Below are 72,089 nucleotides of genomic sequence, written 5' to 3'. Positions count from 1 at the left end.
TTAATCACACCTTAACTACCTCTGCATCAGAAAAGGACTTTTTGTTTTTTTTCCCGGCACCCAGGCCACTCGGAGAGAGGCTACAGTAGTTCTCTCTTGCAGTGTCATAGATCTCACAAACTTGTCTGCTGATTCATAGGAAGATTTTCCCCGTCAAAGTTTGTTGTCTTCACCTCTATACTCTGAGGACTTTGCTGTTTAAAATGTCTGTGCTTTGTGTCACAGTGGTGTTTAACATTTCCACTCTTCACAACTCCAACTGTCTCTGTGCAAATTAACCATATGCGCTTTGTGCTGGATTGGGACAAAATGAACACAAATTTCTCTGTCCACTTGTCTTTAAAAACTTCTTGTTCATCTTTTCTTTTCTTTGCACATTTGGATAGTGACATCTTCACTGCACTGGCGACATAATGTACATTGACAGAAGACGCTGAAGTCTCACTCTCTTGTGCCCCTAGGACAGAACATCCTTTAGACGTTAGTTAATTTGCTCATTTTAAACAGATGCCTGTTAGCTGACCCTTGAACCCTGTGTGTTGCCCTAAACATCATACACTTGCTGGCTGTCGACGTTACCATGACAACGATGTCAAGCAAGGAAACTATTACGTCTAAGGCTTAATCTTGGGCCAGAATCAGTGTAACAATCTCCAAATAGGCTATATTGTACAAAACTATTTATTGAACTAGAAGAGTACGAAACTTCATTTTTTTTTTAAAGTAGGAAACACACACTTCATTACATTGTATTATCTTTTGGTTCTTCCCGTATTATTATATTATTGAGGTATGGGCTGGGTCCGCATTGTCTTGCCATCCGGTCCGGTTCCAGACCAGAGTCTGGACTTTGAGCTCATCTATTCTAGACTGTCCTCTCTAGAAAAACAACAGAAAACAACATTTGTTCAAGCACTTAGAACTGTCACAACAGGCCCGAAGTGATTCCTATGTGTCTGCGTAAGTGTGATTTTGGTTTTTTTTCCAGGTACATTTGTGTGTTTGTTTTGTGCCTGTTGTTTTTTGGTTTTGTCTCTCCTTTGTTCTTCCTCCACCCCTTGCCTGTGCTCCTTCGCTCTACACACCTGGTGACACTCATCAATCTACACACCTGTCTGCAATCAAGCCTGCAACCTACAAGAGAGCCAGCTCTGCAGTCGTTCCCTGCCAGATTGTTGCCGAACACAGTTGTTGTAACATAAGTCCAGCTCTATTTCTGATCTTTTCCATTTTTTGTCCACTTGCTTTTTTGACAAGATCTGTTTTGTGATCTCTGCCAGGATTCCCTGCCTGCCATCCTGTCCACACCTCAGCTGAAAAAAAACACAGAAACAAGAATCACCCCTCACCCCAGCCGGTCGTCCTGCCCATCATCCTGTCCATCATCCTGTCCAACAGTTCACTTTTGTATTAAATGCTTTTCTTCTAACATTCGTTTGTCTGTCTGCTTTTGGGTCCTCAGTCCCAAGTGTGACAAAAACAACTCACAGTATGTTTCCGTCTGTCTGATGAGGATCTCTGTGTGAATGATGGCTATTGTTGTTCAAAAGGAAGGGCAGATGCAGCGTGGCGTTTTTGTAAACCATCAGTTTATATACATATACATTTAATTAGAAGAGCCAGAAAATCACTGTCACTGTTACCCAAAAGAGACATTTTATATGTAAGAATCCAATTTATCATCTTTGTTCATTGTATTTTTATTTTGTTATTTAATAATATATATAATGAAATGTTAGGGTAAAAAGTTGCCAGGCTTCTTTATAAAGTTGGTGTGTCTGTAAATGGATTTTGTCAACTGTGATAGCATCGCAGCTGCGCATGATGTAGCCAGGTGTGTAGTTGAGATCACAGTGAAAGTCAAATTTGACTTTTCACCCCTGGCCCAGATGTGTTTTAAGTTGCAGAATCGTGGTTCATGATCACAAGATGCTCTCCAGTTTTTAAAAGTATTGTATTTAGTGTCATGATTGGCTGCCATGCAGCCTCCCTCCGCCCCTTCTGTGTGTGTTCTTCAGGCTGGGCCAGGTGCAGGCAATCTCCTGATGAGCTGGTGGAGTACTTAAGCTGCTGTCTCAGACCTATTTGTTGCCAGAGTATTACTCCTACTATGTGGTAGATGTTCTTCATGGCCTCAATGTATATTTTTCCTGTTGTTTCTTGAGTTTTTGGATTTTTCCTGTCTGGTTCATTTTGTATTCCTGCTTACCTGCCCGCTTGCTTCCCTGCCTAGTCTCCATATGCTCACCCAAGCACCCACAGCCTCACGGAGAAATCACCTCACCCTGGTATGAACTGGTTGCCTTTGTTTGCAAACACGTGGAGAGTGCACAGAGCATTCCCCCTCATGTCACGCTTGGTGAGCGGCCCGGCTTCATTCACCCTTCCCTTACTGCTCAATTTCACTGTCAATAATAAACACCCTTTAATTGTTAATAATCATGTCTTGTGTGTTGTGTCAGCGCTTGGGTTTCCAATATGTCTAATTTTTTCACACCATGTTGACAATAATGAAAAATAGTAAAGAAAAAAAAACATTTTACTGTCAATATTGAAAATCTGAAGTGCTGTCTAGTTCTGTTATTTTAATTACTTGGTTTTTTAGTTAGTTTTTTTTTATTTTTGAGAAAAAGCAAAAGAACAGAATAACCTTATTCTCCTATGGTATGTGTGTGAGTGTACTGTGGCAGCACACCTGAAGTGTCTATCCAAACTTGCATGCTTTGCTCCATAATTAATATCAATATCTTATATTACAAAATTTGACAGTAAAATGTTTTGAGAATCTTTTATCTTTTTGTAAAGATTCTTTGTTGTTGTGTGTCTGTTGAGAAGTAGGTTCAAGACAAAGCTCTTACGTTTTTCAGTGAAAAGACTGCAGACAAAGTATAATTGTGGATTTCTCTCTCTTCTAGTTTTTCAACCTCCATGACTTGACCACTCTTGTGTGAAAGATTTGTGGCTTGATAATATCTGCTTTTCAGAGACTATTCGATGTCTCTCGTATTTTTCAGCAGACACGTTCCTCAGGCCGTCCAACTTTCTTATCGTCTATAGAGAGTGTTCCAACCAGAGATTACTTTTGAGGTCTAAAACTGCTGAATGACAGTAGTTCTGAGAAGGTTATCTGACCAAAACGATTGACCCATTCAGGTGTAAGACAGGTGTGACACCTCCTATTAGAGCGCTCAGGGTGCGGGACATGAATGAAATAAGACTCTCAGATCAAATTAATCCATGCAGAAAAGCAACGGCTCAGCAGGAACCTGTGATGGTAGCGATATGACGTCCTGCTGGAAGGTATGTAGACACCCAGGCTACTTTAGTTTGACATTCTGTGGGAGATGTCTATTCTGAGACACAGATTAGCAGGACAAAGCACAGGCATTATACTGAAGCCTCCCTCTGGGGTCAACTTTATCCCATGTCCTTGATTTTGAAGCTCATCTCTCACAGGTCTGTTTCTCTTTAATCAACAAACAGCAGCCATGAATCCTGTTAAAGGGCTGAAGCCTTTGTCTCCTTCCCTCTGTCTTTTCTTTCCGGACACAAGACCAAACAGGATTCAGGGTAAAAAATGCTGCTCCGACAGAATAAGTGCTGATACTGTAGATGTGAAAGGTCAGCAGTACGGAGGAGCAGAGGATGGTCGTTAGGCGGACTTCAGAGCCGTCTGCCTGTCAAAGTGATTTCTTTTGACATGGGATCTTATTCTTTTGGGAGACCAAGACAGACGTGCACAGGAGCAGATCAAAAAACGGAGTGCAAGACAGGCAGGAAACCACAAAGACAGCGAAGCAGGATGACAGGAAGACAGGCTGATAAGAAGGAATAGAGACATACATGTAAACACACAGATGGACAGCAGCCAAAGAGAAACCGATACACAAGCAGACCATCAAATTGGCTCATTCATCAAAAAGGCAGTGAGACTCGGGACAATTTTTTGGATGACGTTGACAATATTTCCGTCTATCTGTGACTTTGTGCAGGAGGTAACAGATTATGATGAATGGACCATCAGTTTGAGTCTCAGGAAAAAACGAATACAGAAATACAGACAGGAACTTTGTGGTGTTTTGATGTATTTTCTGGTAGATTTTAACATGTAGACAGTTGTAAGAGGTCTGAGAAGAAATGATGAGATTGTCCGGGTTGTCTGTTCAGATAATTTAAAATGAACCAAAGTATGCTAAATGTTTGTCCTCCCCAAACAAATGAGAACATTGGGTGTTTTTATTTTCATGAAGGATGAAATTTGCTGCGTCAAATACTATTTTTGCATTATTGCAAGTACTTTGTCAAATGCTTCATATTTAACAAGTAAAACAAGTTTTGATAAAAGAAAAAAAAAGGTTAGCACAATTGTTTTAAACATTGTACATGCCATTTTTGTTGTTTGTATATAAAGATGGAATAACTGCTCAAAATGTCACTAATAATAATTAATAATTAATATTGACTCAACGTATAAAACAAAATGCACACACACAACGGTTTGAACAATGTGACACTACGAATTAGAGCCCATGAATGATGTTAGGTTTACGAAAAGAAACATGATGACGACAAATGTTAAAGTGACTTAAAATTTACACAACTCCAAACACATCTCCTTTTCTCAGGTTAGCATATTGTTCACATGACAGCCTTCCCAAATACATTGGTTATATACCCATGGGATAGGCCTATGTATGAATTTTAGTGCATTACATATGACCACTGAATGAGTACAGCCTAATTGATGGGTGAAAAATAAAAGGAAAAACATGAGTAAATGAGTGGAGAAACATAACCAATGCAGATGCTTCAACACAGGGGAACAGCATGGTTCAATTATGGAATAAATATCCAGACATGCTCTGTAGCATGAGGAAAAATGCTGAGCGGGGTGAATTTTTAATATAACTCATCTGTTTACATTTTATTGAAGCTACAGTTTCGCATAATTAAGAGTGGGCCGCTTTGAATCACAGGCTGTCTGACAGCATTGTCCTCTGCTTCTGAGTCAGGTCGACCCTTCACTCCTCTACACCTTCACCCTTCCGTCCAAATACAGTCACTTTTGGCTCCAAAGAAACCAAGATGGAGACAACCAAAATGCCTAACTTGAGGCTTCAAAACCAAAATCTACAAACCAATGGTTAGTAGTAAAGTCCATAATATATACAGTCTATGTCTTTGAGGGCCGCCTGGCAGCTGGCAATCCTTGGGGTTTCCCCCTCACAAATTGGTATTGGATTGTATATACTAAACATAATCAATATTTGCTATGTAAAATTGGTGCATCCAGGATGGACTACCAAGGGCATTGGGAGATGTAACAAATACTGATAACATACCTCACATCACAGCAAAATTTGCCAGATGTTGGATTGTCGGAGCTGAGGAATCAGGCCCAAAATCAGATTCATTCCCATAGTGTATACCAGGTATTAGCTGGAAGAGCCACTGCAAATCAATACAAAGTTATTCTGAGTGATCACCTTTAGCCCGTGATGAAACATTTCTATGCTGTTGAGAGTGGTGTCTTCCAGGATGACAATACCCCCATTCACAGGGCAACAGGGGTCAAGGAAGGGTTCGATGAGTATGAAAATTATGTTTACCACATGCCCTGGCCTCGGCCTTCTTCTCAACCACACTGAACATCTATGGGAGATTTTGGAACTACGAGTTAAACAGCGCTCACCACCATCATCATTAAACGCCAAATATCAGTCCAAAGAATTCCAGAGTTGCAGAGACTTGTAGAATTAATGCTGAGGCATATAAGAGCTGCTCTGTTGGTGGCAGTTGGTGGTCCAACACCTAACTGAGACACTTTGTTGGATTTTGCCCGTAATTTGTCACCCGTCTCTCTCTATATATAGGCATAAAAGTGAATTTCATGCTTCAGAGGAGCAAGCTGCTCCAGCAAAAATAGACCCAACGTGTAAAGGTAATAGAGCGGAGAAATGAGCCACATGTTAGCCATGAGTGAGATCTGTGGCACAACAGCTGGAATGGCAGTAGATCAACTGTGAGGGAGCTGGACACACAAAGACAATGAGGCAGACACTGGAGACAGCAGTTCATAATGATTTTAGAACTGTCATATGGGTAGTTTTGGAGGCAGGGCACTGACAGCTGACCTTTGAAGCTGTTTAATTTACAACACAGTCATGGCAAAAGATCACACAGTCTGTATCTCTGTCAGCCGTCCATGCGGAGCCTCACATCCACTGACAGGGGAGCAAACTGTGATCCTTCCAGTTTTAAGACCCCAGAGCTCTTTGTGCCTTCCACTGATAAGAGTAGACTAATATCTGCCCACATGGGAGATAATAAACACACTTTATCCTTACCTCTACTCGGTCAGGGCATTGGAAACTGGAACCTTGCCACGAGTCCATTGTTATTCTGAAAATGAAACCTATTGAAGGTAAGGCTCTGTAATAGCAAGGTAATACTGTAGCTGTGTGATCTACGAGGTAGCTGGTATGGAGGGGAGGCAGAGGAATGAAAGAGCAAAATAATACTATGAACCTTGGGAGGAAAATCACTTCTGTCTGATGCATCGGTCGGCCATTCCTCACACTGTAATTACACAGATCTTTGGATTCCCAGCCTATCTGACCACAGCTCGCCCAAACATGAATAATGGAAGTCCTAAAGGAGTCTCAATTAGGTTTTTATATTGTGGGGAAATGAATGATTCACATCTTAATATCTGCGGCGCTAAAGAGGCTTTTGGAGATCTCTGACAGATATTGTGTTATATTAGTTATAAGTTATTACTGCCCATTCAGCTGCAGCAGCTCGGCCCTCAAGACATCAGGATTCACTGTCAGAGACAAAGTCAGAAAGGCATGTTATTGTAATTCCACCACATCCATTTATGTTTCATTAAACAGCTTTATAATATACAGTGGGGGGGTATGAAGAGCATCAATAATAAATGAGCAGACATTGATAGTCAGATGAATGTGTGTGTGTTTATGTGTGGTCTGTAGCCGCCTCAGGAGAACCTGACACACTCTCACACTCGCACACTGTCTCCACAGTCAAACAAGGCCTCCCCTCTGACTCCTGCGATCAGCTTTGCATGGTGATTACATCCTCAACAGTGATTTATGTGGCGCTCACCAGCATGCACCTCGCTGCTCTTAACCCAGTGGGAAATGGCAATAGCCAGATGGGTTGAATGTGTTGACATGCATTTAAGTCCACCGGGGGCGGTTCATTACATTGAGGAGACAAGCACAGAACAGACAGGCCTTTAGTCCATGTCAGCCATGGGTTACCTTCATACATCACTGTGTTTTTGCCTCATGTCAAGAGCTGCTTTCAGCTGCAGATCAGTGCTGGATGGAGCTTTTCTTGTTCTAATAAAAGATAAGATTTTTTGTCTTTTTTTGAGACAAAACAGTGGTGTTGTGGTGATCGTGGACTATTGCCTAACAGCAAAAGGTTTCAAGGGTCGATCCTGCAGGCCGGCTTAGGCCCCTTTTTGAGGACTTTTCTCCACCTTCCTCCCACTGTCCAATAGTTGTTGACTCTAAATTGACTGTAGGGGTGGACATGAGTGTAGTAGTCTGTCTCCATGTGTCAGACTTGTGATAGTCTCTTCAGGGTGTACTCCACCTCTGGCTCAATTTCAGCTGGGATTGGCCCCTCTGCAACCCTGTAAAGCATAAGTGATTGCAGATAATGATATTTTTTAGGGCTGTAAAACAATAATTTTTTAAAAAATGCGATTAATCACAGGATTTCAATGATTATATTTGATTAATTGCATTTTTTAATCACATTTTCAATTCCATTATTTTGCATTTCCTAACAGTTTTGAAGTCCACACTGACAAGGTGAATTCATACTAGATTGTCTTGATTATGACTCAGATAACAGCAAAAAACTGCATTGGACTTGCATAAAGTGAGCACGTCTGTAAAGGGATACTCCTGGGTGCCCACAGAACCCATTTTCATTCAGATATCTTGAGGTCAGAGGCCAAGGAGCCCCTGTGAAATGGCCATGCCATTTTTCCATCGCCAAAATTTAGTCTTACTTTGCAGTGTTGTTTAGTCTCCTGAGAAGCAATGGTTGGTACCACTGGATTGCCATTGCCATCTTTGTTTTTTGGAACCAGAACTGACAATAATTTAGCCGTTAAATAGGCATAACGTTAAGAATTACTGAAATTAAATGGTGAGTTATATAAAAATTCACTCCTTGTACAGCTGAATGTTGAAGTTAGCTATAGAGGCCAAAAACCTTTTTTGTACCAGGCAGTAAACATGTATATTTCTGCTATAAAGTAACATATAGGGCAACATTTATGAATACTAATTTAAAAAAAATAGACAGAGTGCTTCAGATTACAATGTTGAAAACCTCAGTCTGTGCAAAAATAATGGGTACAGTGACATCATCCATTTTTTTTCGTATAGTACCAGGCTGTTAACATGTTATTTTTGGCTGTTGGGCATTTTAACACGGTGGTCTATCGGGATTGATTCCGTTTGGAGCCTGCCTCAAGTGGCCATTAGAGGAACTGCAGTTTTTGGCACTTTGCATTGGCTTCATTTTTTCAACCCTGGAGGTTGTGGCTTTTGGAAAACCTTTTTTTCCCAATGTGTAAGCATTTTATTAATATTAAGAGAGAATTCAGAACATTTATAATTGCTTTAGATTAAAAAATCTAATCAAAGGAGGCATTATTAACAGTTTATTTAATTACTAACAGAGACTTTGGAGTTACTGCAGTCCAGAGTGCTGAGCTACTGCTCTCTTTCTCTGTTGTTGGGAGTCATGTAAAAAAAAAGCCTGAAACAACATTGAGGTCAGCATATGAATAAACCCTATGTAGATAAGGTTTTTTCTTTGAGAGTGCTGTTCTGTGACATTTCTATGTTGTTTATTAGAAAGAGACAACTACATAAGGATGAAACATGAGTCTGACTAGTTCATGTGCTGTGCTTCCAGCTGTGATCTTCATTACCCAAAATACAGCTCTAAATATCTGTTGATTATTGCTTTGCTGCATCATATATATGCTATTGCATAGCACCATTTAACTCTAAATCCAAACAGGGCTGTTCAAAACACTTAACTCACAAATATGTAGAAACTGCATTTCACATAATATATGTCAAGATCTGTTTGTTTTGCCATTTTTTCCAGAGTAAACACATTTTGTAGATGTGAATCAAATAAATCACAAGTGAATACCCTGCTTAATGAATAGATTCTAAGGTTGTCTGGGCTCTAAAACATAACTCTTCTCTCTGTTTACCAAATGCAACAAGATCTATATCGTACTATATGATAATTGTCACTGTCGAGTGGCTGCGAAAAATCTGTATGTTTTCAACTTGCTGGCCTGCTGTTCTGTAAAAAAAACAAACAAACAAAAAAAAAAAAACAGTGCCGGAATGTAATCATTACTTAAGCAAACTTGCTGAATGAAATCAAGATGAATCAGGTGGAGAAACTTTAAACTTTCCAACCTTTCAACAAAAGAGCAAATAATCTGTAGACAGCAGACCCTGGTAAGCTGTCTCGCTCTAACAAGTGCAATAAAATTGAAAAGAGGAGAGTAAAGTACAAGTTGATCAGTCATGACAGATTTCTTTTTAAGGTATGTTTAAAAGGAATACAGATCTTTTTCAATATGTTAATTCTCTACAGCTCACATAATTGTGACACAAAGCAACGCAACGTACATAAAATGTTAAATCTTTCAGACACACAGTGATTATGCCAAGATAATACTTTTAATTTGACAGAGATCGTTAAATGCTGAAAGGGCTACAATGTGTAATTCTTATTGATGAACCTGCTTAAATAACAATGACCATCCTCATGTGTTTTTCAAATTAAGAAATGATTCACAGCTTTTGGGGACTGAGCGAGGTTGAGGCGAACAAGGAGCGAATAGTAAACTCCCTCTCCTCATTACAATGAACAAAAAGTGTCTGGTCTCTAAATGTTTGATCACCTCATTTTAATTCTCTCTGCATCGGGGCCAAAGGTGCCAATTTTCTCTGATACTCTGGCGTGGTGAGTGACAGCGGATGAGTGTCTTGCTGAGTTAATGAGACTGATCCTGAAAGGCCATTCTGCTGATCGACAATGAAACTGCCGACGTTTTTCCACATTTAGTTCAATCAATACACAGCCGGAACAGAGGGTCACTGGCTTCACATCAGAACTCCACAGGATAAACATGCAACCATGATTTCAACACATGAGCTATGGTGTGTGTGTGTGTGTGTGTGCGTGTGTGTGTGTGTGTGTGTGTGTGTGTGTGTGTGTGTGTGTGTGTGTGTGTGTGTGCGCTTTGTAGTTGTTTTGACCAAATGGGGGCAGCAGAAACAAACTGTAAACACAACACAGACACAGTCTATTATCACCTTATAAAGTTAATATGGGGAATATGTTAGCACTCCATCCAGCTGTGTTTCTGCCCACTTGATGAATGTAAGTTCAATATTCACTCTCTTTATAGCTCTGTTTTGGTCTCCAGTAACTCCTGAGGGAAATATCTGGCTCATTAGCTGCTAAATGCTCCACTATGTTCAGCAGTGAGTCCCTGGTTTTGTCAGTCTGTTGTATGGTGCTGTGCAGGGAGTAGACAGTCACTTTATCAGAGCTCTTTTGCTGTAAACAGCTGCCTGCTGCCGCTGAAAATGACACTGATGAGAGTAGTTTGAGTGAACCACAACAGTAAAGTTGTGGGATGTAAAACCAAAACAATGAGCTGAAAAATCTCCAAGAATTGGAGGTGCTGATTCTCTGTGGGGTTGAACACTGCAAGTGACCATTTTCACATACAACTATTCATGTGATTCATTGGGAAAGTTCACCCCAATAATCAAAAATAGATATTTTTCCTTTTACCTAAAGTGCGAATTATTTATCTAGATTCTTTTTTATGTGAGTTGTAGAGTTTTTGCGATATCGGCTGTAGAGATGTCTGTCTTCTCTCCAATATAATGGAACTAGATGGCACGCGGTTTGTGGTGCTCAAAGCGCTGAAAACATGCATTTAAAGAACTCAACAGCAATGTCTCTTCCCAAAATAATGACGCGGTTACTTAAAATATTCCACAGACCTTGTGAGCAGTTTTACGAAGGAACTATTTTTTCTCTACCAAACTACACCTACCAACTGTATCACTGCGCAGCTCAACTAAATGCATAGACGCTTTCTTCTGCATGCTGATGCACTTGGTGGCATTCAAAGAATCAGAATTAAATGTTCTACAAAACCATAAAAAGGTAAGCAGTAAACTTAATAAAAATTGTTTTGTTGTTGAAACTAAATTAAGGTTAATTTAATAATTTAAGTTAATTTAAGGTTAATTTAATATTTTTGCTGCCTGTAGAGAATGAGCAAATACAGAGATTTGTAGATCAAATTAACTTCTCTATTATTCCCTACAATCCTCTAGTATAGATTTTCTTGAGTCAAGGACAAGTATATTAAAAAGAATAGGACAAGAGCTTTTTTAATGACAGAGGAGCCTTGAGGAATGAGCAAAGGACAACAGGAGAAGGCTGCGATTCTCTCAGAATGCACTCATCATCAAGGAAAGCTACAAAGCTTCAGGTAGTTTGAGGAAAATAGTGTACACGCTGGCTGTTGTCTGTAATGTTCACAGTTTTATGTAGTTTAGTGGGATGAAAATTAAATAGATGGTTTTTGCATACACTAAAATGGTTTGTATCTCTGTTGGCATTAAACACGAATGAAAATAGATCAATTGAATTTCATTTCCAACATTGCCATTGTACGCTAAAGATTTAGCTACTGTTTGCTTCTGATAAAGCTTTGGATGAGGCACTCTACCAGAAAGCTTCTGCCAAGTGAATCAACCAGAGTATGTGAAGTATTTTTCAGTAGTGTATCTCACCACCCTCCCCGCTGCAAAATAATTTAAATGCTTTGAGTCGGAGAAGAAAATAAATAATAAAAGACAACATGATATATGAAAACAATTGGAGAGACAGGACAATATCTCAGCTTGGCTGCTCTTGTTTGGCTTTATGTTATTAAAGGACCAGAGCACAGTTTTTGCATATTTTAGCCCTATGATTGCAAATCTTGTATACTTAACGGTATTTTCTATGTATTTTCCTTCTTTTTAAGGGAAACCAATTATTCACCCCCATATGGTGCGCAGTTCTAACTGCAAGGATTTTAAAGTGGTAATCATCACTGTGAACAGTCTGCATCTAGTTTTCTCCAATTCATCACTGTTGTGTAGTAATCTATTGCACTTGTCAAATCCTTCTGCATTTATGCCTGCATTACAATGTAATGATGACATAACATTCATTGTAAGTCTCTGTCAGATGATTTCCATACCAAACAATAGCTAGCTAAAAAACTAGGAAACACATTTACAAAATGAATACACACCAAAACCATTGTCAGCTCTCAAGTATATGAGCCAAAATATGCAAAATCACTGGTACTGTATGTCACTATTTTGAAGGATGCGTTAGATGATGCATTTGGAACTGATGTTGCTTAAAGATACAGTAACGACTCCATCAGCAAGTCCTCTAAATCAAATAACAAAACATATCATTCTGATTGCATTCTAGGATTGGATCTGATGCCCCTACAAGCATAGTAAAGCTGTTTATCAGTGTCTTCCAAGCAGCATCCTCAGGTACTAAAAAGTAACACCAAATTGAAAGTGCCAAAAAATGCATTTCCTCTAATGGTCACTTGTGACTGGCTCCAGAACAGAGTTAATCCCCATAGATGCCCATGGGAAAATGCCCAACAAAAATTTAATCGGCTTGTTAGGAGTTAGTGAAAGACCGTGGTAATGACTGGTAGAAACCAACGTTGACTGTGTCGTAGGAAACAGTATATAAACAGCCGTCTCCTGTGTCAAAGTCTGACCTTTTGTCAGTCTTTTTAACCACCATGATCTCCTCCCTCTGTGGAGTTTTTGGCTCTTTTAAATAAGTATTTCCACTGTTGCTCCTGTAGAACAAGAGTGATAATTACTGGGAGGACTTTATCATTAAGACATAAAATCATGTCATTGCCAATGCTTTTGTTTTTCTTGTGAGCACTGTCATGACTTTTTCCAAGCAGAAATAATTCTAACCATTTCATGTCAATAAGGCCTTAATTCACTTAAAGTGTATATCAATATTTATTGAGGTTGGCATCAGAGAAGTGTCTCCATTAAGCATAGGCTTAAATAGATACATTTGGACACTGACAGGAATCCCAGTCAGAATCTTAAGGCTGTTGGTGGTGGAATGACAGCCTAACCTCATTCCCAACTTGTCCAATACTGACACTTGGTTAGTGGCCCTAGTTAGTGTCAGATACCAAGATTCACCAAAGCACGCTTTTGCAGCAGTATGAGACGCACTGGGTGGTGGTATTTTTTGACGCTTCAGGCAACTACTGTAGTATCAGGAGCGAGAAAGTCCATGTAGGGAGGGTGCTGGGAGGTGGATGAGTCAAACAAACCCTGGACTTTCACCTGAGAGAACGCTGTTTGTGTCCTATGTGAAACTAAAAGTAGATTGAGTTATTTTAGCTACAATGTAGTGTGCATTTTATGTGTAGAATATACTGTGCCACACATAAAAAGCTATATATTACTTTAGTAACAAATGTACATTTTTAATTCAAACCTTAATGTTTTGTTTCTAAACCTTACTACAAACTTTTGTTTGGCAAACCTAAGATGACATGTCTTACCTACTCTCTATGTTTATTCTGAAAAAAAAAATTGTGTATTTAAGAAGCAGAAACTGTACAATTCGTGTAAAAATGTGACAGAATGCACAGAACACACAAGACACAATGCATATAGCATGTTTAAATTGACACATCATTGCTGAACATTCAAAACTGGTGCAGAAGGGGTACCTAGTGCATCATATTTTGATGTGTAGGGTCATTGACTAAGCATAGCATTTTTACAAGTTGGGAGTAAAATTGGAGGTCATGGTGGTGATGAGGAGCAGAATAAGAATTCCACAACTTCAACAATATTCAAAGGATGACATCTTGGAAAAAAAATGAGGGAAGCAGGAAGCAGAAAGATCATTGGTCAGATATGATGATATGACAATTTCAAATTATAGCATAGGGAAGCTGAAGTGACAGAGATCATTTGAGGAAATAGCAGAAATTAAAGAGTTAAATGGAGAGAACTTTCACCAAAGCTAATGCGGTCACGTTCAGTTTCCAAAGAATTGTGAAACCATGTCGTAAGTATATTTGTATCTTAAGGACTAATGCTGCAGGAGTTTCTGTCTAGTTAAAGCTCAAATAATGTCTTCCAATACTCAAAATGAGTTGGTTAAAGGTCAGTGTGTTGCTCAGCAACGCAGACATGTTGATTGACATGCAATCTATGGATGAAGTGAATCAGACAGTCTCTATTGAACAGGCCACTCACACTGTCTGCCCCTCCAGTCTGACCAAATCAGCTGTATAGTCATTTCCTCAGCTCATTGTTCATTCAATCCTTTTTAATCACTGGATTTAGAGAGGGAAATCCTTTGCACTAAATAGTTTTCATTCAGTTTGATCAGGCTTAATGCAGAGGACAGAAATGATTTATGACTTTGTGACTTTAAGCTGCTCACAACAATGAATTCATAATTACTTCTGATGTGGGCTGAAAGGCTGTCAGTGACCCAAAACAGAGTGACCATTTCTGGAGAAACCGACCGAAGCTGATGGGGAGTGGAGCGGATAGAATGTGGTGCCTATGCCAAGCAGAGCCTACAATAATAACGGCCTATTAAGCATGTAGTTAGTGAAAATTGATAGCAGCTAATGAAGCCTGTGCATTTCAAATTGGCTGAACAATATACAGCATGTGTAGCCTTTTAGAGGGAAGACGAAAGACAAACAGGACATCTGAAAGCAGTGGATGTTCAAGTCCTCCGGGGAATCTTAATCTGCTGTTGTTGTTAAATGTTGCTGAAAAACTTGGGTCTTAAGAATCAAAGTCCCCTGATTCACCAGCACATTGTTTCAGAGTTTGACAGCAACAAACAAACCCAAGGTCACTCAATCACAACAACACACAAGAGGTGTTTTTCTCAGCTTTTTTGTCACCAGGAGAATAAAAATGTCAGAGCGCATAGATGTCCTTGGCTAAACTCCACTCGAACCGTCTTATTTTAGACAAGATGACCAGCTGGCATTAAAAAAGAATGAGAAGAAAAGTTCTGGAAATTCCAGCTGGACTTCAAACTCCCCGGATTGTCACTTTGCCTTCTCTTTTTGTTCTGTGTCACTAAAACTCTGGATAACAAGAATTCAATCCTAACGGGAAGACCACTTTAATCAATATATGAGCACTTTTCAGATGTAGTCTCCTGCTAATTTGGCACCAACTGCTGTAAGAAACTCTTCTCTCAACTGTATGTGAAGATGTTTGTTGCTTCAAGTACTGCTCTTGTATTTATCTAAAATTAAATCTTTTAATTAGACTGGTTTGAGCACATCTGCACCAATCTGCTTCATAGCCAGAGTGTCTGGCCAACGTTTCTTCCAGAGAGGGAAATTACTGTCATATGATGTGTAATCATCTTCCAATTATCAGAGCGCTCCTTGTGAACAGGGTGACACAACACCCACATCATGCACTTACACGTACACGCAGTGTTAAAGTCTGTGGACATTTGAGTAAAGTATCTGGACACCCGAACATTCAGACTGCTCTCATGCACTGTTTGAACATAGCTACGAAACGGAGATTCACTAAAATTCTTATATTTCCCACATAATCATGAGCCAATAATTTTTTGTATAACACATTTGTTTGGAAAAGCTCCAGTCACATGACCAATGTGCTCAGGAGTAAGGAAGGAAGTACTCCCTGTTAGAAGGCAGGCATGGGCAGTGGCAAGCCTCCAGACACAATGCTGGGCTTTTAAGCTATTTTTACATAGTGGCCAAAAGTGGGACTACACCATTTTCCCACAGACTTACTTTGTGAAAGAGACGTTCGTAAATCAGTGGAGACATTTTTTTGAACATCAAAACCCCCGCAAAATTATTCGTATCACTATTGGGATTTGATCCATTTGGATCGATTATATTTCAGAAGTGGCGAGATTAAAGCATTTTACCCATATTCAAGTTAGCAGAGTGCTAAACCAGAAGATAGTCCAGCCGGCGGAATTTAGCCATTCAGGCGCTCTCGGCTGCTGTAAGTTCCTGGTGCACAAGTTGACGCTGGCTAAGGTTAGGGAAAGATTTTTTTCCAGGAATAACATTTTGAAAAGTCAGCACTGGTTTTAATTTTTGACATTGAACTAAAACCATATGTTTCCAAGGTGAAGATTAGAAGAGTACAATGCTTCCAGCACTGAAAAGCTGCTGCTGGGGAACATAATCTAGACACCAATGTTTCATATAAAAGAAATCTGGCAAAATCATACAGCAATATATAAACATAGGTTTGGTAATTGATGAACACTTCACTCCTTAGACATTTAGATTAATCTGCTGCTGTTGTGGTGAGTGGTTTTACTCCTGTGGACTTCCCAGACTCACACTTGGCCTGAGGGGATTATTTTATTTTTGTTTTGCTGACAGGTGGCTGTTTGGGAGCACAATGAATTAATGTGGTTTGTTTCATAGAGTTTATATATATTCAGCGTGAGAGCCACAAAGATCACACATGCTGTCCCCTGACACCGGACCTGCTCTGTTTCCATAGAAACGAGTGCATAAGTATGTTTTCCACCAGCCTGGCCAAGGGAAGTAGGACCTTTTCTTTTCTTTTTTGTTTTGTTTGGTTTTTTTTTCACAAGAGGGTTGTTCAGAACTGAATAATCATCATTACCATAGTCATCATTATAGTTGTCCTACTTGGTCTCTGACCCTCAAACTGCAAACTTTGCAGGTGTTTTGTGGCGGTGATTTGTCACATGACTGTCATCCTTTGAATCTATTGATTTTAATATTGTTCATGTTACTGATGATTATTTCAGCCTTTAAAACGGAAGAGGTTTTAAATGTAATGTATTTTATGGAATCAGAATTTAATTTACTGACAAGTAGGATTTCACATAGAAATACTTTACCTAGGTGTATTGGTGCATCACATAAACATAGTAAGAGAAAATGAAATTGAAACAATTAAAACAAATATTAGATAAGATAAAATCATATTATATTATATTAGATTAGATTAACTTTATTATTCACCTTAATGTAAATTCGTCTTTGGCTTCTCCAATACAATAAATTACAGACAAAAACAAATTATTAGATACATCACACCATACAACAACAAACAAATTGTACAAGAGACATAAATATACAACATGTTCTCATCCCAACCCGTCAAATACTTTGTCATTGGACGAACTCATCGAAATTAGACTGTATATAAAGATGGAGAACGCACCTCCACCTTCTCCTCACTGTACAAAAATTAAGCCAAGATATCCCAAATACGGCAGATGCAATCTTTTTCTGGTGACAACATTAGGAGAAAAAGTTTACACAGTAGCATTCTCTAGCTCCTACCCATACACCTGTCTTACCAATCCCGAGCAGAACATTGATTCATTGAACACAAGCACATCAACTGGCACACACCACTGTTTGATGTGAACCTTGAGGTTTTAGTTTGGCCTATATCCCTTTCACTAACATGGAGTAGGCTTGATTTATGAACTATACTGCAGCCATCCACCAGGGGGTGATAGAAACATTTCTTTACATATAGTCTGTAGTCTAAATTTCATGTGCTAGACAGTTTTGGATGTTCAGGGGTAGCGTGTCAATTTACGCTTGTTACATGCATCATGTCCTTTTAAATGAACTTCCGTTTCCATAGGAAATGCATATTTTTTGCTCATTACATGCATACAGTCTTTTTCAGAATACACTTACTGTGTAAAACAGTTTGTTTTTAGGTTTATTTCCTTAGACTAAGGTAACAAAAGAATGTGGTTAGGTTTAGAAAAACACAGTTTTGCTTAACATTCACATGGGAAACAAACAGTGGGTTCCTGAGTGAAAGTCCAGAGTTTGTTTGACCCATCCACCAAAATTCCAACCCTCCATATGCTGACATCCTAGCTCTTTATATTACAGTAGTTGCCGTTGGTAGTTTGCCTGGTGTGTATATTACCATTGCAAAATTTGCCTCTGTGCATTTGTGTCTGATACCAACATCCACTGACGAGTTGGGTTGTTGCCCGTTGCCTCTTAAACTGGTATGTCCAATGCATGTCGTACCATGAAATCTGCCTGACCTCAACATCACTGGCAAGCAGCAGTATTTGATGAGTTGGGAATGAGAACTGACTGAAATATAGGATAGAATCATATTATAATACAAATATATATATTTTTAATTGCAACAAAAATATGTATTAGGAGTTTCTCTATATCAGCAAATATTCATAACTAAATGAGCAAAAAGTAAAGTTGAAATTAAGTTAAATTATTCAGAATTTTAACACTCATTTTATTCAAGGTTAATCTTCTTTATGGAGACAGTGGGGGTTTGGTTTGACTGATGGTGCTGCCAGAATAATAAAGCAACCTCACATCTGTCATCACATTTTAATTCAAATGTCACAAAACTCTGATTGGTGCACAAAAACAGCTGACATCACCTTCTCCCCACTGAGCCATGCCCACATCAAACCAGTTTAAAACACAAGGACAAAAAGACAGATACAAAAACTTCTCTTGACTTTCAAACTCCAAACTGCTGAAATCTTCCAAATTGTCTTGCATATCTTACACATGGGTGACTATATCTAGATTTCAGAACAACCAGCTGCTCCCTACAGTGTGAAAGCTCACAGGGGGCACCGCCTTCAGAAAACATCTGCTTTGTTTAGTTCTTAGATCTGCAACTTATTTCTTCCACTCAGCGTGCTGTAGAGCTCACACTGGGTCGATTTGAGTAAGTGTGAAAGACAGAGAGAGAGAAAGGGAGAGCGTGTGGGAAAGCATACAGTAAGAAATCCCTTCACATCGTATTACCAGCCGGTTTAGCTCTTACATTTGGAATTCACGCCTGTCTCCATGCTCCTTTTAACGCCTCTGCAGTTATCAAATCATTAATTAAGCTTATGTCGAATCTGCCCAGAGTGCCTGGTGTGGGAGAGAGATACGACTGCAGGCACCACCAGCCATCTGCTTCCAACATGCTGATGTCGCGGGCGATCAGTCCTAATAGGCCCTCTGACCAGGAAGCGGCACACTAACAGGGCTTTTTCGGGGCCTCATACTGGGCAGTCTGCAGCAGAAAGCATCCCACTATAAAAACCCACAGAGACACTTCCATGTAGTGATATTACACGGTCAGAAATAGATGCACAGATGACATGGAGTTGTAGAGATGTACCATAACATGCACATAATGATCCCTCTTCGGAGGTGACTGCATATCTTTGAATACACTGTAACGGTCAAACTAGTGTCTCAGAGTTTAGGTTGCAGTTTATACCAATTCAGCCATATTTATACCCCTTTCCAACCAAAATGAGTGCGTGCACACAGGTAAGCCCTCTAAATACAGGCGACTGACTCCATTCCCACTGAAAAGTGAACTTGCCTCTGCACTACACGAGTCTGCGTTTTTGTCAGCTTTTGTGTGTTTTGTTGGTGTGTCCGTGCGATGTCACAGACAGGCAGGAGAACAGGTAAACAGTAGACAGCAGCAGGAACAGAATGGTTGCCTCTCTTCTTTTTTATCGTTGTTTGAGCGCTGCTAAGGAGGAGATGGACTGTCTTAGTGAGAGCGCGTCATTGCATCTTGCCGCTTAAGAAACTAAAGTTACTACGTTTAACCAGAGGTTGTGTTCCCATCAATACCAGTTGAAGGTGAAAAAATGTGTGTCTATTGCAGAGTCATTTGACCCAGGTGTTAATGTTGATCAAACACATTCTCATCACGTCAAAATGCCACATGTTAGAGACTGTTAGCAGGGTTTTTGTGCAGGGGGAATGAGGCTTTAAAGTCACTAAGGTTGCGTGCATTGGTTTGAGCATATTTGAATGCCCACATCCTGCTCTCCTATTGGCCTTGAGACACTATTATCTTATTTACTGAAAAAGCAGTAGAAGAGAAGAAGTGGGGCACCCTAATATGCATTAAACAAACAAACTCAAGGGGGTTATGTGTGAAGACTGAAGCAGAAACTGTGTATTGTGCCACTCAAATGGATCACTGATGAATTAAACAGATGGATATATTATGAGTACATATAGTGGCCCATAAAACTGAATGCACTAAAGCCTTGCAGCATAACGAAATACTGTCAATGCTGGTTGGGGGGTGGTCAGGAATGAGTTTGGATAATTTTGTAATACTAAGGTCAATTTGCTTAAATGGACAAAAAGGTCATGTGGGGAACATTGTTTAAAAGTATAAAATGTGATTTTTGTAAAATACTGTTTTCTTTCAGTTTTCTTTTAAGCTGTAAGTTACACATTTTCTCCATGTAGGTATGAGAAAGTTAACATAGTACTGTAATTTTAGCTTCATCTTACACCATGGGGATGACACTTAAGCTCTTTGAAATTGGAGCAAACTGTCTTGATTTCTTTTATAAAACATGGGATAAAGGCAATGAAAGAAAAAAATAACCCAAGCCGAGTGAGAAATTAGTAAAAAGTCTAAAACAACGGCCTGACATTAGTTTAGGAAAAGAGGTAAAACAACAAACAAATAAGGAAATGTCCTGGAAAATGTGCTTTAAAATTAAAATAATTAGATAACATAACTTTAATTTTGTAATTCTGATAATTAGAAATGTAGTTTTCCCTAGCTTCTTCCTTTTTTCCTCAGATTTTTTATTTATATAATTTTCTAAATCTACTTACTTCTTTCAAATTGGTGTAATATTTCTTACCAAGTTACTCATTGCCCTTTTCCCTGTATTTTTGAAAGAATCACACCAATTTGCTTAGAGTTTAAGGTTAAAATATTTTTGAAAAGCATCTGAAAGAAGCACAAGACAAATGATGTCATTCCAGGATGGCAATTGTTCTTGTATTTACTTTTGGAGAGCTGTTGACCTCTACAGTAGTTTCTCTTTAAAATGTCTGTATTTTTTACTATGTTTTTTGCAAAACAAAAACAAAAAAACAACACATCAGGACAAGAAAGAGGCTGATAATTAACAGAAACATGTCCCATTAGTCTTCACAGTGCTGTGACACCGTCAGTTAATGTTAGTCTAAGTTAACTGGCATTACCCTCTACTTTGAACCTATTTTTTTAACCTCAAAGCAGAACTGAACCTAAATACAACATACGAAATTTTATTTCCAAGTGGATTAAAACATTTGGGATGATTTCATTATTGTATGTGTGATTTCTTGTTTGCTTTTTTTAAAAATGTTTTTTTCAAAGTCTGCTTCCTTTCATTTGCACTTCTCACTCTGCCAGGTGTTGGCAATCTGGACTGCACCAAGTTGGATTATAGGGAGGGAGGAAACCTTGGATTCTTTCTTTGTGTTTTGTATTTCTTTTTTTCCTTGTCAGCCTCAGTAAGACAAACTCAAGCTTGAATATTGTGTTCTTGAGTCATTAAAAGTTAAATGCATATTGTTAAGTTAAACACCTTGGTGTTAGATGACTGCTTCAACTGTTTGTCTTCACACACCCGCCTCAAGGTGGCTTTGACCAGGAGGTATTTAAAGCTGCCTCTTGCTTCATGACTCTGTTTTGTCTGTAGGGCAGAGCTAACCCATAGATAAGACTGAGTGGTTTTCACTGTCAAGTCAAACAAGAAAACAGTTAAGCTGTGAAACACTTTAAGAAAAAAAAGCTCTTAACCAAGTTAAAAGGCCTTTGGTCTTTTTGGTATGGATCGAAAAAGTCAATCAAAACGTGAGCCAGCAGTTTCTGGGACCTAACACCATAACCAAACACTGAGGCTGACAAAGGTTACTCTAAAAGTAGGAAGTTCTCTGGAGAGGGAAAAAGCATCATCAGAATTTAAAAATGCAGCTCACCCTCTGCAGCTCCTCACTCTTTTTACTAAGCCCCTTCCACCAGACAAGCACTGGCACCTGCACATGCTACATACAGAAACCTGTACAAGTACTACTCATCCATTTCAGTCATCACAATCACAACATTAATCCTGATGGCATTGTAAAGTGGTCATTCTATGAGATTTTCAAGCAATAAATGGGAGTTTTTCAAAATTGATGTTACCATTAGGCATATTTTATATTTGCAATTTCATTTTGCACAATTAGAGGGTGAATGGAAACCTGACTTACGAGTCAGATACACCACTCCCTAAATCCACAATTTTTTAGAGCCAGAAGTGACCATATTGCTAAGATGGAAAAAGGCAACATGCTGGACCGAAGGCTTCAAAACTGCAGTGATAAACCACAGTCTATGGTCTTGATCAGCTGGCATCAAAAGCTACTAGGAATAGATTCCCTGTTTGCCAGCACTAACCGTAACCATGACCTCTTTTCCACAATCACTCAACCACAGCCTAGGAGGGTGGGACTAGGCAAAACACTCTTTGGGACAAAAATTGCGCAGAACAAATGCATAATATTGTGGCTCAGGGTAAGGCCACCATAGTTGAGAGTGAGAGCGAGTGTCAGGCAAAGTTTCATTAGTTGAATGTGACAGAGCTGTTAGCGCGTCATTGAGATTCAGCACAGGTTTAGATCAGAGCTGGCATTATTGGCCACATTTCATGGTCTGAATCTTTTAAATTCCATTTCCTTGCCAGCTAATGGAGGACTGCAGGTGGCTGCTTAGACACTGATCTGCAATCAGTTCAGTGTGTGTGCGGAAGAGAGAGTTTGCATGTGTGTGCGCCTCTAAGTTTTGGGTGTATGTGTGTGTGTGAGTGTTTGGTGATGATAGCTAATCCTCACAATCTAAGATCCCTTTGAACAATGAAAAAAGGGCAAAATCAGAATAAAGTGGCTCCTCACAAGCCTGTCAAACTGCATATTTATTTTTAAAATGTATTTGAGGCTTTTATCGGAGTCTGGGACAAAAAAAGTGATTCATTGCAACCGCTATTTACGGAATTATTTCCAGAATACTAAACTGCCTTGTGAAACTAGTCTCCAGGAAACACAGTCAGAGCTCACAGGACTATGTGGCAACCTTTAGACACATGGTATGAGCGATTAAACCCCCAGAAAGGTCCCACTGTGGGACACCGAGAGGCTCAAAGGCTCATAGTTGCATCACCTTGAAGCCCCCTAAGTCATAAGTCAGTGCATACGAGGTGATTGTCGATCCGAACTGCCTTGTTCGCAGTGACATCAGCTGGAAGAAGAGAGGAAGTGTCAGCTCTGTGGCAGTATGAAAGAGTCCCCAATTTGTATCACAGCTTTTAAACCAAAGATTCTTTTCCAAATTGCTCTCAGGATTTCTTTTAAACATGCTGGTCAAGACAAGTAGAACATGGTGCTCCCATACAGCACTGAAAATCCATCACACAGTATAAAACAGACACAGTCCAACGGCTACAGACAGACACATCTGTCAGCGACATCTGAGCTGCTTCACCGGTCTGTGACTTGTGATCAAGCCTTGCAGGTCGCAGACGAGACCTCTGCAAAATTCTTGGGTCCACTGAAGTGATGAACCCATGTTTGTGTCAAAGTATGATCCACTTAAAGGGCAGCACCACCTACATTATGAATTCCAATAAGTTACTTCCATGCCCTACAAAAGTTCACTCAATATCTGTGATCACAAACTACTCTCTCAAAGCCAGAAACCAGAGAAATAAGTCTCAAACTTGTGATGTCATCAAGTATCAAGTCTGAAGCTGCTTTATACAGTAAACTGTCAGTATGGTTACATGCACAGTGAGGACGAGCTACCGTAATATCTCAATTAGGCTGTTTAATTGGACTGCTGTCTGACACAGTGGGTTGGATATGCCCCCTTTCAGCTAGCTGCTATCAGACCTTCTTCCAGTTACGTCACATACCAGACAAATTAGCAAGCGGCACACGGGTTGTATGTCAAACAGTGACAACATGGATAACTTTTCAGCGCTGTACATTTTGCACATACTTCACGCTTTACTTTGTACCTTAGGCTTTTTTTGGTTTCTTCTATACTTCTTTTTTTTTTGTTCTCCCAACTTTCTTCTTGAATTAATGCAGCTCAACTCCTGGGTCAAAGTCCGTCACGGTGACAAGTAGCATGCGTAGACGACCTCAGTCAGTTCAAGTCCGGTTGAGGCGGAAACATGAAAGTTTAGAGCAGCTCAATTCCCAACCACATTACCTAGGTGCGTTTATGCAACCTTATTTGACTCAGTGCAATTTCAGTCAGACTAACATGTTTAGATGTATTTCAAAAGTCCAGTTTTAGTCGAATAAAAAAATATTTTGTGTTTATATTTTTTTCTGTACAAAAATGAGCTCTGTTCTATTGCAGTGTCAGTTCTAAAACAGGAACTGCAAACATATACTCCGAACATCAAGAACATCTTTCTAAGATCATTATGTATTGAGTATCTCCAAACTCCACAACCTGTGATAAACTCTTATAAGGACCCAGCCACGTGTTATTTCAGGGCTTAATAACATGATCAGGATAACCCTGCCTAACTGTAATGAGTCAGAAACTGTTCTGCAAATATATGCCCCCCCTACATTTACACTGCTGCAAAAACAACGTTCAAACGACACATTTGTTTCCAAAATGCAATGACAATGTACTGTCAGGCTGCAGTGTCCCCTGCTGCTCAACTGCTGTCATTACAGGTCATCAGTCTTCACTGTCATTGGAAAAATATCAAGTCAGTCAGACAATTAAAAAATGCACATTTTAATTTAAAAAGACTCATGGGTAATGATGTTTTATTCTGAGCTGTAAATGTCTCAGTTGCTGTTCATATTAAGCAGATTTTACAAAGAGCATTTTGTGAATTGGGTACTGAAATTAAATATGAGCTTGTCTCTGCTGTCTTCTCTCTGGATCCATTTTCCTTTAACTGCTCAGCCAAAGATTCCCTTCTTCTTCGCTGTTGGAGAGGAGCACACATGTTATTCATCACACAGCATTCTCATTATCCAGCGTTACTATTCCTCTCAGTCTGAATTTGTCTTCCTGCTCAGTTTGTTTCCTTACGTTTCTCAGTGACAGTATACAACGCTTCCATGCCACCTTTAATGTGGTCAGTGACGTGACAGTGGAGCAGCCAGGTGCCAGGGTACTGAGGACGCATCTTCACTGTCTGAAAGAGAAAGAAGGGGACACAAACGTGATTCACTGGTCACAAGTCACATCTCTATTAATGGTTGGCAGAACTGTCAAACCAAGAGACACTTTTTACTGCAACCTAATGATGCAATTTGTTATTGCAATATTTTAACTGGAGCATTTAAAAGTTTTCTTTTTAATTTACTGTTACTGTTAAAGATGGTACTAGAAGGAAGGGAAAATACAAATATTCAAGCTTGATTTAATGTGTTAGTCACTAGTGCAGCATCTCATACTACTAACAATACATGTCAGTTTACTCAGCTGCCACCTGATTATTTTCTTTCTTAAAAGTGACTTTAAAAAATATTAAGTTTATATGTTTAGCTGTTTTAATTTTCTACATTCAGTTTGTGTCTTTTTTTTGTTTTTTTTTTTGGTTTTTTTTTTTTTTTTTTGCACCGTTTACAGATTTATTCCGACCTTTTCTAATATCTTTAAGAAAATTAGTTTGCTATGATGAGGATTTTCCAACAGATGATAAATAACTTTTTTTCTGTGGCTATACTGATCCCAAAAAATTACACTAATAACTCAGTATTAATTGACTTTGATGTGCGACATACAGCAGTACATTTAAAGAAATACTTGTGCGTGTGTTATATATATATATATATATATATATATATATGTATATGTATATATGTATATGTATATGTATATGTATATATATGTATATATGTATATATGTGTATATATATGTGTGTATATATATATATATATATATATATATATATATATATATATATATATATATATATATATATATATATAAATTAACCCTATGGTATGTTGAATTTGTGTAGAAAAGTCTATTTATCTCACATGCCCTAGTAGCAAATGGATAATCCAAAAACTGAGAATATATCCGATGAATTGAAGTAAATGGGGACCTTTTTTAACAATAGTAAAACTATATCAAAACATCTGTTTAAAACCTCACATAACTCAAGTCTTATTTATAAAATGTCATTCTCTGTACTATCCAATCACAAGCATTTTTGGTAAAAATCACACGAAATAAAAGACTTCCGCAACAACAGTCTCACTCACAGACAAATAGAGCACCTGGGGAAGCATGTGTGTTTAAACTCTGCTCAATGAAATGCACAGACTGAGTTGAAACACACACATTTGCCCAGGTGCACTACTTGCATGCAGAAGTGTTTTCTTCACAAATTCAATGTAAGTGAGTAATTGTTGCACAAATTATAATTTGGTTTAATGTTGCAAAAGACAAATCAACTGAAGCCACACTGGGATGTGTTGACTTTTTACCTGGAAGGTGGCTGGAAACAGCTCGTACACATCAGTACGATGAGCACCTCCACCCAGCTGGAGACAAAAAAGAGTTGTTATTTGTGTATTTTTAAAAGGTGTGTTTGTGTAAGAGTGTATTGCATGTTTTATATGCTTCATATACCTTATATTCCACACTGTGTCCATGCCAGTGTGCAGTGTGTATGTCCACATCATTGCCCATTCCCATCAGGTACCAGTACACCTTATCACCCACCATCATGTTCAATCCAACCAGATTTGCATACATATAACCATTAATGGCTGCATACACAGAAGAGAACACAAACACAACTATTGTTAGATGTCTGGGGGAGGCAACAAAAATATCATCCAATCTGTCAAAATGATGCAGGTTATTTTGTGTGTATCTCACAGTGCATCTTGTTGCTCTCTATAAAGGTTTCATCATCCTTTAGGTTTGGGCGAGGGGCCCTGATGTTAGTCTTGATATTTTCATCCAGATACCTAAATAAAAACAACCATTTTAAAAAGCAAAATATTACAAAATGTTAAATGTACAACAGTGTTAGTTCCTAGCATTGCTGCAGAAAGACATCAACACCAGATACAATACTGGAAAAGTATTCAGCAGTGGTGGAATGTAACTAAGTACATTTACTCACGAACTGCACTTTAGTATGAATTTGAGGTACTTGTAATTTACTTGAGTCTGTTCTTTTCATTCTACTTTGTACTTTTACTCCGCTACAACTCAGCAGGAAATTTTCTACTTTTTACTTCACTACATTTATATGACAGCTTTAGTTACTTTAACAAATACAATTTTTTGCAGAAAAACATACGAGGAGTTTATAAAATATGATGTTATGTTATATAGTAAATTATCAAAGAGTTTATACAAGTACATTCGCAACAAATTAGTTGTTAGTCTATAATTTTGACTTTTTGAGTATTTTCTTTTTTTTTAATAATGTTTAGTTTTGGGTGTGATTGTATTCTAATAATTTTGAGGTTTTTTGGATGTATGTTTTTTAAAAGATTTTTCTGCATTGGGTACTCTTACTTTTAACATTTTCCTGATTGTACCTCCTTACTTTCAGTGCAGAACTTTTACTTGCTACAGAGTATTTTCACAGGGTGGTATTAATACTTATACTTAAGTAAAGGATCTGAAGTCTTTCCCCAACTGGTTTTCAGACAGTGATGTTTCTACAGTGTGTGTGTTTCAGGTAGCCAGACCAGATCAATAATAGCGAGGACTAATCCCTCATGGAATAAAGACAAGAGGCAGGACCCTGTCAAATTAGCTGTAGGTGTACACTTCAGCGTTAACCTTTTCCACTGGCACAATCTCTATTCATGAAATACTCTCAATGGAAAACGTTAACAGTGATGTGGGTGGTTTGTCCTGACTGTGTGAAACTGTTTCTAGAAAGACAGGTTATGGCTAAATATTATGACGTAAAAATAATAATAATCTATTTTTGTATTTAAACATATAAACTGCTGAATGTCTGGTAATGGTTAGCTGAGGGTCAGACTCTACTTACCAGCTTTCATTCTCATCAAAAACCAAGAAAAGCAGTGCAAACTCTTCTACTTCCTTCTTCATACCAAGACTCCTGGAAACAACACAGGTTATAAAATAAAATAGCTCACAAGTATACTGGTATGTGATACTGCACAAAAGAAATCATTGTGTCTTGTCAGAACTGGAAATCATGCAAGCTGGATTATTGAATGGGCCTCTAGAGGTCGACCAGAGCTGCTGTTTGAAGAGACAAAAAATGACCACAAAAAGAAGCAAAAGAGATACAAGGAGACACAAACAGTGACAAAGAGAAGTGCAATGACCACATAAGATGTGAAAACAAAGTGATGCAAAATAACCAAAGGGAGTCAGAAAAAGCTACAAAAAGATGCACAATGGTCACAAAAAAGAAGAAAAAAAAACGACCACAAAAAGACTCAAAATTTCCTTCATTGAGAGGGATGGGGGAGCTTTTTATACGTCTGCTCCCAAGGGTCCCATTGTCTTACAATCCATCCATGTTTATATATTTCATTAAATTATTAATTTACAGGTGCAGAAACCCTCACCTCGCCCAGCTACGGCGGCAGATCACCAAAGGACCAATCAGACCACTGTACAGGTCCTGTAAGGCAGGGAGACAACACAAATGTGAATATCTGTGTGTGTGCGTGCGTGTGTGTGAATGCGTGTTAGCGTACCTTGGCAACATTGGTAGTGGAGTAGTATGCTGACACAGAGCACTCCTCCTGCTCTGTGGTTGGTCCTGTATTTTTTGTAACGTACCAGTAATAGTTGTGAGTCTCACCTGGGAAAGACATTATAGGTTTATCTGTAAAATCCTAGTATGTCCTAAAAGCCGAGAAATGTCCTAAAATCTTGGAAATGTGTTCAAATCCTGGAAACTTGCTAAAATCCTGGAAATGTCATAAATCCTGGAAACATGCTAAAATCCTGGAAAAGTCCTAAAATCCTAGAAACATGTATTGGTTTGCTTTGAATGGCCTCTGGCCCCTTGGCAAAAGTGGCCCCCAAGCAAATCAAGTTGAGTATCTCTGTCTTTATCAAATTATCAATCAAAACCAAAGCATTTGGGTTTTATCTATTTCCTCTGTGTCTTTATTGTCTGCCTCTCTGTACCTGGTTGTGTGTTATGAACATCTGGGGTGTCTGTCTTGACTCCATGGGCGTGGATAGAATAAGGTCTGGACGCCATGTTTTTGAAAACCACCTTCACCTTGTCTCCCACATCAGCATGAATCATTGGACCTGGGCAAAGGAAAGGTATTCTAATGATTCACCAATCGGTCTGGAGCTAAACTAAAAGTTATACATAAATTCAGAATAGTTTTACAAATTCTATGTGTGGCTCCAATTTTGCCATCACAATCTGTTCATTTCTGATGCCCTGAGAGCCTACCCATAATGCCGAGGTGGTGCATGTCAGCTGTTCTTTCCACCTGCTTGGTGAATTTGTCATTGGTGAACTGGCGGTAGACTACCTTCTTGTAACGGGAGCCTATGAAGCCACCCTGCTGGTCCAGGAAGACAGGAGCAGGACTGCAGAGGAAAAGTGGCAGATATGAAGATTTGATGCACTGTTGCTTTTAGTTTTTTATGAGATTTGTGGACAGTGAGAAAAAGGGTATTGCCACATCAATGTATACTTCAAACGTCATGAATGTAAACATAGGTAGTGCATGGTTTCCACTGTCATCAATGTTTGAAAGCCAGTTTTTGTGCCTCTTTGCTGCTGATATTCTGTACCAACACTTTGTAAATGACTGTTTTCATGCTGTGCTTGTGCAGGTTGTACTGTACTTTTGTTGACCACGGAACATCTCAGCCTCCCAGGTGCGATTCGGAGAGTAGTCCCAGTCCACTTCCATGGCAGCGATGTAGTAGGTTTTTGAATGGAGCATAACCTCACTCTGACGCTGGAGAAGGCTGCACTTCTGCACTGTGTAGTTGGCTCTCATCCCGCTACGATACTGGTTCACTGTCGCCGAGACTACTTCAAACTCACCTGAAACACACACAAACATCATATGTACTAAAGCGGCTATGCAATGCACATGCCACGCATTTAAGGAATTTCATCCACAAAGTGATCATTTGTATTGATTACGCACTCTGCTACTCTGAAATCTTAAAGAAATATTTTTGTCACATGCCTCCACAATGAATAAAGAATGCAAAAATGGAGAAAATTCTCATGCTCTTGAACAACTCATCAAGAGTTTGCTTCTGCCTCCCCAGCAGCAGTAGAGATGTGCATAACATGGAGCGAGCAGCGATGATCATGCATGACCTTAGCTTGTAAACAGGGCTCCCACACATTTTCATGAGCAAAATTTCAAAATTTTTCCATGACTTTTCAAGAACCATTAATGGCAATCGTTTTGTTCTTGTCCCTCTTGCGTTTTTCAAACATATCATATTCAAACTTCATTTAAATATAATTTTAAGCAACTGACATACATAAAGAGAGAGAGGGAATAAAAACAAAATGTCACACTTATTAGAGTTTTGTTGACAGCTACAGAAAATACATTTTCTGTTTTGTAACATTACATGGAGGGTGATTCATGAAAGATTACTGTAACAATTTGATTACAAACAACAAACTTTCCATGACTTTCCCCAAAACTCTTAATGATTGTTACTAATTCCATGACTTTTCCAGGCCTAGAAAACATGATTGTGAAATTCCATGGCTTTTACAGGTTTTCCATGACCATGGGAACCCAGTGTATGTAATAAATGTTTTATTATTAAACACATATATAATAACATACATAAAATACTTTTTTAAAACTGAAAAAAACCTAATTTAAATCAGACTTGGGCTCAAAACAGCTGCCATTGTTTGGGCTTGGGATGGACAGAAACTGAGGGTTTATGCAGAGTCGGGCCTGTTTTTTTGGGCTTGATCTGAGTCTCATTTATCAAGTCATATGCTCATTACTTCCTAAATACACGCATTTAAACGCACGGACAAGCACATGATTAAACTGCACAAATTATGTGAGAGTTGGTAAACTAATATTTTGAATCAGTGTTAATGTTACAAAACGTGGACTGCTATAACTTCAATTTATCAAGAGTTTTCTTTTGGGGGGAATATTAACCTTAGACACACAAGTTGGATATGTTTGGGTCACACACACATACATTTTATATCCCTAGTCTGTTTGAAGTGTGTAATTGACCTCCTTGAAGAAATAACCTTTTTTAGGCTGTGAATGTCTCTGAAGGTTCACACAAGAATACTGTGGAGGTAGTGTGTGTGTCTTGTGCGTATCTGTGTGTGAGAGATGCATACCCATGCTGTCTGGCTCCATTGTGACTGTGCGTGAGATGTGAGGGAAGACACTGATGGTGTCTCGTCTGTTCTGGCGATAGAGGAAACGGTTTCCCTGAAAGTAAAGGCTGATGATGTCTGTCTCTGAACCCAGTCCTGACACGTGCCATGACACTTTGTCCCCCTTACACATGGTCAAGCCTGGGAGGTTCCTATATACGAAACCATTGATGGCTAAAAGAGAGACACATAGAAATAAGAATTTAATCAACCTTTTTCTGCTTAGCATGACCAATTGACATCTTTAGTAAGTGATCTAAACTGCCATACACACCATGCATTTTGTTGCTTTCCATAAAGCCCTCATCCTCTTTGTTAAAAGGGGTGGTACGAGGGGTACTAGGAGGGGTGAGGGTCTTGATGTTGTCATCCAGATACCAGCTCAGGTTTTCATCAAACACCGTGGCCATGAGGTGGAACTCTTTGTTGTAGTTTTTCTACATGAGAAGGACAAAGACAAAAGAAGAGCAAAGGTGTCAAATTGCGGTTTTATCACAGTAGACATTCATTGAATCTGTCCTCCATCCTTCTTGCAACAAATAACATAAGTACCAGATTTAGGACCACAAACTTCTAAAATACCCAACAAATGAGACGTGAAAAAACCAGATTCAATGACATTTGATCCGAGCAAACATAAGTTGACGCCCTCTTCTCACCTGTACTCCTTTCTTCAGAGATTTAGGTCGACAGATGAGGAGCGGTCCAACCAGTCCAGAGTGGGTGTCTTTCACAGGGTCCACTCCAGAGTAATACAGATAGGTCAGACAGTCAGCCTCCCCTTGAACTGGACCAGCACCCTCTGGGACCGTCCACTCATAGGTGTGCATGGTCCCAGGTCTGACCAGAGCAGCCGGGGGAGGGGTCACCACTCCTGAAAACAGCAATTAAAATAAAGTTTTATGAACAAGACTTTTATTTATGCGTGTTAGCTGAGACTAGTAGTACGACTCACTTGGTTGCTTCTTTATCTCCCTCAGTTTCTTTGCTGTGTAGGACTCTGAGAAGAAAAATTGTAGAGGAGAAAAGATGGAGACATAAAAAAAAGGACAAGGACGTTTTTTGTGCAGAATCTGATAACAGCGTGTGTACGTGCGTGTATTAACCTTCCAGTTCATTGTGATAGAGCGTCCCGTCCTGCTCCACACTGTACTGAACTCCATGCGGTTGAATACTGTAAGGGCGGCTGGCTTTGTTTTTAAACACCACTCTGATGGTGTCCTTCTCTTCAGCTCGCAGCACAGGACCTAGAGACACAAACAGATATAGAGTTGTTAAAAAATTTAGGGCAATTAGATCACTGGCTCCCAACCTGAGGGTTCCAACCTCCACCAAAGTGACCCCTAGTCGAGACTGATTTTAAGAGGTTTGGGAAACTTTTCTCAAAAACCATAGTAGCCCTATGTCTTGACATTTCAGTGAATAAAACTAAATATATTTATTTTGAAAGTTTCAATTATTATTCAAGACATAAATGTGAAAAAAATATCACAAGATAATGGCACCTCAACACAAGCTCTACTCACAGAGCCTTACTTTGAGCTTTAAAAGCCTTGTCCTGCTTTAGAAAAGTTGGCAGTTAAACAGATAATAGAACAATGGCCAAGCATCTAAGAGGAGAGAGCCCTGAATTTGTCAAAAAAGGAGCCTATTATGTATGTAAGGTTGTTAAAAATTAGAAAAATATAAAATACAGACAGTAAATGGCAAAAAAGGTTTATAGAAATATCAGGAAAACTCATCTCTGATGCAATATTCACAGGAAATAATAAAATGAATCCATTGCTCATTCTACACAGGTTGCATTCACCATTTGGATTAAATATACTGTTCACCAATGTGTTCTGTACCATTATGAATATGAAATATCCATTAAAATGTGCCACTTAGTCATAGGTCATCAGTTTACTCAATGATAGAAAAGGAGTCCCTTGAAAAAAAGGCTGGGTATGATCACATTAGATTACATTTTGTCAAGATCATCATATTTACAAGATCTTATCCACATTTGAGTTGAACCCCTGTCCTGTATGCAGTAGTCTCTTAGCCCAAGCTAAAACTGTCCAAAGACTATCATAACTGATGCATTAAACAATGATGATGCTAGGTAGGTCCGAATATAACATTATTCTCTTATCAAAATAGCCACAAAATGTAGTCAGACTGACGACAGCAAGAATTGTGTTCGACATTCTGGCTTCTCAAATATGAGAATTTGCTGCTTCTCTCTGATTTCTGTCATTGTGACACAGATATCTTCAGGTTTGGGACAGTTGGCTGGATTTAACAAGTAATTTGAAGATGACTAGGCTTGTCATGTGCATCTCTCATCATTTACTGACATTTACTAGGCTAAACAATACATTTTTAAAACATCTGCACATTAATCAATGACAAAAATAATCAGTCATAGTCATAACAATAATAGTCAGTCATTTTTGCCCGAGAAGGGGAGCAAGACAAACTAACCCACTTGCTAACCTATTACATAAGATGCCATTAATCAATAACATTTTTCATTTATTTACAAGAACATTTGGCTGAACCAATGTGATTTTATGACAGCCTTGATTACCCAGAATTCCAAGGTGTTGCTCCTCTGAGCTGCGTAGCATCTTTGTCAAGAAGGTGTTGTCGGTGTACTCCACATAGCGAACCTTCTTATAGCGGCTTCCAATGCGACTTTGACTTTTGGTTACAAATATGTCTGCTTCACTACACACACACACACACACACACACACACACACAAGAACACATTATTAATAGGTCTTGTACAGAAAGATCAAGATCAGCCAGTGTGTGTGTGTGTGTGTGTGTGTGTGTGTGTGTGTGTCTGTGTGTGTGTGTACAGTAACCAACCCATCAGTGGGTGCTGTTGGAGCGTAGTCCCACACTTCCTCTTCAGCAGCAATGAAATACTGTCTGAGCTCACCGTGTGGTCGGGGCTTATGTACGTTGGGGAAACACTTCTTGATCTCAAATATAGCCTGCATTCCAGCTGCACAAAACCACAAAACAAAGACTTAAAAATACTAAACAAATGAAACAATTATCCAGTTGGGTAACAAGACATCTTGCAAGAATTCATTGAAGAATGGAGCAAGAGAGCTCACCCATTAAATGGTCATTGACGGTGCATGTCAGCAGCCAGTGTCCAGGGTTGTCAGCGGTCATTTCAGCTGTAGTGCTGGAGGCGGGGAAGAGACTCACGGTGTCTGTGTGGTGGTTCTGAGTGGTTACGATCTGGCCGTGGAAATGAACTGAATGCATGTCCACCTGTTGGCGAGAAATGACATTTGAGCTGCAAATCAGGTGCTGGTGAAAGAAACTGCAGCAGACTTTGCATCGACCAACATACTGATTTCATATGTATATGAAAAACCAATATTTTATTTATTTATTTATTTTGAAAAAATGAACATGTACAAGTCCACAATACGTTTAAGTATTTATTTTGCACAATAAGTATTGCATACATTGAAAATCTTATTATTTCATGTCTTCATCTGCTCATGGATCATCAGGATAAGAGTATGCATAATATGATGTTAATTACACTACAGAAGACACTTAGTCATTCAAATAAGATGGGGAAAAAGGTAGATATATTGGTATTGGTTATCAGCCAAATAAGTTGTTATATATCAAGATATATTTCTTAACTCATATTCTTAAACACTGCAGGAAAATATGGTACACTATCATTTAGGTGATGTTGTTGTTCTGGAAAATTAGATTTTATTTTTTTTTTTTAAAAAGTGAAACAGAAAAGGTGGACATTACAAGAAGAAATGCCCCTGTGGTGTCAGATATTTTGATTAGTAATACAATATTTACCTCATTGCCTAAGCCAATCATATGCCAATGGATCTTGTTGCCTTGGCACATGCTCAGTCCGGGCAGATTACCGTACAGAAAACCGTTTATACCTGCAATCCACATTCAGAGTTAAAAGTGTTTGTATGTCTATATATGGATATGTCAATGAGGATGTGGATACTCGGCCCTCACCGTGCATTTTGTTGCTCTCAATGAAATCTTCGTTTTCCTTCAGGCCTGGGGCAGGATGTGAAATGTACGTCCTGATGTTGTCGTCAAGATACCAGCTGAAGTTCTCATCAGACACCATAAACAGCAGAGCGTACAGGTAATCTCCAGATCTGTCTCCATGTAAATCCAGAGTTCCTACAAAGGAGAGACAAGAGCATTTTAGTACAGGAAAATGCAAAGTCCTGAAAACTTATTTTCTCAATTAAATTACTATTAATGATTGGATTGTACATGAACAGATATCATCTGTCAATGTTGAAACAGTTTGGGGTATTTCATATAACAGATATCTGATTTTTTTTTTCCCTTTACGCTCTTCCCGTTGGTTTGAAGTGGGTATGGCTCAAATAGATAGATTTCTTTAAAACACTTATCAGGATTTAGCAACAACAGAATCACGACCAGTTGGGTTGTTTGGTCACAGTCAATCACATAAGTTCAAATCACACCACACATTCCTGATAAAACAGCTTACTGAGGTTTTGAGTTTTATGTTGGTCTTTAAATAACAAATGTGCTCTAAACTATGCTAGACAGTTCAGAAGTATTGCAGTCTAGCAGTGATGTTGTAGATTGAAGTCAACAAAAATGTCTCCTGTATGCTAAGCATGTAGGAAAACTCTGTAGCTAAAGGGAAAATGCAAACGGCCCTCCTTATAACCAGTGTTTGCTTTGTTCATGTTGGGCTGTAGAACAACATGGCAGACTCCGAGGAAGTGGGCCTGCTCAGTATGTAGATATAAAGGGCCCATTCTAAGGTAATGGAAATACAATGATTCTTACTTTCAGGTGATTATACACTGATGAAAATGTACTAATTATGTCATATTCCATTTCTGCTTATATATCCCCCTAAGTCTTACACACTGGACCGTTAATATTAGTGTTCCAAAGTACAATAGCCTTCTATGAAATCTAATGGAGTAGAAATATAGAGTAGCAGAAAATATATCAAAGTATTAGTACCTAAATTGTACCTAAGTACAGTATTTGAGTGAATGTAGTTCCACTATTGGATACTACTAGGTTAAATAAGGTTTCTGTACCTCTCTTACAGACAATAAGGGGTCCAATCAGTCCTGAGTTGATGTCCCTTGGTGGGGACACATGGGAGTGGTAGAATCTGGTCAGGCAATTGCTGTCTTCTTTTGTTGGGCTGTGGCTCTCTGGAAGCGTCCACTGATATGTCACTGTCGAACCAGGGGCCACAGAGTCATCACGCTTCATATCTACACCAGAAGTACCATCTGGGTATAGGGCTCCTGAAGAGACACATACAAACACACAAAACCATATATCTATCATTTAAGTAAATCTGCCCATAGACTGATTTGTGCATCAGTTCATAAGTGCCCCACCCTCGTCGCTCTTGCTGTAGTTCAGTCCATGTGGGTGGATGCTGTAATGTCTGGTTGCCGAGTTCCTCAGCTGGATTACCACTGTGTCTCCCTCTTCAGCCATCAACAGGGGTCCCAGGTAACCCTGCCAGTCAGCCTTCATCACTTCTGTCCTGAAGCTGCCGTCGGTGTACTGCTTATACACAGCTTTCTTGTAGGTGGAGCCGATACGCTGGGGGCCTTTCTGTAAAAAGACTGAGGCTTCTCTACAAAAAAAAAAAACAGAATTAGGATTATTATTACAATTACAGTTCTAAACAGTTATCATGATCTGCATGTTTAAAAGTATATTTAGTTACATGCTGATTGGGTCTTTTCACATCGAATATTTGTGATTGTGGGAAAAACACAGGTGTTACTAATAACATTTATGATGACTCTTATATTCAAGTGTCTTATCCCCACAACCTATCTTGTTCCCACTTTTTATTTAGTTGTGAATGGATTTGACGTTTTGAACAAATGGTCTTCCGAGATTATTTAGATAGATGTTTTCATTTCTTAATTGATAATTTTGTTGTATGTAAGCATGATTTTGTTTTTGTGAAAAACTTCATAAGGTGTTCTATTTTGTTTGTCCAGTGTGTGTGTGTGTGTGTGTGTGCGCGCGCGCGCTTACAGTGAACCTCACCATCATTACACACTCACCAACAGGGGCCTAAAGAGCCAAGGGGGGACATATCTTTAAGTCCCCTTTCAGTCATGCTCCATATCATACTAAAATCATGTCTTAAACCTTCTCCTGATTTTTTTTTTTTTTGTAATTTTAGCCAAGAGGGTACCTTAAGGTGTGTGAGTGTTAACTTCTGTACTCAGCACTGCTCCTGCTGGCTGAGGCAGATATTTTAACAACTCATTCACATACATTGTGTTCAGCACCACTATGGGGTGAATGGCATGCAGCCCCCAGCAGTCTTTCAGACAGCAGATGGGCTGTTAAACAGGCTTAAGTAATATTATGTGGATGACATGAAAATCGCAGAAAGTAGTGTATTAATTATGACACAATTGGCATTATAGGGTTAATGAAGAAACCGATCTCCTGAAACGTATTTTGTAGAATATTTTTGTAATAAATTCTAATTGCTCAACTTAAGTGGATATCTTAAGTCCCACACTGTATTAAAATAAAGAATTACCCAAAAGCAGGGAAAAAAATAGTATTTTTGAATCTGAAACAAAAAAGAAGAAAAACACAAACAAAGCAGAATGCTGTAGAAGTATACATAATGGTCAGCATAACATTATTTCTTTTCAGTTTTAATTCATTAAACTGATGTAACATCAGACTTGTCTAGACCTTTAAAATTGTTCACTCTCAAAATACTTACCTGACCAGTTTTCGCAAGCATTGGATGCCAATCAAGTATTCAGTACACTTGTGTGCACAGTCTCCACTTATAAAAATGTAATTGGTAATGTGGATACGAAGTGATGTTCACACTCCAACAAGTAAAGCATAAATAAACTTAATGTGTTTCTGCATTTATCCAATCAAATCACTTAACTTGAGTATAGTTCTAGGGCATGCTGACCAAACTGATTTATGTTTAAATGTACAAAAAATGAATTAGATTGAAAAATATATAACAGATTAAATTGTATAGCCTAAATGCAACAGGCCTTTTGAACAGTTTGCAGATTAAGTAGACTATACTGCATAACTGTCAAAAAGAAACAATGCCATTAAAAGCTGATATTTTTTAACTATAAAGTTCTAGTCCGGTTTATTGGTGAAGACTAAAAAGCAATTGTTAATACATGGAACTTACATATTGCATGAATACATGAAATTGAGGGGTATGCTGTTGAGCAGCGTGGGGCAAAAAAAAGAAAAATATCCATGGATTTTTATTGAGAGCATGAAATGGAGGCCAGCACCTTTGTCGTGTAAATAGCAAGTGTAGGTCTTAAAATGATTATTATTTTGAGGCGGCAGAAAGTGAAAGTGAAATGGACCAGTATTTTCATGCTATTTAAACAGCATGTTATACAGATAGTATATTATTTCAGAACCTTGCAGTTCAGTTCTGTCAAGTAAATAACTACAGTTTTTTAGCCATGCTAATTAAATGTCCCATGATATTTGCAGCAGTGACACTATTGCTCTTATTGCATTACTCTCAGCAGAAAACCACTTGCTTTTTCAAAATTTTGAATTTGCCAAGTAATAGCAGTGCAGCAGGTTCAGGCACACCTAGCTTTTAAGAAATGATACTCTGATTGGTTGACTTCTTGTTACATCCAAAACACAACAATGATCAATGAAGGGACCAAATTACCCTTTGCTCCTTGCACCTTTGTGCCCAAATTATACAGCATCTAACTTGCTAAAGTAGTAAGATATTCCCCAAATGCACTTGTGTGAGGCACTTTAGGCCAAGCACTTTAGGGGGTCTTGTTGCTGCATTTTGGATGAGCTCGAGGGTGGTTAGGGCTGTTTGACTGACTCCAACCTAGTGAAGACAGTGTACTGTGCGTGTACTTACTCATCCTCCTGCAGTGTGCGGTTCTGAATAATGTTCATCCCACTTGGAGCATAGTTCCAATTCACCTCCTCTATCCTGATGAAGTAGGTTCTCGTCGTCCCAGACACACATGCTGCTGCACAACACAGCAGCAACACTCCCCTAAACCCCAACCAAAGCATTTTGAAGATGAGTCTTAATTTCAGTTAAGTGATCCAGCAGATGAGAATGATGAAGACAACTGACTGCTGTTAGCCAGTCTGTCTGAGAGACTTTAGACCCTCTGTTTGTCTTTATACTCCGTCATCTGACTGCTGGGAACAGCCAGGGCCGGGGGGTCACTGACAGACAGGGTTCAACCTATCAGAGAGGTAAAAGAGGGAGTCTGGTCAAAAGGTCAGACTTGCTTAGAACAGAAAATTCTTTTTCTATGTAATGTCCACATTTTATTGTCCAAACATGAAGAACTCAGATTTACATAAGATTTCGTGCTTTTATTTCCTTTAGGTCAGAATACGGAAAACCTTTAATCATGTTTAGACAATGAAGAAAACCCCCTGACTTTTGATCCTGTCAATACTGCTGTCTACTATTTACTGCAAAAGGTTGAAAATATACTGTCTTTTAATTACTTTAACCACTAAGTTTCCATTACTTCTGTCTCCCTCTGAAGTAAAATTGCCATTGGTTTAAATAAGCAATGTGTAGAATTTAGTAGCATCTAGTCATGAGGATTGCAGATGGCAACCAACTGAAACTTCTCCAATGTAACAAACATGAAAACAAACAGACCTGGTAATTAAAACCGGTAGAAACTCAAAAATCAGTTTAATGTTAAAAATCAGTGTTTCTCTAATGCTGTTTGGCACATTGCAGATGAACTTCTAGACCAGCAGCTGCTAATGTGCGCTCATCTTTTTCTCTGATAACTTAAGATTTAGACATTTAGAAAGTTTTGATTTTGAGGTGAATTACACGCAGATGTCTCCTTCTCTCCAAAATAAACAGAACTGGTGATTTAAACCAGTAAAACACTGAATAAAGAAGTTTCACTCTACAATACCGTGTTCCTCTGATGCTGTTTGGTGAGTCACAGATGGGTCGCTAGCCCAGCAACCTGACAATGTGTGCCCACTTTTTTCTCTAATAACTTAAGATCCAGAAATTCAGGATGTTTTTACTGGGAACTGCACTGACCACGGATGTCTCCTCTTCTTGAAAACAAACCAATCTGGTGATTTACACAGGTAAAAATTGTTATTTTCATGTGATTATACACTTAGGAAAACATACTCATTATACTACATTCCATTTCTACCAATATACTGTATCTCCCTAAATCCCACACACTCGACCGTTAAGGTACATAAAGCAGTTTGTTTTATATTGTGCCCTGAAGAGAAAAGAAAATATTTTCTCCACAGCTATCTTGTGATAGTAACTTGTAATATTTAGATTTATTTGCTGAAAAACTTGTAGTGGGACTTGAATCTCAGGGTCTGAGGCCACATTTACTCAGCCTGGCTCCTGATATGGATCAATAACAGGCAAGTGTGGAAACTCCAGGACTTTAGTCCAGGAATCAGTTACAACATACCAAGCAAACGGCATGCCAACACACACACACACACACACACACACACACACACACACACACACACACACAAACATGTTGACCTATCACACGTAAGCTGATTTTTCATTGGTGTCAAAGACCCTCCTCCTCTATAGAGTGAGTGAGGCCAAAAGTAATCAAGATGAAAACATTTCTTTTACAGTAACAGTTTGGCAGAGGTGCAGTGGGGGAGTCAAGCATGCAGAAACACAGACACACACATTGAGAATGGGCAGATTATAAATTGGAGCCTGTGTTTGTGGATAAAGAGGACAAAGATCAGCTTCAGTTTAATGACTCACTGGATACTTGAAATGGAAATTGTCTTTTTTTTATTCAAGGCAGCACAAACAAACACATTATAAAAAATATGTCACTAAAATATATATAAAATGTCCATTAACACTGATCTGGCATCTGAAAGACATAAAGAAAACAATTTACAACAAAATGCTCTGAAAATGAAAACAAATGTACAAACACACACAAAAATCTGCACATAATCCTTCAGTGATCCAACACAGTGTATAAAGTTTAAATGTTGGAACCACAAGATTCAACCTGGACAGAAAGGACACTTCCTGGTACATCAAGATAATCATGTCAGCCAAGATGCTGATGAACAACTAAATAATTGGAAATGTATATCACTTGTTGCAAGGCAACAACACAACATGTGGCTGCCATCATAAGTATGTAAGTCTAATGACATTGATTTGAGTTGTATCATCAATTTATGCAATAAAAACTGTACTGTACAGTACTTGTTGACTTTGGGAGCAACCTTGACTTTACGGGTATAGATTTCATAGAGTAGGAAGTAAGTGTACAGATGTCATACATTTTCTTCTTTACAAACTAAATAAGGCACATGAAAGTTTCACACAGTTACTTAGTTCAGTGAAACCAACTATCCCTTATACCTAAAATTATCATTACATCAGTGATACTCTACTTTGTCTTTATTATTTGTGCACACGTCCTTTCACCAGGTACAAAGTAAATTGCATCTTTTTTTTTAGGTTCTATGGAGTACTCATCCTCAGAACAACTCATCATCATTCTCATTATCAATGACTGCATACTGATTTTTATGTAAGAATATTATAGCCAAACACAAGGTGAAAAAAAAGGGAAGTTTTGTTGTTGTTTTTTTTTTATTTTACCCATTCTCAAAAGTTCAGCTTCTGTCTGGAAAGGTAAAGTTTATTCTCAAATTTTTTAATTTTTCTTGAAAGGAAAAAAAAATCTCCATCCTCTGATTAGTTTTCCTTATGCCTGGCCCTAATAGTGAACAATTTTATTCTCAACATTTCAAATTTACTGTTAACATTTCGACTTAATTTTTAACATTCTCGTAATGCAAAAAGAAGAAACAAAAATAACAAAAAGTGCCTGCTCTGATTTGTTTTTTGTTACGCCTGGCATTAAAACTTTGAATTCAACTTTATTCTCAACACTCTCAGCAATTCAACATTATTCTCATATTAACGGATGGAAAAAAAGTTCCTCCTCTGATTTGCTATTCTCTATGCCCTTGTATTAAAACTAAAAGTTTGGCTTTATCTCGACATTGCGACTTAATTTTTGACATTTCTACTTTATTCTTGTAACAAAAAATAATAAAACAAAAAACCTTCCACCTATGATTTGTTTTTCCTCTTGGCCTGGCACTAATACTAAAAGTTTTACTTTTTTTTTCATAAAGTAATTTAAAAAAATAAAAATGAAAACTTTTTCTTTTGATTTAATTTTTCTTACACTTGGCACTAACACTCTTCTGTAGATTTTCACCATAGTGATTACACTGACTTGGCTGTCAGGTGTCTGTGATACTGCATGAGTAAGTGTGTGTAAGTAAGCCTGAGTTGAACTCAAACACAAACACATGGCGCTGGGTAATGAGGCTGTGTGTGCAGACATCTGCATATGCATGTTTACAGTGAGTCTGCATACATGTTTAGTTTGTGTTGTTTTTTGTTGTTTTTTTTTTACATGTGCACATGTACTTGTGTCTCTGCAGGTGTGTCTACATACACACATGTGTTGGTCTAAGCATTAAGACTGTACTCCTGCTTGTAGCAACAGGGCCGGCAGACAGCATTGACTAAACCGTTTCCCAGCTGTAAGAGACAGATGATGAACTCCAGCACAGAGAGCCCCAGTAACACGCACAGCAGAGTCACGTTCCACTCGACGATGTGAACCGGCTGAAGGCACCATGACCATTTCTCTGGTTCTAAGAGGTACCTAAGAACGTAGAGAGAGAGAGAGAGAAAAATTAGTTACAGAGCGCAGACTCACCTTGCTTAGAGTGTTGCACTTCATTCTTAAAATGCAGAAAAAGTAAGGGGGGGTTGTCTCTCAGTACAAAATGAGAATTTAAAAGACATAAAATAGGTAAGCAGTATACATGATAAGGTGTCCTGGTACACAAAAATAACAAACAGTGGAAGAGTCCATTATTTTCTATATTAAGGCATCCTGTTGTGTCCTGTCGTGCTTCACCATGCTCATTTAAAATTACAAAAGGAAAAACTGTTTGTTTGTGATCCATTTTACCCACGATTAGTTCTCCTTCACTAATAAAATTTAAATTATAACACAGCCTGAATTAGTGTCCAAGTAGTGCTGCTATGGTCATGTGCAGTTAAATACACTTTGCAAACTCATTTAAAACAGTGATCAACCTACAGGACATTTGACATGTGTGTGTGAAAGTTCATTTTTTACCTTAGTAACAATAGTTTATTAAAAAAATATATACCCTAAGTCCATTATATTTGAGATGACCAATCATAGGTAATTTTAGATTTACGACAACTGCCAGTCAATGGGTGAATATTGAATAGAAAAATATTACATTTGATACTTTAGTCCTTTAGCTGGACTGAAATGGGCCATTTCATTGGCATTCAGTGAAAACACTTAGTTATTCATTTCCCCACCCATTTCTGCTTCCCGTATTGTTGTTGTTGTTTGTGTGTGCCAGCGTGTACGTGACCTCCCTCCCTGATCTCCATGGCTCCTGGCTCTGCTCATCACACTCACCTGTCTGCAATCAGCTCATGCAGTATTTCTACTCCGGCTCTCCACTCACGGCAAGATTATTGTCCAACCTTTTCTGATAGCTACACACTACTCAGAGCAGACTAAGTCTATTGTTTATAATTTTCTTCCTTGTGTTCCTTTTGTGGTTTTATTCACCACTCATCTGCCTGCCAGCTTCACTTGCTCCCCACACTAGCCTTTGTTGTCTGTTCACGCCAGCCTCATTTTAGGAAGCTCTATTCCTCCCCACAAATGCCTGGACTCCTTTCTCTCACCACCAATCCCATACCATCATACTTTGTGGGAATAAACCTCTTTTGTACTTTCACTGAGTCTGTATCCTACGTTTGGATCCTTCTCATGTTTGTACTAATGATGTTAGGAATTATTGGGTGCAGTTACATGAAATACTAAACACACACTGCTGCATAACTAGAAATCTACCTGTACAATATAAACTCTTTTTATTTTACAGCATCTGATTAGTTATTAATAACAGATTAGACCTGAAATTATTTACTTGTTGATCAATCAAGGAACTGAACTCTGATTATTGATTATTCATTTGCCATTTATCAAGCTACAATGCCCCAAATAATCCACTGGTTTCAGCCTCTCAAATGTGAGGATTTCCTCCTTTGTTCTTTTTGATATAACTGTAAATTAATGCTTGAAATTAACCTGGATTGACATCAGTTTTCTTGTGCTGTATTCAGATGCATTTTACTAACATTTAAATCTCTGAAATCTGAGAAAATTGGTTAAAATCCTTCCAAAAATGCAGGAAAAAACATAATGACCAACTCGGCGAGAAATGTTCTGTAAAATGTAAAAAGAAATAGTAAAAGCTGACAGGGAAATGATCTGAAAATTTTCTGTTGGGGATTGTTAGATAGCAAAAAAAAGGAAAACTGTCTGGAAAATATCTATAATTCGGTTAATATTATATTAAGAAAAGAGGGTCTTGGTTGTTGCTTTTTTGTTTTGTTTTGTTGGGGGTTTTTTGTTGCTTTTTTTCTTCTTCTTGTCACCTTTTTCATTAATTTCATGTTAATTTTTGGGCCATTTTTTGTTGGTTGCTTGTCACCCTCTTCCCAAGTTTTTAAGTGAAATCAAGCTAATATGTTTAAGTTTGAAAGGGTTAATCATTATGAGTTTTGAACTTTTGGTTGGTCAAAACAAGCAAATTGTGATGAAGATTTTTCACTATTTATTTACATTTTATAGTCTAAATCAAAATTCTTGAAATGAATAAACTGTGAATAAACTGAAAAAATAAAGTATCACCCTACCTGCCCCACTGGTCTGCAAAAGGGTAGGACCATCCATGCGAGGTGAAGCACTTGGGACCCTGTATTAAGGCGAACCCCGACATGACGAAACAGTAGCCAGACCCCACGAGGCCGACCACAGCTGCCAACACTGACCCGCACATCTGGGGAGCAACACAGACACACAAAGTTAGTTTAAGGGGGAATGTGCACGTATTTGGATGCCTTCGTGAATATGTCTGTGACTGCAGCTGCTACACACACACATGCATACACACACACACACACACACACACACACACACACACACACATAATTGCAGCTGTGCATGTGGCTTAAGGAGTGTGAGCAAAGCTTACTTTGTTGAGTGTTATCTAACAATGGGAGCCTTGTTGAATTGCTGGATTAGCATTAGCATTCCACCTCATAAGGACTCAATGTTGGCTGGCTTAATGACAACTGTACAGCATTATTCTCCACGTGGTGAGAAACAAACAGTAACAAGCAGTAAAATGGGCACACAAAAAAGGGGTGAAAGACCAGTGTGTGCAGCAAACAGAAATAAATGAACGTTAAATTAAGAATTGTTTATTCAAAGAGCAACTGTTTGGGAAAGTAAATACAAGGAATGTTACTTGATAAGACTTGTGCTAATACAGCATAAACACAGTATGAGATATGAGATTTCATCTTCCATAGCATTAGCTTAGCACTGATAACTTTACTCCTGGAGTTGAGTTTTTGGTGCAGACTTAGCATGGTGTATCTCCTGCAAATTGAATATTGCTGATAGTTTGGTGAATGTCTTACCATTAAGCTTGCATTCCAGCAGCAGCTACATTTCCCTAGAGTGATGAAGACCACAGCTGGAACCAGCATCTGGGAACACATAGTCGAATGTCTGAACAGCAGCATTTTTTGTTTTCATTTTTAGTTCTGATAACACATTGAAACATTTGAGAAAAGAAAATTGTACAGAACAGACTGTTGGTCCTGTCAGTCGCTATCTTTGATAGCAGAATTGCTCATATAGATATTACTCAAACAATCTACCACACAGGATGTAAACAAGTGATGCTAGTCACAAGGGGTGTAAGAAAATATCAATACACTTGAGTAATGCAAAATACAGTTTTGTTACATTGTATTAATTTTAAATGCAAAGACTTGTGGCAGTGGTTCATTTTGTGTTGTGTTTAAACAAGCCACTGCAGAGACTTCTGTTCCGATTGCATAAGACACTTTTTTAACTCAGATTTTATGGTGGTGTGTTCTTTATACTGTTACAGTTTTCTTAAAATTAAATAGGAAAAAAACACTCGCACTACATCCCTTTGCTCACAGTATCTCATAATATATATTGTCATACAATGAATGTAAACTCTGTATTATGATATGTATCATATCATCAGATTCTTGTCAATACACAAACCTATAGCAAGGTGAGGCTGTGATGCCCAGTGGGGTCTAACTGTTGTTTTGATTGCCCCTCATTGTCTGAAAAATGCAAATTGGAACCATTTCTTCAAAAAATACACTCTCTCTGCAGTGAGAAAACCCAATCCCCATGGTTGCATTGTATATATCTATAAGCCACAAATACACTCCATTTGTAAACAATGCTGTGGTAAATTTGTGGTTAGGTTTAGGCACAAAAACCACTTGATGATGGTTAGTGAAAAAAATCACGTTTTGGCTTAAAACACCCATGATTAGTGGCATAAAGCTGCTGGAAAACACATGTAAAAAACCTGGGATCAGTGTTTCAAACGGCACTGGGAAACCAAAACTGAGTTCAGGGAGTGTGTATTTTTGGAGAAAAAGTTTCTTTAGGAGATAATGGACTGACAAAAAATTGGCTTTTGGTTCAAAGGGACATTTTTTGGTTTAATGAGGCTTCAGAATTTTGGAAACAATGTAAAGGGCACTGCTCATTACACACTAGAATCAAATGCTTGAGATATTTTTACAATTGGTCTGGTTTAACTTCATTTTGTAAGATTTGGCTAAACTTTCAGCATTCCATAAAGTCTTTTGTCGGCTTCTGCTCTGCTTTAGGTCTAGCTGTGCTTTGAGCAGAATAATTACACAGTATGTAGAATGTCAAATAAAGCGGTGGAACATCAATATAGTGCTCTGCAGTATACAGTAAAAGGGGAGTTGTACTGCTAAAGAACTGCAGTAGAAAGAGAGATATATGGCAACACCATATCGGTTTGTTTGTTTCAGAGTTCTACTGTTTTACTGTCACTCCCTTTTTCCTATCCTCCTCTTTCCTGTGCTGTTGTCTTGCTCCCAGCAGTCAAGGACTTTACATCACATCCTAACAGAGGGAGGGAAGTTCCCAAGGTTGCACAGAAACATACACACGCTCAAAGATCACAGGCATCGTTACATACACATCCTGGATGTCCCCCCAAAGCACTATCTTTGAGCAGAGGCAGAGAGAGGGAGAGGCTGACAATACAGAGGGAAGTGCACAGAGAGAAAGGAAGAGAAAGAGAAGGAAAAGAGGAGGGAGAGGAAGTGAGGGAGCCAAACATAGATTTCTCTCTGGGGGGTTCAGTTTGCTCTTTGACACTTCAGTGTTCTGTCATTTCCACAAAGAAAGGAAAAGCTCACAGAGAAAAAAAAAAAATAAGGACAGCACAGCAAAAGTAATCTCAGACAAAGGAGAAAAAGTAAATAAATGAAGATAAAGTCATGAATGAAAATCTCTCTCTCTTCTAAGAACGTACAAACTACCACAGACACAAATTTACTCCTAAAATAGTGAATAAGGCCTTTATTTACGTCAGCTGCAGATCCAGGCCCTTCACTGAGATAGGCGCTTACTAAATGCTTTTATTTCTAAATCTCCTTGATTTAATACAAACTTCCTCCATAGCTCACATTAAGAACCCCCCAGCAGTGCAAGCAGCATAATCTCTTCACTTTTATGGTGAAACATCCGCAGGAAGTAGCATTTTAAGGTTCAGACTCTCATAATTTAACTGGACTTAATAACTTCCCTTATCATTGTTCTGCATCCTCTTCCGGTTTTAAAATGCTTGGTCTTCCATTTTGGTGCCAATTTGTCACCTTTATAAATAAGGTTATATAATATTCAATTGCACCTTTAAGTCTGACTGTTTTCCAGTAGCAGTCTGTAGAAATTAGTGCTCAAAGGACCCCTTTTTCTGCATGAGGAAGTAAAAAATGAGCAGCTTTTTTAAATGGTCACAAACATTTTATTAGACCCACTGTTTTAGTGGAGATGAGCACATGCTTGGTCATGTTCATGTATCATTTAGATTTCTGTGCATCATTTTGTGTTATTATGTAGAATACAGTATCTATTTTAACTAAATGTTACAGAGTGGTCTAAGTCACATTTTTATTCTCTCCTGCACAAACCTCGAACTACAAAATAAGTAAATATTTTACAGAATGAGGCTTTGTGTACATCACAAGTGCTCTCTTGGTCAACAAGTTTAATCTTGTTTGGTAAAATACAATCTCTCCTCTGTTGCTCCTTAAAACCAAACTAAAAGAACGGCTCCTTTCTGCTCAGACGGAGCATAAAGCCATCAGATCAGCAGCATGTAGCAGACGGATTAACTGTGAATTCACACAACACTCCATTGTTCCTAATGAGCAACTGCAAACACAGTAAAGAGGAAACAGTTGACATTTGATAACATTTTGGTCTAATAATCCTGTTTTCATGACTCAAAAGCAAACTTGCAAGCCATAGAACTAAACAAATCAAGAAATCATAACGGATGAGACAAGCACAGTGTGTCGTTTGAATCCGCATTAGCCGTATATAATTAACATAAAGTGAGAAAATGAGGCTTTAGTCTACGTAATAGCACGCACTGTATGTACACATACAAGCAACTGTCTCCGCTGAATAAGGGAGGAGGGGAAGTGACACGAGTTTCCAGTTAATGCAGTTTGATCATGGTGCTGTTCAAAAGAGCTCTAAGTTTTAGCATCACATGGCTGAAATGCGGTGAAAGAATCACATCCATCTTGGTATAAATGAGAAAAACAGCGGTCATAACATGGTTTGAAGGAATGTTACTTATGAAAAGTGAATCTCATTACTTTTAGTTTCAGTTAATTTCAATCTCCGGGGCAACTAGCAGTAATGAGTTCCACCATGCGGTCGTACTACTGACCTCAGTTAAACCTCCACCACTTTGTCTCCTCAAGCAAAAAGATGCAATCTAATTATGTATTTGAAAAGATGCTGCTACGCTTATTCAATCTTAAACAGTTTAACTTCCCTTCAGTCATTATGGAGAACAATAATCAAAGTCAAAGGTTTTATCCTTTATAAAAAGACAAATTAAATACAGCATGGCATGATGAAATAGTTTTTGGCCTGATTAAACATCTAATAAGCCTTACCCTCTGGAGTTTCACAGCTTTCAGTAACGGCTTATTCTCATATTTGTTATTATTTTAAACATTTCTATAGGCCAAAACCTGCCACAAACATAGGGTCTAAACTATGAGTTAATGTAATATTTAAATCTTTGCTAGCACACAAGCTGACACTGCTGAAACTGCAGTCTGATTCATATTTGAGCAACAGAAAATGGATTGAAGGACCTGGAATTCAGGTTTCAAATGATAAATCAGGGATTTGCCCACAAAATTGATTGAAGAAAAATCGATTATTGATTGACAAAAAGACTATATATATAATTTTTTTTTTTTCTTTAAAGATAAGATGGCGAAAATTAACTTAATGTAAAGCATATCTATAAAAGTAACTTTGTTCTGGATGAAGTTATAGGAAAGTTAAGCCTTGACACTGAAGTTCAGCTTTTGAATTAATGAGACCTCAGTGTGTTAATTTCTTTCCATAAAAACTGCCATGACCAGCACCTGATGTTAAGTTCACCAGACCACAAAAAATGACCTCCAGAAATCTGATGAACTGACTAAAGCCGAAAAAACTGGAATCAGAATTTTTTGACCTTACCAAAAGCTACAACATAACCCTGAAAATATAACAAATTAAAGTTTCAAAATCTAATTAAAACATAAGTGAAGTTTTTTACTCACCAGCACTCCCCCGCCTCCTAGTCCACCAAAATACCAGATGTAGCTGGCCAGGCGGCCCTGCTGGATGTAGGTGATTTCTCCCATGGGAAACAGCAGCAGCAGGTTGGCCAGGATACAGCAGAGGGCCAGAGGCAGCAGGGCCAGACCCAGGGACCTGGCGAAACCCACCGAACAACACATTGCTAACCCAAAGACACACTCACAAATGCAGGGAGGAGAGGAGAGAAGTGGAATGGGCCGAGGAGAGTGACAGAAAGAGAGAAAGAGGGGAGGGAAGGGTCGGAGCAGCTGGGGAGCCAGGAAACAAAAACAAGTGATGAGAGCCTGTGTGTGTGTTTGTGTGTGTTGGGTTGAGTTGAGAAACAGACTCCTTCCTTACAGAGGGAGGTCTGCCATGACACAAAAAGCATCAGGAAACACACTCACAGGAAGGGGGCTGACCAATGGCTGCACAGAGCTCAGCCAGAAATATGAAAAATCCCACAAGAGTGTGTACTCGTGCGTGTGTGTGTGTGTGTGTGTGTGTGTGTGTGTGTGTGTGTGTGTGTGTCTGTGTGTGTGTTTCACACAGCCTCTTAGTCAGCCGGGCCTCACAAAGAACTCTGAGCTATTAATTTCCTCAGAATGACTGACTCACTAAAACAGTGAGTTGGTTTTTTTTTTTTAGCCCCCCCCCCCCCCCCCGCTCCACCCTTCCTTCCTGTATATGTACTATATATATTTATGTCAATGTTACACCACAATACTTTCGTTATCAATTATTGATCGTTTTGTCAAAAAATTCTTTTCAAATAGAATTACTGCCTCACAGTTGTATGCCATCACACACCAGTCATGTTGAAGTCTGAAGACTTCCATAATTTCATAAAAAGATATTCAGTGTATTTTAGGTGAAATGTGGATGCTTCACACACATCTTCAACTCGGCATCAGACAAATATCAGCACATTTTCAAAATTAGTGTCAGATAGTGTCCTTTTCTGTTGTGATCAGATGTCTCCTCTTCTGTTCCTGAGATATGATGTTGAATAATGGCCAGAAAAGTGTTTTTGGCAGAATATTGTCATGTCACATTGAAGTAGACTGTTGACCTTTTAAATATAAAATGTCATCACTTCATAATTTTTTTCTATTAGACATTGGTGTGAAATATGTCACAATTAGTGTATGACTTTGAGAATTACGGAAAAAAAACATGTTTTGTGAGGTTACAGTGACCTTGACCACCAAAATCCAATCAGTTCATTGTCCAAGTCCAAGTGGATGTTTGTACTAATTTGAAATTAAAAATCAACTTAACCCTTCTTGATATTGCATTCAAGTGAATGGAACGGTTCAACGGACAATCCAAAAATATAATGTCACAGCTGTCACCAATGCAGAGGCAAAAAAAAAATAAATAAATCCCAGAGCCAGGTGTAAAATTGTCAGTGAGCTTATTTTTGTCTAACCAGAAGTCCCAAGACCAAAATGTAGTTAACTTTACAATGATATAAAAGAGTACAGCTTTTCTAGTGATCAACTAATGGACTGATTGTTTTAATAGTATTATGTACTATACCAGTAGTAGAATGTCCACAATATAATTTATTTTACTAGATATAAAAAATAAATGTCCGATTTAGGAAATTTCTCAGTTGTATAGTTTTTAGTTTTATGCACCTGTGAAGACTTTATAGCATGCCGATGATTTACTGTTAAAAGTAGCAATCCCAATTCATAACATCCTCTATAACAAGTAAAAGTCTTGAATTTAGAATATTACCCAATTCAACTTTTCATGAAAAAAAAGCTTAATACCAATCTTAATAACAATACAATTTGTGGTGTATTAAATCCAGATCAAGGGATATACGGGCCAAAGACTTTTTTCCTCTACATATAAATTGAATGCATTAAAGATGATGAAAACATATTTTAAAATGGCAAAAGTAGATGTTTCACAAGACAGAAACACTAGTGTCGATGAGTTTAGCAAGTGCTGATCTAATGCAAAAAGACTTTTCTAATCCATCATATAAGTAAGGCCTCTTTCTAGGTCACAATGATACAACAGCTCAGCAGGTCTTTGTAGGGCAATAGGGCACAGCATGACTTGTAACAATGCTGTGTCAGAAAGCCACCATGACTGTGTATGTGAACATATATATGTGTTTCAGGGGCCCCACATGTTGTGAGCTGCATTATAATCCAGCTGGAATGCTCCACATCCAGATAAACTGTGCTGTAAGCTGGAACTGGCTGCTAACGACCTGCTCGAACAAGCTGCTTCCACCAGTGTTGATTAAGGCAGATTATTTAAAACAGAGTGTGTTTGAGTGACACAACACATGGCTCTTTATCGGAGTAAACGGTAGGTACCAGGTGGGGTTTGGAGCTGTAAGAAGATCAACAACGAAACAAAGTCCGACATCATGTTTCTACATCGAGAGATTTGTGCTGAAGTGGAATCATGTTTGAGCTGCCTACTCAAGCAGTTTTTAAACTGTTTACTAACTCGCGCATATTTTCAACATCCTTTTTCACACAACCAAAGCCACTGCATACCGTAATATAATTTAGCCTGTCTGTGTGATGTGTTGAGGGAAAGCAGGGTGTTTACCCCCACAGCTAAAAATTCACTACAAGATAAAGCTCATAAACAAAGGCAAAATGGCATCCTTCTTAAAAACATGCAATGCAATAGATGCATCACATGCATCAGGATCATATTTCCTAAGAGTTCTGGCAGTGAAAAAGGCAGTGTAGTCATTGCAAACACTTGAGGAGTTGAAATAGACTCAGACTGATATCTTTTGTGTACACTTTGGTTTGGAGGTGCCAGACAGCAGCTCATGGAGTGTTCAAAATGGAAAGAGTGTGTCCTCTGGGTTACATGAGTGTGCTCAGTAAATGTAATGGCAGTGTGCCCATTAGACTCTGATTTTTGTTGGTGGTTCAAGAGAAAAGGTTAGAAAGAAAGAAAATAACATAAGTTTTCACTCTGAGTGGACTGTGTATACACAGAGCAAACTGGAATAAAATCTAACTGCTAGTTCATATGTTTTGGACTAAGTGCACAAATTTACATCATAGTTCACATCAGTTGGAAATGACAAGAAATCAATGTTCGGACCAGAGCAAAATGTCTCAAAAAGGACTTATATATGTAGATATTCAGTCTCCAGAGTGTTTGATGGACCAACTGATCAACTTAAGTGCTGCTGCTAACAAAGTAAAAAAACAGTGGTTCAAACACCAGTACAAAAATGCCCATCTTCTTCTTTTCCTAGTGCTGAATCCAAAAACCTGTGAATTCTGTGAAATTCAGGACTCCAAACAGCATGATCTCATTCTTTTAAAACTTGGACTTTTCCAACACAATCACCCAAATAATTATTGGCTTTGTGCATACCACAAATGTTACATTTGTATGTTTTATATGTTGCATATATATATCGAAAACTTTATGTTTCTTTACTTTTAGATTTTCAATTTAATGTTATGGCATTGCTGTAGTTAATGTGTGGTATGTTTAAGCACAAAAAAACTTGGTTATGGTTAGGAAAATTTCAATTTTGGCTTAAAATATCTATTATTGTCACTAAAACCACAGCTGGAAATGTGGCGACATTTTAAAAAACACGGTTGGTCTTAAACAGATGATGATGTGAAATGTTCAAATGTAACATATTTATGGTTTGTAGAAATGTACAATGGCAACATTTTCTCCTGGCTGCTTACCTGAACATATTTTGAGCCCAACTAATAAGAACTTATCTTATCTTAAGAACTAAGCTTCATTTGAAAATAAATCAGATTTATTTATTTGTGAAAAAATAAAAAAATAAAAGTAAAAATCCATGAGTATTTCTAGCATATTTGACAGACCATTTTAAGTGAAGACAGATTTAAATCAGTTTGTTTCCAAAAACAGAAAAAAAATACTTTAAATTCTTGTGAATAATACAAAAGCAATTTGAATGGAGATATACTGTGATACTGATTTGATTCACATGACATTGATACATTAACTAAGCTCAATTTGTTTTGAAAAATGTCCCCAGAGCAAAGATGCAACTATCACTCACTGAGGAAGGAAGGTTTTATGTGTATATATTTATGTTACTATATTGCTGTCATTTCTAGACAAGCAGCAACTAATTAAAGGCACTGAAACAGATAATTATCTTAACTAAATATAGAGTTAAGGAATGGCATCTGTGGTTTTAAATGCAATGTTACACAAAGAGTTCATTTCCAGTTTGTTGCTCTATATTTAAGAGCAAACAAAATGGTGCATTGGCTTAAAAATATAGATTAAACTCAAGAGAAAATGCTATGATATTAGGACTGTGGTGTCAATGATTCCATCACAAACTATGAAATATGGTGAACAGTTTAAACTCAAACTTAATTGTATCTCACAAATTATATGCAATGTGTTATAATATGATGCTGGGCTATAGGTGTGTCATACACCTGAGTTGTTCTCAAGTTCTTAGAGGGCAATAAAGTCATTACACTTATTAATGAAGCCAAAGTAAAAAGGTTAGCATCTACTGTAATTAATGTCACCACCAAAAGTTTATAACACTTCTGCTCTACATTCCATCTGTAGGAATTTGCCTTCAGACAGCGTTGCTTAATTGGTGGTGAATTTTAAATATACAAGGAAGAGGAGAGGAAGTCACATACTGCAAGTCTAGTATCCCTGAGCACATCCATCCGCTCTGGGGTCTGATCCCGCCCACAGCACCTTGGGTGAATGATCAGTTTGACTGGCCGATGGGTTCCACCAATCCCCCACTGTGATGATCTGTCCTCGCCCAAACTGAGCCCTCTGATGCCCTGTGTGTTTCAAAGAAAACATAAATTCATAAAATGCATTGAGCCCATTAACTGACAAAAAGGTGGCAGTTAGGCTATAGGGAAGATACACACCATTTTTTATCCAAAGTGATGAGCAGTTAGACATTTGGTTCCTTATATCTGATTTGTTTGTTTATGAATGATGATAAAACCAGAAGTGTCATAATTCCCCATGTAGTGCACACACAGGCCACACATTTAAATGAAGGCTGATGATGGCTTCGCTGGTTAGTTTGAAAATGAAGGGTAGTAAAGTATAAGTACATTAAGACTTTAAGATTTTTTGTTGTTTTTTTGTTTTTTACAGAGCCTCCTTAAAACATAGATGCTTCACACACACATTCTGTCAAACAGCACAGAAGAGCTATACAATCAGCACAGTTTCAAGGTGGGCACCCGAGGTTTGTGTCACCAGTTCAGTCTCTAACCAAACCTTGGGCTACCAAATTTGAATCAGTATATCCTTGAGTCCAAATAGGCACTTGTGTCAATTTTAAAGAAATTACCTCAACCCGTTCTTGAGATATTGCGTTCATGAGAATGGGACAGACATACAGACAGACAACCCGAAAAAATAGAGTGCCTCTAGCCACCACTATTGCCGGTGAGGAAGCATAATAATAATTTGAAGAATTTAGCATTCAACATGGTACTACACATTGCCCTACTAAATCCATACATCTATTGATCCTTGATTTGGTTGTTTGATATTCAGTTGCTGTTTCTCTGCCAGTTATGTTCCGTATTGATTTTAAAGTTTTTTCTGCTCCCCTTTAAAGCATTAATAGCCTTGTTCCAAATTATATCAAGGATTTACTGATCCCGTACATGCTCTGGCGTTCCCTTAGATCAATAAATGTAGCTCTGATGGTTATTCCAATCCCAGTTTGTGGCCAAAAGTGAAACACTGCCTACTGACATCAGATGGACTACACTCCTAAATCCCTACTTAAAACTTTCTTTCATGAAAGGAAAGTGTTTATGAATATTCAATATGTTCCTGGGTTTTATCATCCCTCCTTGGCCATTTTATTTTATTCTACTTTTTTAAAACTTATTTTATCCCAAGATCTTTTTTGTTTTTATAATCCGTTAGTTGTTTGTATTGTATTCTATCTATGTTGCACTGTTTTTTTGTTTTTTTATCTTTATCTGTTTTTCTTTATGTTTTTTATCATCTTTATCTTTTTTATCTGAAAAGCATTTTGTAACCTTGACTAGGAAAGTGCTATATAATTAAGTTTTTTTTTTTATCATTTTTAGTTTTTGCAAAGGTTTCCTTGCTTCAGTTAGTTTTCTATTTGAGTTTTATCAAGTTTATTATGAATGACTAAGAGAATGGTCTACTACCATGTCATACTCATGTAAAAATGCTATGCACCAACTGCTCACAGTGATTAAATTTAAAAAAAAGGTACCTGTGATTGGCCAGTTGACTTTGTGGCCTCGTTTTCTCATCTCTTCAGCTACCTCCTGGTCGACCCCTTCCTCCAGATTTACCATCCACTGATCAGCTACACATAGAATGTGTGATGAAATTGTTAAATTTTACAATGACATCTGAAAGTAGAGAGTCCATTACTTCATAGGCTGCCACCTTACCATAGGATGCGGTATACAGCCACATTGTTTACGGCTGGTAAAACATAAACTTTGGTGTTTAACACCAGGAGACAGGGCTAGATATCTGAACTCACATTAGATAAAGCCTGTGTGTGTGCATGTGTTTGAGGGGCAGGGCATACTTTTGCGGTCAAAATGTACATAGACTCTTGGTGCGTCCAGAGCTTGTTGAGGATTCATCCCAAACTCCAACATGTTCAGCAACACCTAAACACAAGAGCAGCATCAGTTACTGACTCATAAACACGTTAAACTAAGTGTTTCCAATTAAGATTTCTCCAATGCCTGTTCTAGTCTCATTTGTTTATCTAAAAACTGACATATTGAAAGTTATCATGCTCCAACTCAGTCTATTCTTGATTAAACCAGAACCAGAATACACCTGGACATGTCCTTGCGGTTGCATAAAAGCCCCCATCACACCCAGTGCAGCGAGGAGTTGAGGTTTTTGTGATTTGGTTGCAGAGTCAGTGAGAAGTGCAGGTATTATAGTGTGATATGGCCGCTTCCCTCCAGCAATACAGTTAGCTTGGTTACGGCACAGAGAAAAGCAGGCACCACGATTCTGTAAGAGGAGAAAAGGGAGGCCATAGAAAGATATGTTGCAGTCACCTCATTTGGTTCTATGTTTTGGCAGGTTTTTCAAAGCAGTACGTGAATTCCACTTGTGGACAAGTTCTTTGGATAGGAAATTAATCGCAATGTATTCATATTTCTGGTCTATTATTTTCAAAAATATTGCCTGGTTAGCACCACACACATACTAGACACACACAAAGCACAAGCACACTATACATTCCTGCTCTAGCAAGGTAACATCAACATGTCAAACAGGGTCACTAAGTATAGACAATTGCGACTTCATTCATGCCTGGCGTCTTACATGTTCATTTTTGTCTTGGCTTTACCAAACATAGACTGCACTCATTTGTCATCATATATTCCCACATTTACACTGCTCCTTTAGGAACTGATGTTCCCTAAATCCACTGATACTACTATACTGCAGTGACTACAAAACAGTCAGTGTTGCATATTGAACGCTACCTCACATGCACACAAACACATGCCCTCTTTGTGGCCCCTCTGACCTGTAGTGAGAATCCACAATCCTTAGGGACCAGCCCACTTCCAAATCCCATGTAGGTGCTATTGACAAATGAACAGGCATTGCCGTCACTGTCTATCACACAGAAATAGACTGTGTCACTTCCTGTCATTTGGCAAGGCTCCACTTTTTCCATGACCCTGCAGATACACAAACAGACAAAAATTAAAAACACAAACCATTATTACTGCAGCTGTTTTCATCTGATGACAGTCTTGTCATCCATCTACAATCAAAAAAGAGAGCAAGTTTATTTCCAAAAATGTCAATCTATTCTGTCAATAGTTTTCCTTTGATAAGTTTGTGAGGAAAAATAAATGCAGCAAAAAAAAAAAAAAATCACTTAGAGAATAACGAGGCAAAGGTGCTGAATGATTTATTTTTGAAAAGAATATAAACATATTATTTATTACAACTCCCAACCTCACACATTAAAGGCACCAGCTATTACTCAGATAATCTTTATAATTATGTGTTTTGTCACTGCTTCTCCTCTCACAGCGAGTCAGTCGTAATGTTCCTATCAGAATACATAGCTAATAAACCCTATGCCAGCCTCAAATATGTCGTAGGGTGTTGGCTGAAAAATCTGCTTGCCAGCTGCATGTAAACACAGGTTTTATTGCATTGCATGGAAACATGATCTGTAATTTCCTGCCATCACCTGACTCTTCTTAGTTACCTGCTTTATTATGTGCATGTATGCAAAGTGATTGTGATGACAATTGTTTTCTTGCTTTTTGTATTAATGAGAGACATCAGGTTCTGATGAGCATTTAATTTAGGGTTGGTTGAACCATTAAGGTTAAGTTGAGGTGATGCTAAATAAATAGAAAGTGTAGGATTGGTGTATCATGTATTTATGTTTTGCCTTATGTAGTAGCACAGCCTCAGTAATTTAAGGTTGTTAGAATAGGGAGTAATAGCAGTATTTAGTACAAAAGAAATATGTGTATACATGTGTGTTAACACATCATTATGTTGTTTTATACTTTTATAGTCTGTTTGTCTATTTATCTTGGAACTGATAAAGGCCTTAAGTTCAAAGTCTACAGTACTGGCCAGTAAATACATATAGTTGCCAAAACACACACAGTGGACGGAGCGGTGGAGGAGGGACAGAGGCATGAAGGGATGGACGTTAAGGTGGGGGGGTGTTGTGGTAAAAGTCTACAGTCTTATCTAAAGTCAACAGAACACAACTGGTACACACTGGTACTAACAGACACACACTTACAAGTACAGAAACACACACCTGTCTGCGCTGATGCGCTGCGCTTGCTGGTGGCCGTAGCTCTTGTCCAATAAGGTTTCCAGTGGGATGGTCACATGGTCTGGGTCACCAAGGTAATGCAGAGCATCTGTTTGGGCCAAGCGCACAGCCTCCACTAGTACATGGATGTAGTCTGAGCTGTTATGGCCTGCAGCTACACACACACACACACACACACACACAGACACACATGACATATCAGGGCAAATTAAATTCTATGATCCATTAATCATTTGTGACTTTTGGTTTTGTCCCTTTGAAGGACTAGAGGAAAGGTTGACAGCACCTTCCGACAAATACATAATGGACATAATGTAGTGTAACTTCCAAAATCAACATTTCATTGTCATTTTTTCTTTTTTTGACTTGCTGAAAGGATGTTGGACATTGTGGGAGTTATCTCATCAACATATACCTTTTTATCTTGTAAAGGGTTGCAAGGGCTCAGGTTTTTTCAGCCGACAGGGTGCACCCCGCGAGCAGAGCTACTGACCTAGTACTTGAGGTCAGCAAAAATGATCAAGGTCAAGTCCACATCATGCAATATATTCTGTTATATCATTTTAGCCAAGACTATGACAAAATATACAGAAGGTTACCATTATTAGATGAAGGTTACCATTATAAGATGAAGTTATACGCAGGTATATAGAGCCTGTTCTTTTTCTGGCCATTTACAATATACTCTGTCCTGTCAGTGTTCCAGCATAAGCGGAGCTAAGATCCTTCATACGCAAATTTATTTATTTATTTAACATATTTCTTCTTTTCTTTCCACATTCCATTTCCGATGTGTGAATATTTTTAAGAATTAAAAAGGGCATTGTTCTTTGAAACCATATACTTGCATTATTATTCTATTTCAGTGGCATAAACTGATCTCAGAATGACAATAATATAATTTATCACAATAAAAACCTAAATAAATTATATGGATTACGTAAAGAAACCAAGACATTGCAGCAGTTGTTTCCACAAACAGACACTTTCATGTGTCATTTTTCAGTGATTTGAGCAACACAAAGATCATTTCATTTATTAGTATTAAGTACATTTTAACTAATGCACATCACCAAATTAATATCTATATTTGAGATTCTTAAGGCCCTAATGCAACTATGCTGGCATGTTGCATCAGTATGCCATTGAATACCTTTGAGAGGGAAGTTCTCCAGGATGTTGAGAAGCAGCAGGGCAGCCAATCCCTGACTGTTAGGAGGCGGCTCCCACAGACGCACACCCTGAACATACAATGGAGTCATTGCCTCTACTAATCCTGCTATTAAAATGCAGACACAATAAGCATCAGTGCTTGCTGACCTCACCTTGTACTCTGTGCTTATGGGGGTGATGACCTCACTGTCATGGCTGCTGAGGTCATCCAGGGTCATGACTCCTCCGTTTTGGTTGATGATGTCGACGATTGCTCGGGCCACTCTGCCCTGATAGAAAGCTGGTTTGCCGCGCTCACCGAGCTCCTGTCAACACATCCGTTTATCAATCAATCAATCAACTGCTCAATCAATCAGCCTGTTCTGCCTGTCCATCTACATGTTTTATCACCACAGTACTAAACGCAAAAACCTTAAAAATATAATGCCACAAGGGTTTTGAGTTAAAAGATATGAACGACATGCGGATGACGTGTCCATCATTGTGCATATCTACAAGTTCAATCAATGTTTGCGAACAAACAGAATGATCTGTGTGTGTGTGTGTGTGTGTGTGTGTGTGATTTTTCACCACAGGAAAGTAAAACATGCTGTCACCGCTAAGGAATGGCCGTTATTATGCCATGGAAACCATGCATCAATGAGGCTGAGGTCACTGCTATTGTTTCTACTGTCTCAGGACCGTGTGTGTGTGCGTGTTTGCGTGTGTGTGTAGGTGTTATCATGGGCGTACTTGGCAGAGTTCCTGCATTATTGAATTACGAACGACTGAGTGTTTGATGTAGTAATACAGTTGAGCATCGATCAGTGCATGCTTTAATGGTGACACACCAGCTGACAAACACTCACGGCGGGGTCCGCCATCATTGGCAGTGAAGTCTCATTGACAGGAAACTACAGAATGAGTGTGATTTTATGAATGCTACATTGTACACACACACACACACACACACACACACACACACACACACACACACACACACACACACACAAACACACACAAACAATTATGCTTGCACATGAACATAAGAGATTTTATGGCTGAGCATCCAGTGGTTGTTGAGATATTTCAGTCTGGATCGACAGACTATAAAAATCTTCAACAACATCAACATTTGAACAAACTGTAACACAGATCAGGAAACTATTTACAAGTCCATTAATCTATAAAGACCTCTATTGATGACCAAATGATAAATAATAAACTATAAACTTTAGTTACAAAGTGCTTTACAGGACAAGAAAAAATAGTATACACCATCAAGACAAAAAAACATAAATGAAAACAAATAAAAACTATTGAACATAGGCTAAGACCAGAATAAAACTGAGTGTAATAAAATAAAAATGATAAATTTGATAAAAGAGGAATAGATCTTTTAAAAAAAGTCTCAAAGTATATGTTTAGCTGCTCAAAGGGCGTGAGCAAATCTATAATTGTATGAGCAAGGCCATGTGGGGCTATGTGTTTTATGCTTTTTGCAGCTCTTGTCTGCCGTTTTGCTTATTTTAAATCATTTAGTAATTTATTTTTACCTTTTATATTTTATCTCTTAAGTCTTTTATTTTAAATCTATATCCTTTATAATGTTTTTATATTTTATTGCTCTGTAAAGCACTTTGAATTGCCTTGTTGTATGACGTCCTGTACAAATAAAGCTGCAGTGCCTTGCCTTTAGAAGTCATAAGTAAAAGTTAAAAATCAGTTCAATACCTGTGAGGTAGGGTGGAAGTGATGTGGTCTTTTCTCTAGAAATCTGTTAAAAGTCTGCGGCTGAGTTTTGAGCAAGCCCAAGACGAGAAATTGCCTTTTGGCTGAGCCCTGAGTACGGGGAATTACAGTAATCCAATCCTGACAGGATGAAAGCATGAAAGACTTTTTCAAGGTCCGCCTAAGATAAAAAAAACTTTTGCAATGCTTCGAATTTGAAGAAAGAGTGATTACACAACCTTGATAATATGTATGTTGAAACTGAGCTCGGAGTCAAAGTTGGCACCTAAATTGCCGGCAGGGACTGACTTCACAGACTGACTTCAGTTTGATTTGTGATGCACAGGTTCTGTGGAAACCAAAATGTTTGTATCCATAATTAAATTTAAAATAACACAAATCAATCGGACTGTTTCTATTGTTTTTAATATTTTTTTTATGTCTATGCTATAATTCTTATAATGCCTATCTTTCTTTTTACCACCACCACCTTCATTCCTACTTCTCTTCCTATCTTCACTCTCTTTCTTCTTTTTCCATCCACCATTCCACCTTTTTGTTTTAATCATCTCCGAGGTCACCCTTCCTTGTCCTGCTTTCACTCCCACTCGTCCACCCTTCCCTCTATATTTGCCTCGTTTGATGTCCCTTCTATTGTGTCCACACCTATATTCCTCCCTCCCTCCATCTTCCTTGTTTTCCGTCCATATTGAGTCTGTCACGCTAATGGGTTCAGAGTTAATTACCCACGATGCCCCTGGGTTCATCCAAGGTCTTCCCATATTGAAAGTTAAGTCAAGTTCAGAAAAAGAAAACAACCTGCGGGAGGATGTGGAACCAGCACGGTGGTTTCTCTGGGGTACTTTATTGTTCTGTCCCAAATAACACCAGTTCAGGAAAAATGCCCCAGTGCTCCTCACATGACCCCTGAACGCTCATTTATTTGTGTTTTAGTTTCAAGGATTTACCTTCAGGGTCTGGGCCAGGGTAGGATTTCTGAATACTTGTCCACATTTGGGCGCATGACCATCAATCAGCAGTTCTCCACCCAGTTCCTTCCCAGCATCTCTCAGAGCAGCCACCCATTTCGCCCAGTGGTGAGCCGTTACCTGGGCAACAGGAAACCCCACCTCTGCAAGTTCGGTGGCCCCGCTCAGCACCTCCTGCAAGGACAGCTGGGGAAACAGGGACAGGAAGCACACACTTGTTACCTCAAGGGAAACTTCTCAGAGCAGGAAGTGTGAGTCATTGTTTTGAAAAGAAATATGTGGAGACGAAAACTGGTTTGTGATTTCCTCTGAGGAGTTTTCCAGACAGAAAAAAAAGAAATCCACTAAATGTATTAATCTGTGTGAGCGAGAAGACACGTTAGGGGTTACTTTGTGATTTAGTCACTTTTCTGATTTGCCAATATCCCATTAAAATTCACTACTCACTTCTATTTACTAACAATTTATTACATTTCCCAAAACACACTCTGAGAACACAAAATGAACTTGGTACATTTCATCCCTTCAGAAGGTACAGCTGTTATGAGAGTAGTGTAGTGATTAACAACTGAAGTAATACTTAAAGGAATACTTTACCCTCAAAATGATCATTTGTATATTACACACCTCATATTATCTGGAATTGTGAAAAAAACGTTTTTTCTCACATTGCGTCCTGGTGAACGAAAATCCAAAATCGAATATTCTTGATGAACTGAAGTAAACAGGGACTGCATTTAACAACAGCAAACTACATCCAAACATCTGCTTACTTAGACATAATTCATGCATTTTAATCCAAGTCTTATTTATCCAGCCGTATGCTCAGTACTTCCCAAACACATGCATATACTCCAAAACCTTACAATTTAATGGTAACTTGCACTTATATATCACTTTCTAGTCTTTGGACACTCAAAGCACTTTCACACTATTCTACCCCTTTTCCACCAAAATTCGAGTGTACGCAGGGTTTTTTTTTTTTTCAAATTTGAGTAAACCTCTTAAAGTAGACTATAGACCCCGTTTTCATTGCCAGCAGACCATAGCTGTGTACATGGCTCTGCAGGAGAAGAATGTGCCTTTCTGTGTGTGTGTGTGTGTGGTTTGTTTTGTTTTGTTTGTTTTGTGGGCGGCACGGTGGCTTTGTGGTTAGCCTCACAGCAAGAGGGTCCCTGGTTCAAATCCCGGTTGGATTGGTTGGCGGGGGCCCTTCTGTGCAGAGTTTGCATGTTCTCCCCGTGTCTGTGTGGGTTCTCTCCAGGGTCTCCGGCTTCCTCCCACAGTCCAAAGACATGCAGCTCAGGTTGATTGGTGACTCTAAATTGCCCTTAGGTGTGACTGTGTGTGTGTATGGTTGTTTGTCTATATGTGTCGGCCCTGTGATGGTCTGGCGAACTCTCCAGGGTGTACCCCGCCTTCCGCCCGATGACAGCTGGGATTGGCTCCAGCCCCCCCGCGACCCTTACGAGGACAAGCGGTTACAGAAAATGACTGACTGACTGACTGTTTGTGTTGTTTGGTGTGTCATATCCCACGTCACGGACAGGCTGGAAAACTGTTTGGTAAACAGAAAGGAGCACGGATGAAGGACTGTGAAAACTTTATCATGACTACTTCTTTCTTTCCAGTCTGTCTTTCAATCTCAGTGCCATCTAATCTATTTTTAAAATGTTTGATGGTCCATCATTGCATCTCACCAGTTAAGGTGCTGAAATTAGTGCATTCACCCAGGTGTTGTGTTTCCATCACTGCTGATCAGAGCCGGAGCCAATAAATATCCGTGACTACTGTACAGTCATTTAACCTGGGAGTTAATGCTGATTGTTACCTTTCCGATTACATTAAAAAGCCAGATGTAAGTGTTAGCAGTCTTCTTGTACAGTGTAAAAGAGTGTCTTTTCTCATTCAACCATTTACACACACACAGGTGGCCAAGGCTACCATACAAGGTATAACCTGTTAAAATTCAAAGACACTCACTCACCTCTTGCACAGCCATTGGATGCAATTTGGGGTTCAGTATCTTGCCTGAGAAAACTTGCATGCAAACAACTGACATGCACACTGGAGGAGCCAGCCAACTGCTGATTACTGGATGACCAGCTGCACCTCCTGAACCACAGCTAACACTTCTGCATACGAGTAGCCTGTCTGGGCAGGCGGGTGCGTTTGAACTGTGTAAGAGTTCATAAATCAATGTTTTGATTTGGTTTTACTGTTGTTAAATGCGGCCCCTTTTTACTTCAGTTCATAAAGAACGTTTTCCATTTCTGGATTCTTCCTTCACCGTAAAAAAACATGCAAGAGAACAAAGCTTTCTACGCCAATTTAAAGTGGCATGGGGTGAGTTATTGATTGAAAAAATGTGAATTTTGTGGGTGAAGTACTGAGAGTGAGTCATACCTCGAAGTCTATCCCTATTTTAAAATCTCACCTAGATTTTCATGGACCTGTAGGAACCCTACCATAGATGGCTAAGTTACTCCTGTTTTGACCAAAAAAAGGAAATGATAGTTTGTCCAATCCATGTTTATACCTCCTTGATCAACCTTCAGCACCACTGTTTAGAACAGCCACAACAGTCAGGAGTCCTACTTCCGTGTATGTTGTTGATGTGTGTCAATGTGCTTCCTTTTGTTTACATTTAGGTTGTTTATGTCGTGTAAATGATTATATTAGATGGGATCTTGGCCACCTGGGTGTTGCATACAGCACATACCAGCACAAACAGTTCTACAGATGGAAACAAGAACAAACACACACAGACAAACCTTGTGACTACCAAACAGCTGTACAGCATCACACCAGCATGCAGGGGCCCCTGGTACTGTGACATTCAAGGCATCAGAAGGTGAAGGAGGGGCCTCTGCGGCATACCCACGACCTTCCAGAAAGTCCAGGGTCTGAGCTCTGGCTGAACGACCGCTGAGGACACAGAGAGAGACTGAGCTGATCATTCTGTATTATGAAGACATTGACGGCAGCAAAAGAAGAGTCTCCACCTGCCGTTAATTCCCCTGATCTCTCCAGTGTTTCCGTTGTAGAACAAACAGAAGGCGTCTCCACCAGGACCGGTGCTGCACGGTTCTGTTACCGCCAGCGCTGCTGCTATGGCAACCGCAGCATCTGCCGCATTACCACCACGCTTCAGGATGTCTGGACACAAACACACATCCATGTGTGAGATTAATGTCATTGGCTCACAATAATTTCCCCACAATGGTATGTCATTTTCATATTTCAAGCAAAGCATATCTTGTCACGTCCCCTGGGTTTGAGTTTTATTTTCAAAGTTTTCAACTCTGAGACTGTGTTCCAAATGTCCCACGCCTCATGTTTACTTTGTGAGCTGCACAAATTAAATTCTCTTCATCTCCGCTGGTGTCTCAAATCTCAGAGGCACCTAGACAAAATCAAACAAAAACTGTCTGCACAGCCAGAACCAGACATTTTTGCTGTCTGTACATCTGGTATCTAAGGACGTACAGATCTCAATACGATTATGATATTTCATAGTGGAGCCTCTTTAAACCCACCTGCTCTTTGTGTCTTCAATTCAGTATCTGACCACATGTCACCCTTCTGTTACTGAATAATGACCTTCGATAATGGCCAGACAAGTGTTTTTTTCTGAACATTATGATGCTACAGTGAAGTAGACCTTTGATGTTTTGGATGTAAAATGTCATAATTTCATCATTATATCCTATTAGATATTTGTGTGAAAATTCATCATAATTTGCAAATGAATTTGGCCAAAAACATGTTGACCTTTGACCTTCAACCAAGGTTGGAAATTAGCACCAGCCAAATGCTGGTAAAAATATGTAAGTGGCTGCTAGATTTGCTTCACTCACCAGCCACAAAAAACAATGGTACATCTGTAAAAGTACAGCCTACTTAATAATCATAACACAGATAAACGCAGAGCAAAACTCACATATGGAAAGAAGGGTCTCTTTTGTTATGCAGTCCAAGATAATTTCAAGAGATTGGTTCTTTCACAACAGTTTATAACACATTTCAATCACACATCTTACAGTTGAAACAGCCAGATCAGTTTTCAGTTTTCAGTTTTAATTTCTCTTATTTGATGGTCAATTGCATACCATTGTATTTTAGGTAGTTCAAAAACAGCAAATTAAATATGTGTGAATAAAGATTGAACAGTTTCAATTCCATCATCCTCTACATTGGTATAGCCCTTTAAACACATATTAAGTAAGCTACTGTCTCACATTGTGTGTTGTCTGAAAGGAAATATTAAAAAAAATGTTTTAATTTACTCACGTGAACTTTAGTGAAGTTGAATTTTTGGCATTAAGTGAGCGTTTAGCTGTTAGCTCTCAGTTTTTGGTGGATATTTTTAGTCGTCATTACAAAATTATGCTTTTTGTGTGCTTCCGAATGAATCACATGAGCTAGAAAACAACATCGTGATATGGGAAAATAAAAAATGTGAAACTTATTCAGAGGGTGTCGTTTTTACTTCCTATTTACTAATATTGTGGATCTCCATGGCAACTGTTGGTCACTCACCGAGTCCTATGTTGGAGGCTAGCGGCTGACTGGACGCCACGCAGCCGTGTAAACACACCACAGGAGACCGACGAGAGGAGAAAGTAAAGTCCACATCCATATCCCTCAAACTACCGGCAACTGCTGGCGACAGCAAGAAGAAAATAACAGGACAAAAATAACCGTACTGGACTTTCAACTTCGGATCGGTTACTCGTGCATCGATTGAGTTTGGCTGAACTACGACAGCCGCAAAGAGGATGACAGAATACATCGATAGGTGCTGGTGTTGAGGTTTCATCAGTTAAAATTCTTCTTAAAGATACATTTCAAACTGGAAACTTAAATAATACCAACCTCATCTGAGCCTGCAGTCTGTTTGTTGTGTGGTTATTAGTGTTTTTAGGCAAAAGAAAAACAATTTAGTAAGAGATGACAAATTGCAGGATGTTTCGGTTCCCCTGAAATCCCCAAATCATGATCTGGCTTGAATTATTTATCACCTGAAGATAAAAAATAATTAAAAAAAATAAATAATAATAAACAATTAAATTAATTTAAATAAAATGAATAAATAAATAGATGATTAAATAAAAAAATTAGATTTAATCAAATTAATAAAATCCAGTACATTTTCTCTTTTAAATCTAAGAAAACTACAGTTGAATAAAGTACATTTGCATGTAAACAAAAAAAGAAAACAAAAGAAAATATTTTGTGGGTCCACAAAATCAGGCTCACATTTGTTGTCTATATAGCAGCTCCAGACTTTATACTCGATGACATCATAAGTTTGAGAGTTACTGGTTTTGATAGAGGGCAGCTCATGTTCACAAATAGTTTTTGAACCAGGCCATGGAAATAATATATTGGAATTCCTACTTTGGGTGGTGCTGCCCTTTAACTTAAGCCAATATAGGATGGACATGTTCTAACTATATGCTTACTTTATTGCATCTGTCAGCATGTAACATGTCATAAAACATTAAATATGAGTAATGAGTAAGAGCTGAACTACAGATTAGACAGTCCTAACTAATGATGTCTTTCTTGTCATACCCTAAACCAGAGGTAGGTGCAGATCGGCATCAAGGGCCCCACTTTATCGACCCACTGTCTGTCACTTCCTCCTCTGTCTCCATGCACACAAAACACATGGTAGAACATTAACCACTGTGTCTTTACCGGTGTGTCTGTATGCACACACACGGGTATGTCAACCCACATCGATGTGTGTGTGTTTGCATATAGTCACAAGTGTGAGAGTGTGTTTGTGTGTGTGTGTGTGTGTGTGTGTGTGTGTGTGTGTGTGTGTGTGTGTATGATCCTGCTATATCACAGCTGGCTGCTGTAAAAGTGAAGCGGTGAGGGTGGGTTGGGCTATAAAGGCTCAAATGTAGCATCAACCAAATAAGAAGCAGGACAGGTGAGGCAGACAGGATCATTCAGAGGAGTCAGACTGAACTTTTAATAGAAACAACCAAGCTTAGAGGTGTAAGGAGAAATTATTGTTGCGAAGCTGCAGTTGCAGATAAACACAGGCCTAACACTCAGTCATAAAACAACAGGTGGAGTGTGAACATCCTCCTAACAAACTTGGAGTGGACAAAGACTGGACCAAATTTAAATCTTCAGTTTAAGAACCAAGGCATCCCTGCTTTGTCAGTTTGAGATAGTTCAGTTGAAAGATCAATCTGAGGGGGATTTTGAGAAACCTTTGGGAGTTTTTCAATAGTGGAGGTTGAAGTGTCAGTGTCAGAATGTGTTCAGGTGGCTTTGCCAAGTGTCTGGGGATCAGCCTGATGCCTCTGTCGATCGTGTGTGTGCTGTGTAACATCCTGCTCTTCTTCCCCGGGGGAAAGACTGTGGACTCTGGACAAATCACAGACCAAGTCTGGTACTTTGGAGGCATTCTGGGATCTGGAGTGCTGGTGAGTAAGATGCACATTGTGGGATACCAGCTGCTTTTATCATCTCTGAAAACATCTTTTCTGGATTCTTTCGAACTTTTCTGGATGGGTTTTTTTCTGTATAGTTTTTTTAAATAATGTTGCTGCTAAAGCACATAATGGGTATTTTGTCATAATGATGGCATCACAGTCCTAAATAATAATAAACTTTACTTATAGAGCACTTTTAATTACAAGGTTATAAAGTGCATTTCAGAAATAACACTACATTAAGCAATAAAACAACAATAAAAATAAAATGCAAATAATACTTTTTTAAAAATTAAAGTAGAATAAAATGACCAAGGAGGGATGATAAAACTTAACCTAACACATATTAAATATTCAGAAATGCTTTCATAAGTAAGACAGTTTTTAGAAGGTATTTAAAATAAATAAATAAAATTTAATAATTTAGTGTGTCTGACCTCGAGCCCCCAAACTGTGGAAGACTCTACTATATTCCACAGTTTGGGGGCCCATTCAGTACAATTAAAATATCCCAAAATAAGAGTTATTACCATTATAGATTAGTCTGCCTAATTATTTTTGATTAATCAATTAATTGTTTAGAAAATAGTTTGGGTTTTTTTTTTTAAATAAAAATGTTAAAACAAAATTGCACTGAAATATTCAGGATCCACAGATCCACAGTTGTATATGATTAGCAGTACAGAACTTCAGTTTTCTATCAAATATTACAAAGAATAAAAGGTAGATTTTCCCCTTTCAAGAGCTAAAACTGAAGTGAAACTTATAAAGTTGCACCTCACCTTGTCCACATTAAAAATATACCAAAAACATACCAGAAAATTGAAATAGAAAAGCTTTTATTTAAAGCCTTTACGTGTAAATTATATTTGTGATTTTAACATCCCTTAATTTACTCTCATGGCATATTTGTAGAAAAAATGAGAAAAAATGAGTCAGTCCACGTGGAAATAGGTGAGACACTAATAAATGGAAATTTTAGGAACTAGTTATATAATAATTCATATCTTAATGATTATGGTGGGACATTAAGCAGTTCAATTTCCTCCTCTATACAGTGGAGGAACAAATAATTCATCATCTGTCTGACTGATTTATATCTCTGTGTGTGTGTGTGTGTGTGTGTGTGTGTGTGTGTGTGTGTGTGTGTGTGTGTGTGTATGTGTGTGTGTGTTTGGATAACAGATGATCTTCCCGGCTCTGGTTTTTCTGGGTCTGAAGAACAACGACTGCTGCGGTTGCTGTGGCAATGAAAGCTGTGGGCGGAGATTTGCGGTGAGGAGATGTTTCACTGTTTAACTTCTTACTATAATAAAATAATTATTCGCAGCTGTGGCCTTGAAAACATGGGCGAGGATCCAAATCAGACTCACAGGAGAGGAAGATAAGAAAGGGTCCCAAAATAACTCTGCAGAAACAGGTGATTTAATTTTGGTTGGGGAACAAAACAATAAACATATCCATGTATCTACCAACAGACGCAATAAAACACGGAAAATAGGAAGTTAGCCAGCATCATACCTTTAAACAAGTTTGCCAAACAGCTTATCAATTTGGATTGTTGGTGTGAACAACACAGCCATTCATGCACACACTACAGGCAGTCAGGCAGAGACAAAAAAAACACTGACAGTGGAGAAAAAGAAATTACATTTTTCTCAGTGTGTTACTTTAGATGCAGTGACAGGACTGCCATTTGTGAACATGTCATGGTTTCAGAGTTGTATTGGACATTTGTAACCCAAAACATCTTTTTAATTGTTGATTTGAAGTACATATATATATTTGGTGTTCAATTTGAATAATAATAATAATAATAAAATTAAATCTGGGTGAATATCAGATTATGAAATACATTTTACAGCACAAAAACTGTCATTGTCATTGTTGACTAAATTCAGATGTCCTGATTAAATTGGTTGACAGAGTGAAATGTGTGTCAAACAATAGTGGAAGCTCTCAAAGGCCCCTTTCACCACCTAAAGGCACAAAATGCACGGGGATTCATGTCATAGCAGCTAGAGCCGATTGAGTGGCTGCTTATGCTGCTGAAGCACCATTGTAGACTGTCATGTCTTTCCCTCCGAAATGGAAATTTGGCTTTTAAAAAAGAAAAAAAGGAGGCAGACTGACCCCGAAGAGCCTCAGTTAATAACTGCAGTGCAAAATCTGTCACTCCACTAAGTTCAAGTTGACTGAAAATGGAAATGGAGTGAAATTTGTCAGTTCTGTCTGTTTTTATGGAGTAAACATAGGTTTAAATGATTGTCCTTATAAATGATCTAACAGAAACCAAATTATTTAAAACAGAGAATGGAGCATGAAGGATTAGGCTGCATTTCTAGCAGTGAATCCATTGTACTGTATGTCACTATACATCAACCACTGAGTATGTGAAATAAACATAGTGGCACCATGTACACACCCACCCTAATTTACACAGCAGTAAATGCAAAAAAAAGAGAAAAAAAAACATTCACATGCAAATTGATGAGATTTCAATCGCTAGAGTTAGAAAATCCTCTGATGGGAGTATCGCGTGACTGTATCACACAGAGCTGGTATTGTTCTGGCACAGACACACATACTGATC

At 38.5% G+C, this 72,089-nt stretch overlaps 4 protein-coding genes across 4 annotated transcripts in view; 1 reads left to right on the top strand and 3 right to left on the bottom strand.

The window, feature by feature from the left end:
• Positions 1-24,815: 24,815 nt before the first annotated feature.
• On the bottom strand, positions 24,816-39,580 carry LOC121964040 (ceruloplasmin). The gene is made up of 24 exons (XM_042514272.1): positions 39,332-39,580; positions 36,804-37,048; positions 36,492-36,707; positions 35,407-35,580; positions 35,233-35,324; positions 34,509-34,671; positions 34,255-34,393; positions 33,969-34,108; positions 32,500-32,640; positions 32,349-32,393; positions 32,053-32,267; positions 31,668-31,830; positions 31,355-31,567; positions 29,851-30,055; positions 29,450-29,589; positions 29,170-29,298; positions 28,731-28,837; positions 28,599-28,654; positions 28,049-28,120; positions 26,911-27,002; positions 26,659-26,798; positions 26,514-26,570; positions 25,104-25,209; positions 24,816-24,996 (listed from the first exon to the last, which is right to left on the bottom strand). The coding sequence occupies exons 1-24, from the start codon at positions 39,490-39,492 to the stop codon at positions 24,971-24,973; spliced, it is 3,237 nt and encodes a 1,078-aa protein (XP_042370206.1). The 5' UTR covers positions 39,493-39,580; the 3' UTR covers positions 24,816-24,970.
• A 3,341-nt stretch (positions 39,581-42,921) lies between these two features.
• Positions 42,922-50,970, bottom strand: tm4sf18 (transmembrane 4 L six family member 18). The gene is made up of 4 exons (XM_042483869.1): positions 50,309-50,970; positions 46,058-46,126; positions 45,269-45,411; positions 42,922-43,175 (listed from the first exon to the last, which is right to left on the bottom strand). Exons 1-4 carry the CDS (start codon positions 50,486-50,488, stop codon positions 42,977-42,979), a joined length of 591 nt encoding a protein of 196 aa, XP_042339803.1. The 5' UTR covers positions 50,489-50,970; the 3' UTR covers positions 42,922-42,976.
• A 3,120-nt stretch (positions 50,971-54,090) lies between these two features.
• On the bottom strand, positions 54,091-67,733 carry LOC121938909 (glutathione hydrolase-like YwrD proenzyme). The gene is made up of 12 exons (XM_042482064.1): positions 67,578-67,733; positions 66,041-66,194; positions 65,810-65,963; positions 63,015-63,221; positions 60,489-60,641; positions 60,317-60,404; positions 59,146-59,317; positions 57,874-58,030; positions 57,165-57,347; positions 56,905-56,989; positions 56,578-56,673; positions 54,091-55,138 (listed from the first exon to the last, which is right to left on the bottom strand). Exons 1-12 carry the CDS (start codon positions 67,675-67,677, stop codon positions 54,993-54,995), a joined length of 1,695 nt encoding a protein of 564 aa, XP_042337998.1. The 5' UTR covers positions 67,678-67,733; the 3' UTR covers positions 54,091-54,992.
• A 1,229-nt stretch (positions 67,734-68,962) lies between these two features.
• Positions 68,963-72,089, top strand: part of tm4sf4 (transmembrane 4 L six family member 4) — a 5,386-nt gene continuing 2,259 nt past the window's right edge. The window contains exons 1-2 of the mRNA XM_042483961.1: positions 68,963-69,487; positions 70,682-70,771. Coding sequence (XP_042339895.1) covers positions 69,317-69,487; positions 70,682-70,771 — 261 coding nt within the window. The 5' untranslated portion in view covers positions 68,963-69,316. The remainder of the gene's footprint in view (positions 69,488-70,681; positions 70,772-72,089) is intronic.

This window comes from Plectropomus leopardus, chromosome 3 (genome assembly GCF_008729295.1).
Source record: "Plectropomus leopardus isolate mb chromosome 3, YSFRI_Pleo_2.0, whole genome shotgun sequence".
NCBI classification, from domain to species: Eukaryota; Metazoa; Chordata; class Actinopteri; order Perciformes; family Serranidae; genus Plectropomus; species Plectropomus leopardus.
The sequence above is the reverse complement of the archived record's forward strand: the minus strand, read 5'-3'. Positions and strand labels throughout refer to the sequence as shown.

Excerpts from the sequence above, each read along its gene's own strand:
- LOC121964040 (XM_042514272.1), bottom strand. The coding sequence starts at position 39,492 with ATGCTTTGGTTGGGGTTTAGGGGAGTGTTGCTGCTGTGTTGTGCAGCA. Across the intron at positions 29,590-29,850 it reads ATGTTCCGTGGTCAACAAAA|TCCTGCTCCTGTCTTCCTGG; the intron begins GTACAGTACAAC and ends TTTCCTCTGCAG. Across the intron at positions 28,121-28,598 it reads TGCCGCCGTAGCTGGGCGAG|GAGTCTTGGTATGAAGAAGG; the intron begins GTGAGGGTTTCT and ends TGTTGTTTCCAG.
- tm4sf18 (XM_042483869.1), bottom strand. The coding sequence starts at position 50,488 with ATGTGTTGTTCGGTGGGTTTCGCCAGGTCCCTGGGTCTGGCCCTGCTG. Across the intron at positions 45,412-46,057 it reads GCTGGAATGCAAGCTTAATG|ATGTGCGGGTCAGTGTTGGC; the intron begins GTAAGACATTCA and ends GTTGCTCCCCAG. Across the intron at positions 43,176-45,268 it reads TTTGCAGACCAGTGGGGCAG|GTACCTCTTAGAACCAGAGA; the intron begins GTAGGGTGATAC and ends CTACGTTCTTAG.
- LOC121938909 (XM_042482064.1), bottom strand. The coding sequence starts at position 67,677 with ATGGATGTGGACTTTACTTTCTCCTCTCGTCGGTCTCCTGTGGTGTGT. Across the intron at positions 63,222-65,809 it reads AGCTGTTTGGTAGTCACAAG|CTGTCCTTGCAGGAGGTGCT; the intron begins GTTTGTCTGTGT and ends CTGTTTCCCCAG. Across the intron at positions 60,405-60,488 it reads CCATAAGCACAGAGTACAAG|GGTGTGCGTCTGTGGGAGCC; the intron begins GTGAGGTCAGCA and ends TTGTATGTTCAG.